The sequence below is a fragment of the Ambystoma mexicanum genome, chromosome 4p, assembly GCF_040938575.1.
Source record: "Ambystoma mexicanum isolate Mex_15411 chromosome 4p, UKY_AmexF1_1, whole genome shotgun sequence".
Lineage (NCBI taxonomy): Eukaryota > Metazoa > Chordata > Amphibia > Caudata > Ambystomatidae > Ambystoma > Ambystoma mexicanum.
Window position 1 is genome coordinate 214,892,631 of NC_090927.1, and position 72,089 is coordinate 214,964,719.

The window sequence follows — 72,089 nt, forward strand, 5'->3', positions numbered from 1 at the left end:
CTTCATCTTTTCCTTGGAGTGGGTCATTTGCGCGGCATTGTGAGATTGAGAATTGTTTAATCTTTGTTTGGTGACGTCTAGTTGGTCCTGCTTTGGCCTGGTTGTCTTGTGGTCTTGTGGTGTAGTGGCGGGTGAGGGGGTGTCCGCTATTAGTTTGGGCTCTGTCTGTAGGTGGTATTCTGGCTGGAGTTGGGGACTCGTTCAGTCGCTGTCCTAGGAGGGGAAGGGGGGTGGTAAGGGTTATTAAGTTGGGGGTTATCGGTGGCTCTCTTTACTGTCTGTCTCCCTGAGCGCGGTTTATTGTGGTGAGCAGGCTGTGTGGGTTGGGTAGGGTGTCTGCTGGTTGGAGGGTAGCTTAGACGGAACAGCTTGGACTTTCACCTTGTGATGCGAGAGGCCCTAGTCAGAGAGACCCTCCATCGTAATTCACTGGTGACTTGAGAGTTAGCTAAATTTGCTAGTAATATAGATTTGAGATACCTGTATAGTGGGAGAGAGGCCTATCAATGCAGTTTGGGACTGAGATAATGCAGTCAATGCATTTTGGAGAACAGACAATGCAATCTGGTCACAGAGGCCTTGCTAAGTTTGAGACACATGTATAGTGGGAGAGAGGGCTATCAAAGCAGTTTGGAGATCAAACAATGCAATTTGGGCACAGAGACTCAGCTAAGTTTGAGACACCTGTATAGTGGGAGAGAGGCCTATCAATGCAGTTTGGGAATCACACAATGCAATCAATGCAGTTTGGAGAACAGACAATGCAGTTTGGGCACCAAGTCCTTGCTATCATGCAGTTTGGGTACAGAGGCCTTGCTATCAATGCAGTTTGGAGAACAGACCATGCAGTTTGGGCACAGAGGCCTTGCTATCAATGCAGTTTGGAGAACAGACAATGCAAATTGGGCACAGAGGCCTTGCTAAGTTTGAGACACCTGTATAGTGGGAAAGATGCCTATCAATGCAGGTTGGAGATCAGACAATGTTATTTGGGCACAGAGGCCTTGCTATCACTGCAGTTTGGGAATCACACAATGCTATCTATGCAGTTTGGAGATCACACAATGCAATTTAGGCACAGAGGCCCTGCTACCAATGCAGTTTGGGGCAACGGGGGGTGATCACATTGGCAAATATTGGTTTAGCCTAGTGGTCAGGTATCTAGGGTAGAGCTGTACCTCTCCCCAACTCGAGCCACCCTACCTTACTAGTACTTGTAGTTTCTGGTTGACGGCTGGCCACTGGCTTCCCCTGCGGACCCCTGCTGACACCTCCTGCTGACACCTCCTGGAGCCGCCTCTGTTGGAGCCGCCCTTTGCCTTGGGGCCCTTAGCCGCAGGGCTGCACGGGCAGAGGGCTGCCCTGGCAGGACAAGTGATGAAGTGTGGGTGGACCAATGAGAGCGGGCCTGGGCGGGTCGGGAGGCGGGAGGGAAGGAGAAACCAGGAAGGGGAGCGCGGTGGAAGCAGGCTGCAGGGGGGCTCAGAAAGGCCTCGGGGCCTCGAACAAATACAAAAATAAGGTGCTCCTGGAGGGGCCTGCCTACTCACCAAGCTCCTCAGCAAATGGAGCCGGTGATGTAGCGCGTTGCTGGGTTTCTGTGCCTGGGTCCTAAGGACCAATGAGAGCGGGCCTGGGCGGGTTGGGAGGCAGGAGGGAAGGAGAAACCAGGAAGGGGAGCGCGGTGGAAGCAGGCTGCAGGGGGGCTCAGAAAGGCCTCTGGGCCTCAAACAAATACAAAAATAAGGTGCTCCTGGAGGGGCCTGCCTACTCACCAAGCTCCTCAGCAAATGGAGCCGGTGATGTAGCGCGTTGCTGGGTTTCTGTGCCTGGGTCCTAAGGACCAATTAAAGCGGGCCTGGGCGGGTTGGGAGGCAGGAGGGAAGGAGAAACCAGGAAGGGGAGCGTGGTGGAAGCAGGCTGCAGGGGGGCTCAGAAAGGCCTCGGGGCCTCAAACAAATACAAAAATAAGGCGCTCCTGGAGGGGCCTGCCTACTCACTCAGCCACCCCCCTGATTTCAGGGGGGTGGCCAATGTTCAAACGGATCTTCTCAGATGCCGGTTTCCCTCTTCTGCGGAACTGGTTCTATCGGGCCAGGTCTTTGCAGAGATCTGTTTCAGATTCGGAACCCCGGTTCTAGATCGGTTTGCATCTCCAGCCTCAGCAAAGGTTCCCCTCTTCTGCTCTCGGTTCCAGTCCAAGGGGCCTTGGACGGTGGACACACTTGGAAGAGTGGCCTTGGGGACTCCTTTACACTTTTCCACCTCTTCCCCCTTCTTCCCCGGGTGGTTCAGTGCATCAGAGTGTCCAGGGTGACTGTGTTGTTGGTGGCCCCATTCTGGCACCACCGGAGTTGGTTCCCCACTCTGTTGGAGCTTCGGTCCCAGGAACCTTGGCTGGTCCTGAAGTGGCCGTGTCCCCTTCAGGGGAATCTGAGGTTGGGAGTCCGACAGATTCAATGGGCAGTGTGGCTATTGCACGTGCTAGTTTGATGTCCCAGGGGTTTTCGGGTCCTGTGGTAGAGTCTATCATGAATGCTCTTAGACCATGTACTCTGAAGGCATATGACAGGCATTGAGGCCATTTCCAGGACTGGTGTGGGCGATCTGGGATCCATCCCCTGCGTTCTGGCCTCCCCGCTATCCTCCAATTCCTCCGGGAGGGGTTTGTCAAGGGCCTGGTGGTTTCCACCCTTCACTCTCAATGAGCCTCCATAAAATTCCTCTTGTGTCTCGGTTTCACACCTCTCAAGATCTGGTTCTCCCTGCTTTTTTTCAGGATTCGCATACACCAGAGAAGGTGGCCTGGCATAACAGTGAGGTGCACTGGGCAGTGTTGCAGTATTTGGCTAGGACTGCCCCTTTCGGCCAATCTGATAGTCTTCTGATTACTTTTGGCCCGACTGGTGCTGGGCGAAAGGCCTCAGTGGTTTCCATTAGACGGTGGATCCGTGTTGTGGTCTCCATGGCCTATGTGGCTTCTGGCCTGCCTGCACCTACTCACGTTCAACCTACTCACGTTCAGGAGTGGTCCACCAGGGGTTTGGTGGCTTCCTGAGCCGATGCAAGGGGCGGTTTCTCTGCAGGAGATTTATAGGGCTGCCACTTGGGCTGGTCAAAGCACTTTCATCAACAACTATAGGTTGAATGTCTCCCACTCGGTGGTTGGTTCCTTCAGGGTTGGAATTTTGTTTGTGGGGATGTGAATTTGGAGTTATTAAAAGGTGTGTGTTTTTCTGCAGTTTTTGGCTTTTTGTCTCATTGGGGCCTTTTCCCTGTTGCTGCTTTGGTATACCTCATGAGGTAAGTACTGGGACGAGGAAGAGTGGACATGAAGGCAATGCTCTGATTACTTACTGGTAATCTTCATTACTCCTAGTCCTACTCTTCCTTGTCACAGTACTGATGACCCTCCTCTCCCTCCCTGTGGGGAAGGTCCCATGCTCTGGCTTGTTTATATAAACTGGATGATGTGGTTGGAGGGGAGGAGTTATAGGGGATAATAAAAGAAGGTCCTGTGTCGGAGTCAGGGGTCTCATGAGGTAAGTTCGGTGACGAGGAAGAGTAGGACTAGGAGTAATGAAGATTACCAGTAAGTCATCAGAGCATTACCTTTTATCATTGTGCGCCACAGTATGCAGCTTTATGTACCTTGCCCTTTCTAATCACCTACCATTCGCTCCGCTTAAGAGGCATGCTAAAGATTGAAGCCACCCCTCCCACCTACCCATACACTGAACCTATAGCTCTGCCTGCTAGATCTTCATGTTAAATTGTTTAAACGAAAAAAGAAAATCTGATTGGCTGGGGAATGGGCTTTTTCCCAACAAGGCCAGTGAAAAAATAACAGTAACCCAGCAGTTTTACGATAGCTCACCATGATGTGAGGTTGGCGCTCATCCAGCAGGTCCATGGTTCAAATCCCCAGGAAGGTGAAAGCAAAATACAAATGTGCCGTGCTGTTTCAGGAACGCTTCGCAGCTCACAAAAAGTAAGCAAACGTTGCACATTTGGTAGCAAGACCGGCCTAAAGGGCACATTTTAAATTCTTCCTACACTTTTATTTTAAAACAAAACGATTCCGGAACAGTATCTTTTAAAATAAAAACATAGGAACTGTGAAACGTATTTTAAAAAAAAGTGGAGGAGAACCACTTCCACCAACTTCGACCACTCCTTCCTTTCATGTGTATGCCGGGATGCCATTTTGGGGTTGCCGGCTGCAACCCCTAGGGACTCTCTTGCTACCCCAACAATTTTTTTAAACAGAAGCTCCGGTTTAGCGGGAGCCCGCACATTGCTGCGGGCCCTGCCACACCAGGACTGGTGGGTCCCAGGCCCAGTCCTTACCCATCAGGGTAAAGCCTGGGCTGGGGAGGGATTGGAGCTGACTGTGACATGTGGCACATGTCACTGTCAGCTCCAACTCCTTCTCCCTCTTCTTGCTTACAGCTCACATACAGGAACCAGGAACCTCTCGCAGCTGCCTGGCTCCTGTTTGTGAGCAGCACGGAGGAGCCGAGGGTAGTCTGGAAGGACGGACCGAATCTGCAAGTAAAAGGAAAGACGGCTCTTTAAAAAATAAAATAATATGAAGTGTGTTTTGCAAGTGTGAAGTGCGTGTCAGATGTATGTATGTGCAGGGTCGGTGAATGAGAAGTTGTGTGATGTGTGTTTTTGAATGTTCTTGGTGGGTTTGCGCCTGTGCAGAGCATGCAATGAGTAGATGTAAGAGAAGGTGTGAGTGACTGGTGGGTGAATGAGAAGTAATGTGATGTGGGTTTCTGAATGTTTTGGGTGGGTGTGTGTGTGCGCCTGTTTAGAGAATGCAATGAGTGGCTGTAATAGAAGGTGTGAGAGACTGGTGGGTGAATGAGAAGTAATGTGATGTGTGTTTTTAATGTTTTGGGTGGGTGTTTGCATGTGTTGAGAATGCAATGAGTGGATGTAAGAGAAGGTGTGAGTGACTGGTGGGTGAATGAGAAGTGATATGATGCAATGTGTCTTTTTGAATGTTCTGTGTGAGTGGGTGTGTGCCTGTCTAGAAAATGCTATGAGTGGATGTAAGAGAAGATGGTAGTGACTGACTGGTCAGTGAATGAGTATGAAATGAATGTGGTAGTGTGTGAATGTTGTGGTTGGGGTTTGGTGTGTGACTGTGTGGTGAATCCAGCATGAGTGAATGTGAGAGGGGATGTATGGATGAGTGACTGGTGGGGGACAGGGGATGGATGCATGTATGTATGTGTAAGGCCATGGGAGACTGGGGATCACTGGAGCATTTTGGGCCAAATCCTTTATTGACTTGCATGTTTTACTGGTATTTTGGGCAGAGTCAAGTTCATGTGTGTCATTTCCTGGCTACACTGGCATTTTGGAGCAGTCAGTCTAGCCATTGTTTACTGTGGCCTGACATGTATTACTCTGCATCTTTAAAAAAAACAAGCATGAGAAGTAGTGTTACCACATTTAACTGATGTTTTGGTGTACCAGCCTGTATATTTTTTACCCTAGCATGACATTTTATTACCTGAGCATCTATGATGAATCAAGCATTATACGTTTTCTTATGGGTCTAGACTGGCTTACATTGGAACCAGACTGGACAGGTTTTCATATTGTGACTTGTCACTTTTAATGGCCAAACCAACGGGAGTATGTTCTTGCATAGGAGTACCTAGGCACTGTTTCTTACAGTAGAATGGATAAAGAGGTTACAGTGCAAGGCAGTGTCATAAATAGGTCAGCAATCATAGGAGAAGGGTAGACCAGTTAGGTAAACAGGTGAGTATTGAGTCTTTTCTGGAAGAGGAGGAACGAGGGCTCCTCCCAGAGCGGGAGTGGGAGATTGTTCCAGAGTGTGGCAGAGCGAACACAGAAGCTGGCGCTGCCGGCTCTTTTGCGTTTAAATCTTGGTGTGGTGAGGCAATGGCTGTAAGTATATTGGAGGGGCCAGTTGGGCAGGTGTCTCTTGACTTTCCTGGCTAGGCATGACAGTGTGTTGTTAGACAAGCACCGGTGGGTTATGGCAAGAATTTTGAAAGAAAGTTGTTCAAGGACAGGGAGCCAGTGGGCGGATCTTCTTGCATCCAAGATGTGGTCGTGCTTGGTGAGGTTAAGGGCAGCATGGAGGGCATTGTTTTGTATGACTTGCAGTTTGCAAAGGTTTTTCTCAGAAGTGTCGCAGAGTAGTGCATTGCAATAGTCCAGCTTGGACAGGACGAGGGTATTTGTAATAGTGAAACGATTTTCAGTAGAGAGGAAAGGTTTGTAGGCAGTGATGAGGTTGGCCGTGTAGGCTGAGGTAGAAGTAATGTGGTTGACATGGCGTGTCACGAGGAGAGATGCACCCAGCATTTTTACCGAAGTGGCGACCAGGATGGAGTGGCCATCAATGTGTGAAGTTCTGACCATGGGATGCCCAATATTGCGTGCCCTGGTTGAATAGGTTTCTTCAATGGTGTTCGAAACAGGATCCCAACAGGTTATTCATTACTTGTTTGACTTCCGGTGTGGGGGCCATGCAAAGGTAGAAGGGGAGTGTAGGACGTTGTTGGGTGAATTTGTGACGTTAAGGGCGAAGGGAAGGTCACAAGAAACGAGGGAGCTTGCAATGGTCTATTTGTTCTGCACTTTTTGTAAGGGTTTTCCGTGAGGTGTGCTGGTCTGAGTGAGTGGGGGCATTCTCGATCACTTTCTTTAAATGGCTATTGTTTGGGAGCATTAGGGTTTTTGAGGTGGTAGGGCATAATGGGATTGGGAGAATTCTATGGTGGGAAGTCAAAGTGAGTGGGAAGGAGATCAGTAGTCGAAAGGGGACAATAAATGGCAGGAGCGTGGGTTCTTCTTGGAAAATTGGGTGCCGGAAGATTGTGCCCAGTGGAGGAATAGTGATGGTAAGGGGAACTAGCCCTGGACAGTTGTTAGGTATATAGAGTGGGTGATGTGTCAGCTGGCCGCATCCTAGTAATACTGAGCAAAGGTTTAGGGCTTCTAGGGGACGTCAGCAGTGGTTTTAGCATACTCTATGCTGACTGGGGATGCGTCTGAGGGGAGAGGGTTGGTCATGCAAGAGAAGAAGGTGGGCTGGTGTAGGCCATAAATATAAACTCTACATAAGGGCTCTATTAAGGGGTTTAAGTGGGGTGGGGAAGAAAGGACAGGGGTATCTTTTCTTTAGATTATATTTCTGATGGGAGCGGCATACTGTAAGCATGGATTTGTGGCAATTTGTTGAAATAGTCAGGATAGCACGGAGGTAGGAGGGTATAAGGGACACCATTGCGTTGCAGCCATTGGGATTTGGTGGTTAGGTGGCTGGGTAGGGATGAAAGAGGCAGGATCAGATATACTCTTCCACCCCATGTTAGTAACATTGAAATGACAGCATAGGGAGTCCGCACTGATCTCGGTATATGTGTGAGAAGATGATCTGGTCAGGGGACGGAGCGCAGTATTGATTAAAATGTTTAAGAGTGGTGTGCTGATCTTTCGGGATGACTGACCAGGTACTAAATTGTAATTGACTAATCTACTGTTTCGGAGGGTACAGCGTATGAGGTGATGGTGAGTGGGGTGGCGGCGGACAAAGCGAGTCAGAAGCACATTGGGAAAATGAGGACATTCTGTAAGATTTAGAGGCGTGGGGTGGATGGTACACCCGGAAATAAAATATGAGGCCATCGCAATGTACAGACATGTAAGGGTGCAACTCTGACTGCTTGGCAATGAGTAGTACACAACCCCCCCCCCCCCAGCCCCCCCACAGATAAGAAGCACATTGGAAGATTTTGTGGAAAAACTAAAAGGGGTGGGGCAGAAAGAACACTGCTCGTAATGGTTTTTCTGTGTGTCTCGTGCACATGCATTTCGGTTAGAAGTTGTCTTCTAACACGACTGCAACCAAAAGAAAAAACCTTAACGAGCAATTTGCTCGGTTCTGTTCCGACAGGCAGGCTAGTTTGAGGGTACAGTGATTGGGGAGGGTTAAGTGATAGGAGCACAGGATTCCTGATGGAATTTGTTGGAATGGCGGGTCCATTAGGGAAGAGGGAAGGCAAATGAGTGGGGGTTTCAAGACAGAGGAAGTTGGGGTAGGAGTTACACGGACTGTTTTGTGATGGTTATGTAGGTGTGTCTAGAAGGGGAAACAGACAGGTTAGCAGTGATCATGTGACATTCCGCCAACCGTTCCCACTTAAGAGACACGAGGTGTGTTTGTATCATGGCACCCAAACAGTGTTCCAGAGGAGCAATCTGCAGTCTCCTTCGCAGAGGGATTCAGCCTGCAGGAGGCAAATGAGTTGTAGTTGGGGCTCTGGAACCCTAACTTTTGGCTCTGGAGCTTGGACCACACACCCACCCTGTAGCAAGGTGCTGGAGACGAGTCGATCAGCCGCGCAACACCATTGACCTGACCGGGCTTCAGACTCCAATGCCCCCCGAAATGTGGGATGGGGCTTCCGCACCTAGCTTTTGGTAATCAGAGAAGCCTTTCCTGAATTCTGAGGCTTTAAAGCGTTACTGGGTTCCTGAAGAAACATCCACACAAACGGAGCAAAACTTTAAAGCTGCGAGTTTCAGAAAAGGTTTCCCTCAATTAGCCTGGAAGTGTCATAATGAGGGGTGTGTGGAGACCAACCCCCTCCCCCCCCACGCCACCCTCCCCGCCTCGCCCTAACTCCGATGGCTCCTTATAACTTCAAACATGCCCCAAGAGTATATGCCTCTCACACCTCAGAAGGCGCTGAATGGACCAGAGGGGACTCCTGTGCAGTTGGCGGCATTTCCTTTGTCTGCCTGCAGTTGGCACGTATGTGTTTGGGCCGGAGTCCCGCCCTAACCATCTCTGGGTGGCCCCCGAGTCTGCCCTCCTTTTTCCTCTGCACCATTGTACGCCCTCCCCCCCTTTCCCACAGCTGGCGGGTGTTAGTGTCAAGGGAAGTGTCATATTGTGGCCACTTCCCTTGCACTCGTCACACCCTTCTTTCCTGCCTGCCCACACACAGGCTGCGCACCTGCGACTCTTTCCTCCGGGGCTGCCAGCTTTGTGGGTACCAGGGCACACTCTGCCTAACAAAAAGCCAGTATGCCCACCAGCCCTTCCCCCACGGAGGCGAGCAAACATATAGCAACCTTATATGTTCTTTCACGTACCAGGGGAAGGGCCTGATGTGTACACTTGCTTTTTGTTAGGCAGAGAGGCGAGGAAAGCCTTTTCTGAAACTTACTGTGTTAAAGTGTGTTGCGTGATAGCTCACTGTGTAGCTATGCATGTGTGCAAGGAGTGTGTATGTAATGCATGTGTGAATGAGTCCGTGTGTGTGGGAATGAGTATAATATACGGGGGGCGGCTGGATGCACATGTTAATGAGCGCGTCTGTGGGGAATGGGATATTTCAATGAGTGAATGAGTAATTGTGTGTGCGCTTGCGCCTCTGTGCAATGCTGGAGCGCTACCATTTGATACTTGGGTCCCACGCCAGACAACCCTTGGGGTAGAACAGAGGGGCGCAGCATCCACGTTTGCCCCCAACCCAGTTTCAGAAGTGGCCCCTCCCATCACCAGTTAGGCCCCGGGTTATGAATTGTAAATGGTTTTTCTGTTGCCGGTGTCAGCCTGATTTGGGTGCCCGGCAGGAGGGGGTTGGGGGTTAGTCTGGTGGAGGTTCAGGAGCATGTGAGTTGGGGGGAGGGCAGAATTGCAGCAAGTGGTAGCAAGATGCTTTTATTGTTGAGGGCTTTTAGTTGCTGTAGTGTTAAGGGGGACTTGGGTGCTTCTGCTCTGGTGGAGAGGCGAGCCTGCGGCATGAGGGGTTATTGGGCGGGTGAGTAGAATGAAGCAGGATCCTTGAACACGTTTCAGGTGCAGTAAGCAAAGTTGCACTGCCAATGTGGGAGGTTTGCAAGAGGGAGGAAGTAGGAGTGAAGTTACTGGTCTAAGCTAAATGTTGTGTAGTTTACTATGTGAGGCAAGCGAGCCAGGTTATCAATGAATTGAACATTTTGACTGCTCACATTAAATCGACCTCTACGACTTAACGGGGGCATGTCGTATTCTATACCATCTTGCCCCAAAAAAAGCTCAACCTGCAATGTTTTTGGCCTCTGTGATCTGGGTGGGTGCTCAAGCCTCATTCCCCAGGTGCATCCGCTGCCAGTGTGATTGTAATGGGTTATTTATAATGCGCCTAACACCCAGAGGTTTCTAACCGGGGACTCGGGGTTGCTCTGCGTCGTCTTGCTTCCTAGACGAGCGCGTTGCCCCTGCGCTATCCTCCCGAGACCTCCACTGTCACAGGTGAATACCATGATAGCAGGCTGCCCTTCAGCAACGACGAGGACAGATTGCACACAGACTCCCCTCTAGCCTCCAAGAGAAGAGGCGGATGAGACACACCGGCGGTGCACTGCGGGGGGCATGCACCAGTGTGTGAGGTTATTTCCACGGCTCTCCAGCTGATGCTTTCCAGGAACAGTAAATGCTCTCCCGAGGCCCCCGTGACTTCGAGCTCCCCATGACATCTGCACTGAAACCCCTGAGGCGGGTCAAAGATCCATATACAAAATGACACCCATCTCGTCCCCCCAATTCTAGGCATGCCATGGTGCAAACAGCACAATTGCATCCCATTTTCAATCTCATGTTGATAATGTCACCCTCAAGAATAAGATGTAGATATGGCCCTTGGAGAGTCCAGTCTTCTCTCCTACATGCATGTATAGTGTCTTTCCTTCTATTTTTCACTATCGGTCGCCTTTAAATCTTTATTGTCTCCCTCTCGGCTTCTCTCTTTGATTACCCCTATTTCCCTCTCCCTTCAGGTCTCTCACAACCTTACAGTCGTGCTGCACTCCTTGAAAATGCTCTCTCCACCCCCCCCCCGCCCAACTCCTTTCTCTTACCATCATCCTTTCTCCCCTCAACCACCCTCTCTTTCACGGCCCGCTATCTCTCCCTCCCTTCCTCGAACTCTTTTTTAAAATGTATTTTATTTATTTTCATTTTTAAAGCACTTACACAGATCGGGGGCATCGAGACGCTGTTACAGGAATATGTCTTAGTTGCATATTTATAACGCGCTTAGTACCCAGAAGTTTCTAAGCGCGGACCCAGGATCGAACATGTGTTGCTTCATGTCATCTTGTCTCCAAGGCGAGCACGTTGCTGTTGAGCTATCCTCCCGGGACTCGACCCAGCTATCTTTATTCCTCACTTTCTCTCGTGCCTCAGCCACTTTCTTCCTTTTATTTCTCTCCCAGCAGCCCTTTGTATAGCTCTCATGATGACTCAATTTTCTTCACCTCTGCCAAAGTTTCTCTTTTTCTAGCTTCATCTCTCGCAACTCCTCTTCCTTGACTATATTTCTCTCTCTCTCTCTCTCTCTCTCTCTCTCTCTCTCCTCCTCCTCCTCCTCCTCCTCCCCCCCCCCCCGTCCAACTTAATCTCTTCCCCAGTGCTTTTAATTTGTAATAAAAAAAGTGCCAGGGCCCAAATATTTTCTAGGACACCTGGGACACATCAAGGTGGGTAACTTCTGGCCCCCTATTGCCGCCACCGGCAGTTGCAACCCGCAGTGTCAAAAATAACATACTAGTTTAAGGCAAATGCTTGGCTGCTTCTTTCAACACATCATCATTGTTAACATTTTGCTTGGAGTGCACAGGTGGGACATGGTGGCCATCTATCCACGGCACCCACAGGAAAAAGAGCAAACACTCTTTCCTTCTATGGAAATTGACAAATGCAGGAAAAATCATTCCTGAACTGATATATTTGCCTTTCAAACACTGCAGTAAAACAGACACTCCTCTTAAGTCGTGGCCTTTTGCCTGGCATTGCCCAAGTATTGGTGCTGCTGGCTGGCGATTGTCCTCTTGTTGTCAGCCCACACCTACTGTGGTAATGTTGATGGTTATTAGAGTCGTGGAGCTGCACCAATGTTATTTCGGTGTGCCTGGAGCAGCACAAGCACCCATCAGTGTCACCTTCCAACTCTTTATTATCCATGAAAATGGATAACTAGCCTTGTCCTGCCCACGTGTCATCAGTTCTATGTGAAAATGTGGAATATTGCATGCTGCACACCAAAAAAAGACAGATTTTTTTCAGCTGTTTTGGTGCGGCCCGCAATATTCAACATATTTCACTTTTGGGAGGGGGGTTCACCCTCGTGTCTTCACGTGTCAAAATAGCAGCTCCTTGCTTTCCTTTGCTGAAATTCGTTTGCAACCTGACAATCATTCATAGAACTTTGCTAAAGTCATCCTGAACTAATACAAAGTAGCTATCACTCACCCTGAACCTCTAGAGGGAATTAAAATAATTTTTAGCATATTTTTCACTTCTTTGCATACCACCTTTAAAGTACTTTGCCTGTGTTTAAAATCATCCCTGTTGATCTAAGCTTGCTAGGGGGAAACTGCATTGGGATTGTACTGTGATTGTATTCCTGAAGACTGTGTGTGTTACTTCCACCTCCTTACATTGCATAGAGGGGGGGGGGGGGTGAATTGCCAAAAGGGGAAAAGTGATTATATTATGTTTTGCTGAAATCATATCAAGTTTATTCCTGTGTTGCTTCTTTTCCACCTTGCATTTCCTTGTACCATATAAAGCATTCTCAGCTACCTTATCCTCTATACTACTCCTAAGTAATTACCCAGTGTGCTAGTATCACATCATCCAGTGTTGATCACTCACTGTCATATGTCTAAGTGTGATATCAATTATTAATTTATTATAAAAGTGCGATATATATATTGTTTGATTCTCAAATAAACCTTTTAAATTTGCAAAACAAACTTACTTCTTGGCTCAGGGGGATTCTAAGAGAGGGGTGTTATATAAGGGTTGTCATCCAGAGTACACAAACTGGACATACAAATATATAAATAGGGGCTTCCCTTGAGCAATCCCAGACAAGGCACTGACTTAGTGGGAACGCTTGATTGGAGTAATTAACAATAGAATTGTGAATATTAGCATGTCCACACTTGGGTAGAACTGTGAATGTTAGCATGCTAAAGATCAGATAACCCACTAACCAATATAAGCTCAAACACTGCATACTTATCTCACTCAAAAAACTCACACAACCATCTCTCGCTCAACAAGCCGGACGCACTTCACAACATTGCAATAACACATAAGCCAGAGCAACAGCACACTCGGACTGACACCGATCCAATACCCGCACTAAAGCTCAGCATCTGGTGTATACCAAGCTGAAGCTGCCAACAGACCACTCCTCTCACTATCCTACTCCCTCTTCACCTTACTAACCCATCCCACCCCACCTTATCATTTACAGATCCGCCAGAGCGCCTGGGGACCAATTCCGTTGGTGACGGTGCGCGGTACAAATACCTTTAACATTTAACACTTGTACCTTTCCATTACTCTACTGTTTCTCTTATCTGCACCCGCCCCCCCTTCCCCCATATCTCCTTTACAGCCCAGATCACAGGCTGGTTCACCTTGGGCCCAATGCACCATTCTGGACATGCCCCTGCACTCGAAGACCATTATGGCGGCAATGCGTCTAGCTTAATGCACCTCTTCTGTAGGCAGCTTTTTGACGAGTGTGTTTTCTAAACGTATTTCCTTCCCTAGGCTTCGCAAAAACACGGCAGCGTCTCAAAGCGCTAGGAATTAAGTGGGATGCAGCATGTTAGCACTATATAAGAGGTAGTCTGATTCTCAACAGACTTGGCCATGGAGAATTTTACGGCAACTGATATGGGGCAGAAGGAGCATATAAAATAGGGAAGAAAGTGACTAGGGTTAATGGAAGGGGTGGTGTGGTAATACAACAAGGGAAATGGGACAGGCCCCCCTCAAGCCCCCCACATAAAAAGTCCCTAGTAAAAAGTGGTGAAAAGTCCCGAACGGCAAAATTGGGGAGAGACATATAAAATAAAAGATCAAACAATTCCATATTCTGAAAGCCAGAATTTCTTTGAAATGATTGGATGTGCCTCCGCTGCCGCCTGCTCTTGTTCTGGATTATGAATGGGCACGCATGCGCTCCACCTGCCTGCTCTTGTTCTGGATAATGACGGGCACGCATGCGCTCCACCCGCCTGTTTTTCTGGATTATGAACGGGCACGCATGCGCTCCTAACACCGCACCTCTTGATAAAAGGATGGAGCAATTTGACTCAGGGAAGAATGAAGCAAAGGGGTTAAGTCCTCTTGCCTTTCATGTCTTGGCCTGTCTCCACTACAGCCCTCCATTCTCAGTTTACCCATCAAGCCCCAGAGGAGCAGACCTCAAAGCGCATGCACACATGTTATTGCTCGGCAGAGCTAGGGATAGGAGTGAGAAGAGCTGTCATCACGGAGGGGCGGGGCGGTTGGGCTTATTAGGCCTGAGAAGAGTTGTGATGTACGAGGATGGCCACACGAGCAGGGAGAGTAAGCTGTGGGGGTGGGTGCAATGCAGCCCTTCTCCACCTTCACCCACCCTACCTCCCCCCTTCTCGCCACCCCACAGCATGGGAGAAATTAAATTAACCAAAGCCTAACGAGGAGGCAGTTGCCCTATCTGGCACCAAAACCTGCTTCCGTCACTGGTGACCAAGTGTGGTGCAGCAGGTGCAGCGTATGCGGGTATAGAAAGATGGGGGTGGAACGTGTGCGTTGAAGCGGTGTATGGGAAGGGGGGGGGGGGGGGGGGCGACGGAAAGGCTAGTGGCCCAGGTTGCAAATGCAAGCACTCGTCTCTCATTCGTAGCTTCACATTCACATTCCTCCCAACATATTCTCCCCCTGCATATGCAGTGCTTAATTTGTCGGGGTATTTGCCAGGGCCCAGCCACTTATTTTTGAGCACAGGCACTTATCGTTTAAGACTCACTTTAATTATGAAGGTGTGATAGTCAGTGCATCCATCAACCACAATGAGCAGCTGTGAGCTGTAGTGTGACCGCAAATATGTCGACACTGTGGGGAGCAGCTATGGGCGGTGGTGGTGGGGGGGGGCGGGGAACTACCCATCTGCAGTGTCACAGGAGTGCAAGAAAATATTTGGGCCCTGGCACTTGTTTTTTTACAAATTAAGCACTGTCATATGACAAGCTCCGATATCATTAGTGACTATTTCAGTGTGCTCGATCATGTGACTGACGAGGGCAAAGGTCATCGGAGCACCTCACCTTCCGAATGGGACATCCAAGCATGGAGGCAGTGCCCTACCCCAACAGGAGTGTGCTCCAACACGAACATCGGAACAATACCAGCAGAAATGTACTCACCACGTTGGTTCTTAAGAACACTTGACAAACTCCACATACTCATTTTTTCAAATGGATCATAAAATCCCATTTGGGCTTTCAGGCATAACATGTACCTATAGCATGTATAAACCTCGAGCTTACCTTGGTGTGCTTGCAGCCAGATGTTGAGCTTACAGGAAGGTACAAATCCCGGAAGATTTCACCGCACACAGTGATCACACAACAGGAGGGTATCGGCTCCCACCAATATTAATTTCAATTGGCACATCTTGCATGATACAGAGTGAAATCTCCCACACCGGGGCCCTTTGAGGGCTGTGCTCCAAGAGGTCGCCCAGGGAAGGGTTGCATGCTGAATGGCCCTCATGGACACTAGAGAAGGGAGGTCTCCGAGAGGGCAGTCAACTTGTCGGAGCAAAGACAATGCAATTTTTCTTATCCTTAAAATGTTATCGGTTTGTCAAGGCTATAAGTGCACTTGCCTTGGAGGGCTTGCTGTTGGTGGAGTTGCCCAACTTCCAATCTACAGTATCAAGCTTCCTTTTCTGGAAAAGGTTTCATCTTGAGATCAACCTAAATCCCGGCAAAAGGACATCTAGCAGGACGACATTTGTGCAGAGCCCGTTCTTCTATTAGGCAACTCCCTAGGGTGCCACCATCAGGGACAGAGAACGGTGTTGGGGGGAAGATCCATTAAAGCAACGAACCTGGGCCCACTGTGAAAGGGCATGAGGGTGCCAGGCAGTACTTGACTTAAGGCGGCATGAATCCTTGTACGGGTCCAGCATTTAGGACGTATCAAAGAAGATCGTTGCAGGTTACACCAATGACGTCAATTAGCCCAAGCCATATGCTATCTTCCCTTAAATATTTGCTTGTGTTGGAAAAGGTTTTCAAAGCCGATTGGTGGGCATTGCTTTAGAGATGAAAGGCATGTTCTTCTACAATGTGCATTAGAAGCCAAAAACAAAACCCTGAAGAGTAGCCCAGAAAAAACGACAAACTCATGTTCCGACTACTCACAACAGCAGCAAAGAGGTCAGGGATTGAGTCATGGGTGGCAGGTCTGTTGAGGCGAGTGGGTAACATTGTGCCAGGCTGAGAGTTCAAAGGACAGTCAAGAGCGAGCGAGGTGTGTCTTCCAGGATTATGGGCTTGGAAAAGCTAACAGGGGATCAACTTAATAATGTTTTTCTTTCTTCAAAGTCTGCTGGCCACTATCCATTTCTTTCCAAACACCTTAAGATATGCACGAAACGTTGGTAATGTATTTATTGAAATAAAAATGTCAGGCAGCAGTGGTCATACAAATATACCAAATAAAATACAAAAACACGTAGGCATAGGACAATAAGACAAATCGGGGAAATCAACCATTAAAATCCAGCAGCAATTTTACTCAAAAAGCTCAGTTTCCCACAAAAGCTAGTTAGCTTGGCATAGTTGAGACAGTTCCATCATAATTCTTTAAGAATGCCTTGCCAAATGTACCACCAGGGTAAAGTTTGGCTCAGAGTTTAGCTTGGTTAACCAGAATTTAAGACTGAGGCCTGGTCAAAACCTTGATACAGTAGTCCATTAAATGTTCTCATTCAACACCATAGATGAAGGAATTTACACACAGAGGGTGGGCTGTTAACTGGACAGCTCAACCTGCAGCCGGGGGGTGTGGTGTGGGGGCAAATTAAACTCTACGTCGGTTGTACAGGTTGCTCATCGGCTTTTTATTATGTCTGTAGCACACCATTTTGGCAGAAACTACCAATTTATGGTACGGATGAAAATCTACCTTCTTCTCAAATAACATTGAGAAGAATTGGGCAGTAGTCCCCACTGGAGAATGGCACAGAATGCAGCTGTGAAAATTTGCTATATGGAATTTCTGGAATGCTGGATAATAAAGGGCTAGATAATAGCACTTTTGTTATTGGGTCAGACGTCAAAGCAAAAAGGCCAGATAAAGCCCTTTACCAGCACTCTACTTTCAAAATATTAATGAAGAGTCCTGCTAACCATCTAATGCAGTGCTTTCTTCACCGGAAAAGTGTGATTAACAGCACACTGTTAATCAAAGGGCACACAAAAGCTTGCAATGTAGTATTTTCTGAAGGTTTAAAAGAGGGCTGTATTGTAGCCCTTTTCATTTTTAGCACACGTATTTATGTTTGGACTCAAACAGCAGGCAAAGCAGACACAATTCCTTCCCAATGTTACGGTACACACCATCCCAGGTAATCTTGGCAGACAATGTTGCATTGTACTTTTGGCCCTGGCAACTTAAGATCTTCAGAAACCCTGCTGCATGGTTCATAATTACTCGCCAGTCACTTAACCTAAACTCAATGTCAAAAAAAGGCTGTGGTACTGGGGAAGGGATGCTTGGCACCAAAGAGGGGGAGAGTGAGTTGGGTAGATGAGGTCAGCAACATAGGACACTGCAACTCTACACTTTCTCGTCTTTCAACAAGTTTCCACATATGTGCGGCCAGAGGGTTGAGGAACATTGAGAACAAATACAAAAAGTAAACTTTTATGAACAGTTTCTCACATAGTAGTTATATTAAAAGAAGGGAAAAAAAAATATTGCATACCACCGCTGACAATGAAGAAGCTGAAAGCTTTGCAATGGTCAACAAATCTTAAAGCCACCGAAGGAATCATATGTTTCAAGTATATCATTCAAGTTATAATTTCACCCACAAAGCGAATCCTTTGGCTGAATTTCTTTAAAAACAGATCAATAAATAATTTTCAGCTACTTATGTATGAAGTTGTTGACCCAGAGGCAGACACTCTGATTCGAGAGATAAAACATACATACATACATATATATATATATATATATACACACACACACACACACACAGACTACAACCTCTTGGCCACCAACAGGCCTGCTCTGGACCTCTTGACATTTAATTGTCCTTCCGCTAATCTCGTGTCACAGGTAGAGACGGGATCGTATTGGCCGGCTATCCCACTTTGGAGCTGTGAAATTCCCGCCAATTTCATGACTTTGTGTAAACTAAATTTGCGCCACTTTTTTTTTTTTTGCTTCCAACCTATTCGGAGGTCCCAATGTTACATGCCACCAAACTCCAATGTGTCAAAATGATCAGTGCACCCAGAGCACCAGAAAAAGGAAAAAAGGCCAACATGATCCATCTCCCCTTCTCATTTAAAAACGGCGGAGTGGTTGGATTTTGCCCAAAGCCACCATTACTTCCGCTATTTCACCCATCCCTAGACACAGGCAGAGCTGAAATTCTTTAAATTCTGGATGGGTCCTCTCCTTGGGACGCTTTCGTAACCCAATGGAGCCGTCTCTGAGGTCAGCGTAACTATAATCCGTGCATCCTTCCCCTCCCCCTCTCTTTCACCCTTCCCCTCCGTTTCATGATTTCTACAGTTAATGCAGGTTGAAGCTTTCAAGCATCCCTCGCTGCCCAGGATATGCAAGAGTACCCGCAATCATGCAGAGTAGGTTTTCTAACATACAGCGGGCTCAATAAATAGCAGCACCAGAGCACAATTTAACAGAGCCGAAAAAGATGTGCACAACTGCATTATTATCAGTAGATCAACACATTATTCAAGTATATAAATAACTATTCATGTTTTATACATTTTAATTGTTTCAGAATTGTGCTTCTAACTCTAAAATTAATCAATGGATTGAAAATTAAAAGGAATCCCTATTGTTTTGTAACAGAACACACGATTGCTTTCCTCTCTTCCACTGCACAGCTCTGGGAGCCAGATCACATGATGCTGGGTGAAGCAAAAGACACGCACAGCGTCAGCGATTCCATCCCCGGGCCAGACAAGCATGCATTCCAGTCTCTAAGGACACATTGTGTTTAATGTGAGGCCGGTTTACTGCACAGACAGTGTTGAGGTCACATGAGCTTTGTGCTGGGCCTCAACAAGGCTTGGTCACTCCATGCACCCAAGGAGGCCATCTCAGGTCTCCATCGTCATTTCCAACTAGTATGAGGCAGAAACAAAATCACTATGGGGCGATGACATCGGGCAGGCAATGTTATCACGTATTTACACCACCACATTTGGGACCGGGCGTGGAAGACTTATTATGGACTCATGACGCCATCAAAAAAAAAATAGTCCACAAGAGTGTACGGATTAAAAACGTGCATGGATGCCATCTTCCTGAAGATGAGTCACTCCAGGAAACCGACTCCATTCTCTGCATGGCAGCCAGTAGGTAGGCAGTGGGTGAAACCCCCATCCCCAGCCTCTCACATTAAACCACCTGCAGGTTTTCACTGTGAAGCACTTTTTTTTTACAGTGTCCTACCGACACCACCAAATGAAGCACAGCACTTAGCAAACTTTCGGAGTACATATATATATACACATACATATTTACAAATTAGCGAATTCATAACTTTTTGGGGGCAAGTACATTGAATTCCGTCTCCTCCTGGCGCTCTTCCCTCTGAGCTGGCTTCTGGGGGTCTGCTTCAGTTGACTTGGGCTATCCTGGAGTCGGCGCTGAACTGGTTAAGGATGGTCGTGACAAGTTCCGGGAGGTCGTACTCATGTTTCCAGCCCCAGTCTTTGTGGGCATTGCTGTCATCGAACTTCATGGGCCAGCTGTCGGCTAGGAGAAGCACAGGAAAGTGTCAGCAAGGGGTGCAGGCGAGGATTGCAATGGCAGAAACAGCTTTTCTATTATTCTCTTCTCACAGCGCTTTTGCCAAGCATTTAATTGCACAGTTTAAAGAGCAAATGCAATGACAAGTATTAAGGTGGCCCACAGGTGGAACCTCTAAACCTTTCTAAGAGCAAGTGGAGCTGATCGTAGAGCCAGTGAAAGAGCCTTTCATAAGCCAAGAAAGACTAAGACTGGTCCTAAAGTGCCAGGCATGTTAGAAATATGAAACATTACTAATAAAAGCCCCGTTTATCCATAGATTCATTGGCAACAAAAAAAAAGGATATTATGTATATGAAATTGCTCAGTGTACAATTCTATTTCCCACATTGCCCCCCTGTAAGCCTCTTCCCCACCAGTTAGAAGGTTTCCTGGACATTTGGGTCTTGGATTGAGGGTCTATTAGGACCTCTGGGTGCGTCTACTGGTCAGAGTTTACTGATAGCCCTTAACATGATTATGGCTTGTAAGCATCTCTATTATCAAGCATGCACCGCCTGCTCTGAAGTCCATTACGCTGCTCAAGTACTTTACTGTCACTACTGAAGAAATACGTTATGATGGATGTCATGCGTGTGCTGCCCGTGTGCAAGCCTCTTGACATTTATATTCAGCTCCACTAAATGTATGCGCTCATGCGGTCCTTCCGGATGACCCTGTGCGAATGCAGCGTTGCTCCATGCTTAGAAGATAGTTTCAGTAGGATTCCTTGCCCAGTCTGGACCTCCCCTGCCATTGAAATGCATGTGTCTTGGGGTAGACGACAACGTTGCATGATGGAATCTCACTTGCGCCATAAGACAACATTGCATGGTGGAATCAGTCTTGTACTGTTGTTGGTTGGCATTTGCACTGCCTTTTCCCTCCAGGGCCCTGCATCCACCCAGTCCCTGCTGATAAACCCCCACACCCCCTGCCCATCTTCACTACTCAGCCATAGGACCGGGACTCAGATAACGTGACCGGAATCACCACTTCAGACCTCCCCAGGGAAGCCTTGCCTGGGCTACAGGAACATGACAGCCCACATTTGCCCCGGTACGCCCATGAATGCCTGACCGAACACCCTACAAATGAGATAAGGGCAGGGCATACAGCCATTTCTGTGCTCCATTCAAATCCTGCCACTTTGATTGTCCATTACTCTGTGGGCACTTTAGAAAGCCACTGTGTTAAACCCTGTCGTGCTCCTTAGGTAGCCATTGTTACTCTCAGAGGATTCCTGAGGCAGGCAGGGAATTGCACCTCTGGGCAGTGTGTTGTATTTAGATAAATTCTTGGGGTGGGAGATTTATTGCACCTGGGACAATTAGCCATGTGTCAGTCATCTCCCTGCACTCAGTAGTGCACTTTGTGCCTGCTGCACACAGAGGTGCTTGTGGGAATAGCTAATGTATCGCACTTGGAGGAATTTGTAGGAGTGGCTACTGTGTTGAGGTTGTGAGGGTGGCTTGCACTTGGAAGAACTGGAGGGTACCATTTTGTTGCAGCTGAATGTTGAGAGTTGCCAATGCACTGACGCTCCTGCCGCTTCCCAGCATACCCCCCAAATACTATACACACACCCTATGGGCTAGCTAGACTACACACAAACATACAACCAACATAAAACTGTTGCATACAACAAGCAATCCCAGACACGGAACCTTACCCATAGGATACAACAACTAGTGCGCACAATCACTACTACCAGCCAAACTACAGACGAAACACACCCTACATAACAAACACGTGCATACACAACAAAACACAGACCGTGGACCTTTCCCTATGGATCCAAAAAGCTAGTGCAGACAAATCAACTCACCAGCAAACCAATGCAGATGCCAGTTTCTCCTGGTTCTGGCCCGATCACTCTTTCCTCACTAACCCACCTTTCTTTCTTTCTTTCTTTCTTTCTTTCTTTCTTTCTTTCTTTCTTTCTTTCTTTCTTTCTTTCTTTCTTTCTTTCTTTCTTTCTTTCTTTCTTTCTTTCTTTCTTTCTTTCTTTCTTTCTTTCTTTCTTTCTTTCTTTCTTTCTTTCTTTCTTTCTTTCTTTCTTTCTTTCTTTCTTTCTTTCTTTCTTTCTTTCTTTCTTTCTTTCTTTCTTTCTTTCTTTCTTTCTTTCTTTCTTTCTTTCTTTCTTTCTTTCTTTCTTTCTTTCTTTCTTTCTTTCTTTCTTTCTTTCTTTCTTTCTTTCTTTCTTTCTTTCTTTCTTTCTTTCTCACCTGCGCTTCAGGAGACCATACCAATGGTAACACAGCATGATATGAGATATCATACGATTCCTTGCCCTGTTTGGCCCTCAACCTTACATGGAAATGCATGTGTACCAACTGTGCAGGTATTGATGGGGCCTAAACCTCAAATCTACCCACCCCCCCCCGCTTGAAATGACGAAGACATTGGTAAGGCTCAAAGCACAGGGAGAGGCCTCAGACACTTATTTCCCTGAGAAACACAGAGCTGGCAGTGCAGTCGCTGTTCAGAACATTGCCATGGGCGCTGGGAGAAGTGTTTCTGAGTCAACAGAAACTATAGAACACCTGCAAGGGCTGGGAGCTGAAAACTCTACATGCAAGCAGAGAAACCCAATTATACGGTCCCCACACACATGATCTGAACCTGGTGAACAAGGCCCATTCATCCAAGGCAGGAACTGTTGTTCCCATTAAACTGAAGATGTAGGAATGTTCTTGCTCAGGACCAGAGATGTGGTAACTTTAGTGGGAAACAGACAGCACATTGAAGCCACTCTCTCTACCCATCATAGTGCTCACGTGCTGGTAATTTTCCCAATTTGAGATGGTCCACACTGGGTGGCGCCAGGCAGAGCTACCCAATATGGCCAGGCCAATTAGATCATCTGTCCCCCATAGGATGTAAATGTGTCCATGCTGTTCACCCAATCACATTCCATCTAAGGTCCAGGAATGTAACTTTTGGTTGCAATGCCATCATGGAATAAAATCCTGTGAAGAGTGCATTGGCATATGTAGAAATCCGTGTTCCTATCCCTGAAAAGCAGTTATTCCTGGAGTCCTCCAATTCTTGGGGATATGGCGCAGGGATGGGGTGGGGGGGGAATTTCCCTCAAGCCAACCTCTGGTTTTTAATTCCACTTCACATGGAGTGGTTGTTCTCACTTGCATCAGATTCTTGTACTGCATTTGGCTTGTGTTTGTCTTGTTGCTCGCTTTCTACCAATAAATAGTTCACCAATCCACCGGGATAGCCAGTGGTCATTTTCCCACGGCACACGCAAATGGACATTACTCCTTTAAGAGGTTCAAATGAGAGCACTTTGTTGCAGTGCACAGAGGAAATGTAAAGACAAATTTTCAACGCATAATCGAGTGACCCAGGAGGCACCCATCCTCTTCAGTGTCTGTTCCATGCCCTATATTCGCCTAATATCCTCCTGCACCCCTAGGGTGCTCTTGGAGATTGGGACAACAGCTGAGACTGCAACTAAAACTCACCAATGCCTTGCCTCATGGAATCCACACTGTACGATATCTGGAATTCAGGCAGGTGTTTCTGGATCTCTTTGGCCAGCTCTTCAGGGGTAAAGCTCATTGCATTGATGTTATAAGTCCTCATGCTCAGAGCTTCTGCTGGCGCCTCCAGGATCTCCAGAGTGGCCCTCAAGCAGTCGTCAATGTACATCATGGGGAGACGAGTGTCCGGCTGCAGGTTACACTCAAACTTCCCCGTTTTTATTGCGTCATGGAAAATCTGCACTACATAGTCTGGATTGTGGAGAGAAAAAACATTGTTAGTTCATTTCCAGTAAATAAATCACAGGTAGCAACACTAAAACATACACTAGAGACACAAACACACATTAAAATACTAAACCCCATTAGCTGTCAGATATTATCACCCGTCATCTATATAGGTGTGCTCCTAAACACAGATCTAATGGTCCAGCATCATGCCTTCCAATGCCTCTCCTAACACAAGGGAGACACCACCCTCTACCCTCAAACCGGGATTGCAGCCTACTTTTTTACGCCACCAAAGTGCAGATGTTGCCCTGTTTAAACATTCAAATGTACCCCTTCACAAACAAAAGCATTTTAAATTCACATCGCTTGGCCGCCCAGTTTTCAAATCCACCCTCAGAGGTACCAAGAGAAAACAGCATTTCCCAAAATGCAAGTAAAGAGGGAGCGATGGGGGGGGGGGGGGGGGTTAAACAAACGTCTATCACACACATTTCTCAGATACAAATAAAAAGAAATGTGAATGTTGCATGGCACTGACCACATTTACCTACTCGACTCCTCCTGCATTGCTGTACCCACAAATAAAGCAGTGCACAGAGGAAATGGCCATCCGTGTGCCCGGCTGCAGCAATATCACAGGATTATCCTCCTCAAACTCAGCACTACAACTCCCACAGCACCCTCTGTCCCCGGTGTCTGCAAACGTTGGCTCACGTGATGTATGGGCTAATGGGGGGGGGGGGGGGGGGGGTTCACTCCAATCAGCCCTTACCAGGATACTTAACGACAAGGGATTCATGGAATCATAGTCCCAAACATCTGGAATGCTGAATACCATGCCTTTGTGAGATCATTTACTTTTGTGCCACCCCACACTTCCCCTCCCCCTCCAATCTCGACGGAATCCATGATTGAGGGTTTGCAGCGCTGGTCAGCCAGCCAAAGGTAGATGTAGTGGATGACTGCTGATCTTGCGGCGCAGGGTTCACGGTTGATAAACTGGGTATATAACTGGTTAACAGTTGCAATTACTACATCACTTACAAGCAGGTTGGATCTGTTGCAAAAGTAACTGTCCCTCTTCAGTAAATTCACAGACACGTTGTGTCCCCTATGGGCTAGTGAAGTAGAGAAATGCCTTGAACTAACAATCGAGGGCCTCGCCACACAACACGTCCTCACCTGTGGTTCCCCCGCCAGCCTGCGAGTCCGCAGAGATGATTCCAGGGTATCGCAGACACCGAAAGTCCAAGCCATACCTGTAGTGGTAGTACTAGAGAGAGAGAGAAGACGCAATGGTAAAGTCAAGGTAAGGTAATGTCAAGCCAACCAATAAGCCGCTGTAGCCAGACAGCCTGATGTGTGTACAGGCTGTGAAAACCAACCTATGAATCCCGGCCAAGTAACATGCACAGGATCAGGGGCCAGTTTAAAGGCAACAGAAGGGAAATGAAACACGTAATCGCACAATTCCAAACTGTCAATTTTCTTCCTTGTTGAGCAGAAATGGTTGCGTTCCAGTAAGACATCATTGCCCCTACTCCACCACTCTATAATCGTTCAGCAACACAACTAGGATGGGAGAATGAAATGCTAAACAGAAGGTACAGCTGCAAGGTGGAGTACCACCGCCAAAAAAAAAGTTCCCAATTCAAGGGAAACAAGAAGTAAAGACGTTTCCCGATTAAAAACTACCAAGCAAGACATGTGTGGTGCCATAGTTAAGTAAAACAACAATTCAAACTTACAATAGTGCTGCTGTAGATTGGCCAGCCGCAAGTGAATGTTACCTCTGGGTAACCAGATAGAGTTAGGGATGTAGCTTAATCTTAAACCTTTCAGTGGACACATCAGATGTGCTGCTGAAGTATAATGCAATCCTGGCTGATGTATAATGCAATCAAGTGTGGTTTCAGACTTGGGGTGGGGGGAAAGGGGAGAAGAGTGTTAACTGCTTTTAACATTGTAGTTTACCACAAATTCTGGTAAAAGTACTGTACAATGTTAAAAAGCAGTTACCCAGGCTCACTCAGGCTCACCCTGCACCCAGGTGATGTTTGGGACTGAGGGAAGCACTTGCGTCTAAATGTTGTAGCCATCGTTGTCTCCACGTTTTAAAAACTCCCACTTTCCGGGTTTTCAAAATTAATTTGAAACACCCCTTATTCAAAAAATGAAGGAGTCAGTAAAAAAGGCAGTGCTGAAAAGCCTATTTCGCACAAGTAGTAAGACCCAAAGGGTAAGAGTGACTGTATAGCAGACCATGTCAATGTGGGATACTCCAGGATTACCTTCAGTCAAAATTCACCCACTGCAATGTTCCTAAATTCAGATTGCAGAGTAGTGGCTGACGGAACCTCAATCAGCTCTTCCTGGGCATCAAATGGATGATGCACCATCTCCTCTGCCAGAAAAGTCTGCATCACCCAGTCATTAATGCCAGCATTTACTTCAGGGAAGTATTCATCAAAGCTGGACCTTAATGTTGCTAGGTGGCTTGCCCAGCTCCAACTGTTCTTTTGCAAAGGTCTAGCTTCCTCTTGAAGGCAAATACTTTTTTTATTCATTCTTTCCTCTGTGTTCCCATGTCCACAGGAATGCCCCCAAAGGTGGGATTGGGAGTTTCTGGGGTGGTGAGTTCTAGTGGTCTTAGTTTCTTTTATAAAATACACAAATCACATACTGTCAACCAGACAATGTATCATTGTGTACAGCTTAAAGGGGGCCACCTGACCCAAAGCAGCACACTAAGCGATGTATTTTGTAACAATCAACATTGTAAACACACCTCTAGTTTAGATTGTAAAGAGCGCTTGTGCTGCAATTACAAGCACCCAGTTAATAAAGTCCAGATTTAAAACACTTGATCAGCATTCAGTGAGTAAAATAACCTTATAAAAATAAAATGCAGCTTTGCATAAAATGACAGAGAATTTTGGGATTATGGGGGTAATACCGCTGAAATCCACCATGGAGTCCTATGGACTCCTATTAATGGGGACTAACACTGCCTACCACCACTTGTAATCCGGCAGTAATACCGCCAGACCAAGTGGCAGTAATGGTAGTACAGTGGTATCTCGGCAGATTTACAGGCCACACAGAGACATAACCTCTCTCCATGTTGTCTTTTATTGTAAAGTGGATTACCAGTTTCAGACCTGTAAAATACCCATCTCCTCAGGTGACTCAGACCCCCACCATTCCATCCTACATAAACTTGATGCCCCAGGCTGTTCTTCTAGTCTACTTTTAGTCTACCCATGTAGATCCAGGAACGTCATACTCCTTTTACTTTCATGGATTATTTTACTTCCTGTTCCTTAAAGCCAGGGGTCTAAAACATGTGGCTCTCCAGATGTTTTGGACTACGACCCCTATGATCCATCACCATTGACTATGCTGGCTGGGGCTGATGAGCATTGTAGTCCAACACATTTGCAGAGCTAAAGGTTGCAGAACCTGGCGTCCAAGCAGAGGCCTGGAACTCCATACTGCCACAAGCACCTTATCACTTGACTCTGGCTCTGAAATAGAGACTTTATGCCAGCCCTTTACCCACAAACACTGGTTGTTATTATATCTTGGAGCTGCACGCGTTAATAGCACTAGTGCAAGAAACGTTCTGGACGGGCGGTAAAAAGACTTCTGTGGGTCTTATGCGGCCTAGGAGTTCACAAGGTTTAGTTGACCAGGGAATAGCACACGAGGCATGGAGTTGGGACAGGATGGCAGGGTACCTGCTGGCAACCTTTCATGTGGCAACCGTAAACCCATGAAGAGGGAGCGGAGATGTGCAGTGCTTCTTTGCCCCCCCTGATTCTCTGATTTGTCAGAGCTACATTTTCAAAGCCTCTCTCTGAATGGAGCATGAGTGCATTCATCTCTCAGTTGACTCACACAGTTATTGTTCTGTCTGCGCCTTTCATTTGTTATAAAACAGCACCCAAGGTTGCAGGGTCTCAGGGGGTAGGGAGCCTGGGACGCTCCAAGGACAATGAACTGGCAGCCAGGGGGGTTTTAGCAATGCACTACTTTTGTAAACAAAATGAACCCCCAAAGAATCTTTATGACTGCACCAGTAAATCATCAAGAATCGATGACTGGGAGAGAGGCTGCAGGAGAGCGATTTCCCCTAATTTGTATGGTACAGTAGCACAGAGGAGAAAGGTTGGTTGGCTCTCGACTTACATCTACCTGTTCAGTAGCACATCTGGGAGTGGGTAGTTGAACTGGCTTTGGGGTCCCCGTTTCTCTGTGATACCATCCTCTTGAGGGCATACTTTTTTAATGAACATTTAATTGCAACTGCATGTGTATACCAAGCGCTTAATTTGTAAAACAGTAGGTGCCTGTGCCCAAATATGTTCTAGCACTTCTGTGACACTTGGGCAGTTCCACACCACTGCTGCCACCCAGGGTCGGACTGGGACAAGAAATAGGCCCGGTCACCCAAAAAAAAGTGGCCCACCCCTCGCCTCACGACACTTGACCTCTGATGATATCACCGCAAGTGATGTCATTTGACTCCACACCAAAGTGACATCCCAGGAAGCGATTAAACACAACCTTTCACCCCTTGACAAAATAGGAAGTGGCATCAAATAGCATTGTTCCCAAGTAAACTACACTACGCAAAATATGGTTATGATTTCACTAAGGTGATATACATTTCATACAAGAATGGATCACCATACGTATCATTAATATCTGTGTGTATAGATCCATATTGTCAAAATACTGTGACTCCAAGCAGACGTCCAAGGCCACATGATAATATGGTATTATATAGCACTTACCCATAAGCTCTTTTTTATAGAAAAAATATGCATACAATATCACCCAACCTGTGTTGGTACTTCTATCGATCCAAGAAGGATGAAAGGTTTTTGAAGAATAAAAAATGAAAAAATAAATTTGAAAAAAAATGAATGTTTCCGAATTTTTTTTTCCAAACAGTCCCAAGCATGGCCTCAAACCGGCCCTTACTCCCTAGGGACGATTTCGGCCCGGGGCCAATCCGACCCTGCTGCCACCACCCATCGTGCGACAGAGGCAGGGCCTTTGTGGGGCCTCAGGCTCCATTAGGAGCCTATTCATGAAGGCAAAAAAAAGCACACACATTATTTTGCCGTGATGATCATCATCAAGGCAAAAGAAGGTGTGCGCTTTTTCTTTTGTCTTCACCTCTCAAAGGCCCGGCCCCTGTCTCACTAAGCATGTCGGGCTGCTGCTTGCTGCTTGTTAATGAAGCAACAGCCCGACTCTTTGGTCATTTATCCTCTTTTTTATTTTTATTTTTTCAAACTGTGGGTGCGCCCCCCCCCCCGGGCATTAGGCTGCGGCCCACCAGAGGGGCGCGCCCCACAGTTTGAATACCGCTGCGCCTAAGCCCGCCCCTCCAGGACCATACATCAATATGAGTCCTAGAGGGGAGGGCTTAATCGCACATTTTCGCGATTATACCCGGCCGGAGAGAAGTGATGCAGTATCGATGGAAAGGGCCATCGATGCTGCATCACTTCTCTCCGGCCCGGGGGGCTCAGCCCCGACTTGATTTTGCCGGGGGGGGTCGGGACCCGGAGCCCCCCTGTACTCGGCGCCCCTGCCCACAAGGGACTCCGTCAGCGTGCAAGAGGCCTGGATCCAGGCGAATGACGTGCCTGCTAGTCTTATGCGAGCGGACTACTCGCGAATAATATCCAAATCAAGCGGCCCACACAAGACCAGAAACCAATGCCTTCTTTCCTGTGCGGGAAAGGGGCCACCAGTTACAACGGAGACCCCCGCCACGCCCTCCCACGCGTGCAAAAAAAAGCTCTAAATGAAAAGAGGGCATTCATGGCTTGGATCATTATATATATATATGGGATACATTACTCACCGTAATCGTATTTCTGATGTTTGTATCTGCTTAGATTCACATGCTGTGCATAGGCTGACATCTAGTGGAGGCTACGGAGTATTACAGTTTGTTTTTCGAAACTCGAAAATGGGCGTCGACACAGGGCGTGCCAGTAATACTATCCCTAGTGCGACGTCCACTGTACCCAAGATCCCTCACGCGTCTAGGATCCTCAGATTGTATTTTTTCTGACATGAGGTAGCATGAGGTGTAGCGCGAGTACAGATAATCCAAGCAGATAGACAGAAAGGTAAGACTACAAGCAATCATGCGCCTTCTCTCAGAGGGGAGGAAGGGTGGGTCGCATGTGAATCTAAGCAGATACAAGCATCAGAAATACGATTATGGTGAGTAATGTATCCCTTCTGAGGCTTGTGGGATCTGCTTAGATCACATGCTGTGCATAGATTAGCGAGCAGTACCTGAAGAAGGATGCGAGAAGGCTCATGAGCTAATAAGTGTCTTAGAACCGCTTGTCCCACTTGTGTATCTGCCTTGGAATGGGTGTCAATGCAGGAATGCTGAGTAAAAGTGTGAATAGAGCTCCAAGTAGCTGCTTTGTAAATGGTGTCAAGGGGTACATTTGCAATGAAAGCCAGAGTGGCCCCAATGCCTCTAGTAGAGTGGGCTCTTGGCGTGAAAGGCAGAGTTCTTTCAGAGAGTGAGTAACACAGCTGGATACAGTTAATAATCCACTTCGAGATGGCACCTTTAGAGACTCGATCCCCCTCTCTGCCTGTAGCTACGGAGACAAACAGTTGATCTGTTTTTCTTAGCTGTCTGGTCTTATTTACATAGTAGAGGACCGCCCTACGCACATCTAGGGTGTGTAGTTTCACCTCAGCCGAGCTTTGCGAGTCCTGGAAGAAAGCCGGAAGCTCGATGGACTGGTTTACATGGAATTTAGATATAAATTTAGGTGAGAACCTAGGGTGTGTGCGTGAAACCAGTTTTGTCTTTATGGACAGTAAAGAAGGGATCCTGCACTGACAGAGCCTGAATTTCACTGACCCTTCTTATAGAAGTAATAGCTACTAAGAAGGCCGTTTTATAAGTCAGGTGTTTGAGACTGCTTTTTATGCATGGGTTCAAAAGGGGGGCCCATGAGCTTGGCTAGCACCACATTAAGGTCTCACCCTGGTGGTGGGTTTGAAATAGGAGGGTGAAGTCTCTTTACTCCTTCCATGAAGGCTTTAACTACTGGTACTTTCCACCACGAAACCTTGCTATGGGAAGTGGTGTAAGCCGACAGGGCTGCCAGGTGTAGTTTCAGTGAGTTAAAAACCAATCCTGCATCCAGCAGGTGGAGCATGTATGTAACAATAGTGGAAGGAGTGCAATCAACCGGGTTGATTGATCTACTCTGGCACCAGATAACGAACCTCTTCCACTTGTCAAAGTAACAGTGCCTTGTGTTTGGTTTCCTAGATTCCTTTAGGATGTCCATACACCTCTGTGGCAAATTGAGATGTCCTAACTCTATGACCTCAGGAGCCATGCTGCCAGGTTAATTGAGTTGGGTTGTTGGTGCACTGTTTGACCTTGGTGCTGGGACAGTAGGTTGTACCAGGCTGGAAGTTTGATGGGCTCGCACACCGCCATCCTGCGTAGGTGTGGGAACCACGGTTGTCTTGCCCACATGGGAGCAACTAGGACGAGCATCATCGACTCTCTGTTCATCTTGTTCACCACTTTCCTGATGAGGAGTTGGTGGAAAAGCGTACGCAAACATCCCTGACCAGTTCATCAACAGGGCGTTCCCCTGGGAGTCTGGTTGGGGGAACCTGGATGCAAATCCTGGGCATTGTCTGTTTTCGCTTGTGGCGAATAAGTCTATAGTGGGGAAACCCCACTGAGAGAAGATATCTTCTACGACCTCTGTGTAGAACCCATTCGTGTTCCTCTGGGAGGGAGTCTCTGCTCAGAGCATCTGCTAGGGAATTGAGCTCCCCTGGAACATGTTGTGATGACAGGAAGATGTTCCGTCTGAGTGCCCATATCCAGATTTTCTGGAGAGATTTGGCGAGCGAGTCCCTCCTTGCTTGTTCAGGTAGAACATGGCTGTTGTGCTGTCCATCCAGATTTGCACTGACAGGTTTAGTAGGTGGGGCTCGAACGCCTGAAGCGCTCTGAATACTGCCAGAAGCTCTAGCTGGTTGATGTGGTTCTTGGCCACCGAGTGAGACCAGAGACCCTGAGCTGTGTGGTGGAGATGGTGAGCTCCCCACCCCGTCAGGCATGCATCTGTAGTGACTATTGCCTGTACCTCGGGATCGTAAAAGGGTTTCCCCTGTGCGAGATTCTCTCTTGTCCACCAGTGAAGGCTTTGTACCAGTGTTGGTGAAACGACCACTAGATCGTCCCACTGACCACTTGCCTGAGACCACTTTTTCGCCAACCTTTCCTGCATGGGACGCATGCGCAGGCGCGCGTGGGGGACCAGGTAAATACATGACGCCATCATGCCCAGTAGACGCATTGCTTTGCGTACCGTTATTTGTTGACCAGACTGATAATGCAGAATTTGCAGTAGTATATTTCGAATTCTTTCTTCTGAAGGAAAGGTCAACCCCTCTTGGGTATCTAGGATTGCTCCTAGGAATTGTTTTGAGGTGCTTGGCACCAGGCTTGACTTTTTCTCGTTGATTGAGAAGCCTAACTCGTGAAGGAGGTCGATAGTCCTTTGAATGTTTGTCCTGCAAATTCCTGGGGTTTCCCCCGTCATGAGCCAGTCGTCCAGATAAGGGTACACTGGGATTGCCTCCCTGCGTAGGTGTGCAGCCACCACCGCCAGTACCTTGGTGAATACCCTTGGTCCTGAAGCTATCCCGAAGGGCAGTACCTTGAATTGGTAGTGTCGACTGTCCACCTTGAAGCGCAAATACTTTCTGTGCGCTGGGAACATGGAAATATGAAAATAAGCATCTTTCATATCCAAGGTTGCCATGTAATCCCCTTTTTTAGGAGGGGGATTACCTCTTGTAGCGTGGTCATACGAAATTTTTGGGGTTTGACATACTTGTTGGCAGGCCGTAAGTCCAATACTGGGCGCATTGTCAAATCTTTCTTTGGCACAAGGAAGTAAGTTGAATAAATACCCTGGTTTACCTGGTGTTCCGGGACGAGTTATATCGCGTCCTTTTCTAGCAGAATGGCGATCTCCTCGAGGAGAAGCTTCTGATGTTCTAAAGAATGTACTCTGTCGCGGAGGATGGTTCCGGGGACGCTGCAGTAGTTCTATACAATATCCTGTGGATACTGTTGACAGCACCCATCTGTCTGATGTGATCCCTTCCCAAGCCTGGGTGAAGTTGGAAATGCGTCCCCCTACTGGGGTTGCATGATTAGGGACCCTGAACTGAGCGTCACTGCTTTGGTGGAGGCGTGTCGCCTCCCTTGTTGGGGCTGCCTCTACCACAACCTCTCCTATTACCCCTGCCGTAACCCTGGGTAGACTGTTGGTTGTTGTTCCACTGTGTACCCTGCCCCTGGGAATAGGTAGATCCTCTCTGGGAATTTTGGCCGCGTGGGCGACGAAAATTACTATTCCCTCTCTGGTTAGGGGGTTTATTGGTTAACTGGCCAAGGGACTTGAGTGTTTCGTATTCGTCCTTGGCATTCCTCAATGCGTCTTCAACCGCCTTACCAAACAGATCGGTTTCCACCGGTTTGTCCAATAATGATGCCTGGGTGTCTGCCTTAAAACCAGACTGCCGTAACCACGCATGTCTTTTGATAACAGTGCCTCCCGCTATCAATCTGCCTGCGTTGTCCGCGGCGTCGAAGGTTGCTTTCAAAATGCAACCAGACACGGCTCTACCCTCTGCGGAAATCCGAGCTAACTGGCCCTTTAAAGGTTCAGGAGCAGAGGCTATGAGTGCCGCGACTTCTTCCCACTGATGGCAGTTGCAGCTGGCCAACAGGGTGGTGGAGTTTGCAATCCTTGCTTGATAGGCGGCCGTTAAGGCTACTTTTCTGCTGAAACCGTATAGTTTTTTTGCTCTCCTTGTCGGGAGGAGCTTCGGACGATGACAAGGGTGTTCCAGCCCTCTTACGAGTGTTGGTGACAACTAGGGAATCTGGCTTCAGATGTCCTCTTATATAGAGAGGGACAGACTGGGCCGCCCTGAAAAGTTTTTCAACCCTGGGATTGACTGCTCTGGTGAGGTTCGGGTTCACCAGGGACAGATCTATTCTCCGCTGAATGGACTTAAGGATAGGGATGGTCTGGGCAACATGCCTCCTTTCTCCCACTAACTCTTCTGCGAAGTCCCTTTCTTCCTGGACAACGTGGGTGTCAATGTGGAAATGTTCTCCTGCGCGTGCGAGAACCTCATTTAGGAGGGGTTGGTTATCGACCGGGGAGTCGGTAACCGGGGCTTCGTTCTCTACCGGGGAATCTACTCTGTATGTTTCCGGGTCCTCCTCTTCTTCTTCCTGGTCCTCATCATCCCCATAGTAGCCCGTCCCGGTTTGCTCTTCTACCATACCAAATTCTTGGTCCTCACCAAAGGAAGCCTCTCCTTGATAAAGTGAGTATGGTCTTGCGTATGGTTGTACCTCGAAGGGTTCTGACCTCATCGGAGTTTCAAACCGGGGCTTTTTACTCGGGGGGATAGGATCAGTAGAGCCTGAGGGTGTCACCCCTTGTGGATCATACGAGAGAAAATGTTCTGGATTTTTATCATAAAAATCAGCCAAAGAAGACATTCTTGACATGACCCTATGTCTTCACTGGACCATTTTTTGGAACTGGGAATGACTCTCTCAGCAAGTCTATGGGATTTATCTTGAGTAGCTTTGCTGGTTTTAGACATATCAGCAGACCTGGTTTTGTCTGTCTGTTTAGGGTCAGTGGTGTGTTTCACAGGTGTGGAAGAGTGCAAAGGTTGTTTCTTCTGCTGTTTTCCCCCCTCCCCGTGCGTGGAAAAATGTTTTCCCGGGCTCCGACTCCTGGAGCGCGGCCTGGTGGTGGAAGTCGTCTTCGTCTTCCGACGATCGAACTTCTGTTAGCCTAGGGAGCGAGGCACTCTTGGCAAGAGTGGATGATTGCCTGGAGTCATGCGGCGATCTTGATCGAGAGCGCCCAGAGGACACCGAATCGGACCGTTCTGTTTGTGCCTCTTTCCGAGAACTCGACGTCGTCGAGTCTCGGTTGGACTTAGTGTGTGTAGTATGTGAAGCGCTTGTGTCGCCGGGGGTCTTCCCCATAGCCGCCCTGCCGGACGACCTTCCGAGGTCAGGGACCTGCGCTCGGCTGTCTTTCGACGCCGTAATGCCCTCGCCGTCCGACAGTACGGCGTCGCTGCCGTCCCTGAAGGCACCCTCCGCTGCCATGGCCGCCTGCCTGGCGTGGTGGGCCCAACGCGTCGAACGGTCCTTAAGTGTCTTAGGTTTAAACCTACTACACGCTCTGCAGTTGGCTTCGGGGTGGTCCCTCGGCAAGCAGAGATGACACGTGGCGTGCCTGTCGACCCAAGGATATTTGCGATTGCACTTGGGGCAGAATTGAAAAGGGGTACCCTCCATACGCACCTTGAGGCAGCGGGCTGTTAAGTGTAGGAAATGTATAAGGTGTACCTATATACCAAGAGTGTAGAGTATGTACCACCCCCCACTCTCCCTACTTGCAGGGCCGAGGCCAGCAGCCTTCCAAGGCCCAGGCCGAGGCCAGCAGCCTTCCGAGGCCCAAATCCGTCGTGCAGCAGCCGACGGTCGATTTCTTCTCCAGCCGGCATCGAGTGTCGAAGTTCGACGTTTGGGTGGGGAAGGATGTCAATAGATTATTATTTTAAATTTTTAGCAAAAGTATGGCTAAGGCCAGGGGACTCTGCAAAATGCTTCCGACCAGTATGGCGGAAAAAAAACAATCTGAGGATCCTAGACGCGTGAGGGATCTTGGGTACAGTGGACGTCACACTAGGGATAGTATTACTGGCACGCCCTGTGTCAACGCCCATTTTCGAGTTTCGAAAAACAAACTGTAATACTCCGCAGCTTCCACTAGATGTCGGCCTATGCACAGCATGTGATCTAAGCAGATCTCACAAGCCCCAGATATATATATATATATATATATATATATATATATATATATATATATTAGTACTCCGATTGATCAAAACAAAACCCTTTCATGCAGTGGGAAGTGTTGTCCCTACCATTGATGCTCCCTGTGACGTCATTGTGTATCCATGTGCTCATGGTCTTTGCAGTGGGGCCCACTGGCAATGGTGACCCAAATATGAAAAAAAGAGGGTCTGCGCCCTCAGGGCCCACAACAGTCTACATTGTGCATGTTGCAAGAATGGGCCCAGACCTCCCTGCCTATCAGGTCCCACCTCTGTGCAGGTTAAAAAAAAAAAGAGAGACTATGGCCCAGCTTCGGAGGCCGATAAACTGTTAGCTACCCCAACCCGGCATCCCGCCCTACGCCCCCCAGATAACTTATTTCAGCTTCCCCCCCAACCCCCGAATAACCTATTGCGCTAACAGTGCATGGCACAGTCAATGCTAGCGATAACGCAGAGTATGCAGAATTGCCATAGTAACGCAGCGACTGTAGATTGCTTCAGTAGCGGGGAAACTCGTGTAAAACATCTTCCCTGTCTCCACTGGCACCCATCCTGTGTATCCACCCTCTACCCTTTTGTTGCCCTCCCCCTTCCCCCCCCTTCCATTGCGCATTTCTCTCAGGCCCTCTCCCACCTTCTGGTTTGTAGGACTCATTTTGTTTGCCAAGCTCAACGTTTGACATTAATCCGACAAGATTCTTGCAGGATACTCCCTCCTACAACCGCCTCGTCCTCGGATCAGAGATAAAGCATCTGCCCCAAACAGGCTCCCAAGCCCTCTCCCAGTGAACCCCTGCCCCCTCCCCCCATCTATGCCCTGACAGGATTCTGCCCCTTTCCCCTCCAAATATCATTTTGAGCACTTTTTCAGCTATCGTTTGCATCGAGAAAAAAAGTGGCATTTTTAATTTCTGGAAACTCTCAGGCACAATGCACCGTACGAGATGTTTCTTGGGAGCAGGGTGCCAGGCCTTTCTCTGTTGAATATTTTAAAAACTACTGAGAGAATTTAGACCAACAAAAGGCACAGCATGCAACACCTTGTGCCCAACCTTCATCTCATTTGTTGAAAATCCATCTAGTGGATTTTGTGCTAACAGAAGTTTGACCCATTTAAAGTATTTTCACCAAAATGTCCAGCTGGGTGACAATAGAGCAGCAGTTCTTTGGAAAATTGACCATAGAGTCAGTATCATTTTCAGAAAAGACTATTTAAAAAGGTTTCACCATAATTATAGGGTGGCCACCTTATAATTTTGCACAATCAACTTCTTGAACAAACAAGTAAACATCTTGCATGACTCCAAAGGCATTTAAACTCCTAGTGCCCCTACAAAATGGATTGGAGACCACTCACAACCTCTTAGAATGGTACCAAAAACAATGCAGGGATACACTTTTAGACAATTCCATTATGGCAGTGCACTGTAAGTTAAATATACAAAATAATTTAAAATAAATCTAAATTAAATACAAGCTAAAGAGTAACAAGTCCAGGCTGGGGTGGGGAGGGGGATTACGGGATGGACACTTGGAGAAGACGTGATGCACCTAGAACACAAGTACTGAAGGTCAGCAAAAGGAACATGGGGGGGGGGGAGAGAATTCGGCAAATAAGGTTCTGGAGCAGACCGGGATGCCACAGCAACCCTGGCAGAGTTCTTGGGCAGCCCTCCAGTTCAAAATCCTCAGCAATGTAGTGCTGCTGCCTGAAGTGGGGAGGGGCAGCTTTGGGGGCTTTGCAATGGGCAGTCTGCTCCAGGGTGGATCACATTTGCAGAATTTCTTGGAGGTTATCAAACATGTGTTAAAATGACAGCTGAAGTTGAATAGATAAGAATTTTAGCTAAACATTTGTGAAACCTTACCTCTCCCATGAGCTCTGCATGGACCTTAGACACACCATAGATAGTCCTTGGCCTCTGGATGCAAAGATCGGGGGTAGGGTTACGGGGCGAGGTAGGTCCAAATGCTCCTATCGTACTGGGCACGAAGAGCCGCAGACTGTGCTCGGCGGCAATATCTAGAATATTGTGCAAACCTGGGGGGGGGGAGAAGATACATCATAAGTACTCAAAGCAAGTGGACTGATCAATCACATCCCACGTGACCGAAGGTGAAAACAAAAAAATGCTTACCGGTTATGTTGACTGCTCTAGCCAAAGGAACGTTTGCTTCTCCCACAGCACTGAGCAAGGCGCTGTAATGGATGAGCCACGTGATCCGATTGTTGACCACAATTTCACGGAGGTTCTTGTAGTCCAGAATGTCTGAATAGATGAAGGGCCCTGATGGGAAAGAATCGAAGGAATCATTAATACAATGAGAGATTAGGGTGGGGAGAGCTGGTTTGCAAGCAGAATTTCCATTGGACCACAGAGCTAGCCCATGATCAGTCTTAAGTTGCCCTTTCTTCTGGATCAAGAAATAGGGGGTCAACACACTTCCCATGCTACTCATCGTCAGTGGCGTTGCTAGGGGAGGATTTGGGGGCCCAAGCCCCTCCTCTGAAATCCTGCCCCCCCCCCCACCTCAGCCTGGCTACTTTCTCTACAGTGCTCTGTCCGCCAGCACACACAATCAATGCTGCCGCACAACAATAAAGAGCTGTTAAGTCACCCTGCAGCCAAGAGCAGCCCCTACAATCAGAATGTAGTGCACAAAACCGCTGACGATGGGGTCATCAGCGACTTCATGGTTTAGTGCCTACATTCTGATGGGAGGGCAGGTGCACAAACGTTGGTGTGCACAGAAGGTCCTCTGCAGGAGTGCTTCTGGCATCACACATTGCCCTTTTATAGGCAGCCCTCCTACTATGTCTGTACCCCGACACACCCCACCCCTAAATGTGACTCCTGACAACGTAATTACGCCTGCCTAAGCTGGAAAGTGCAAATATGCCCTGCTCAATAAGGTGGCAATGCTACTCTATGGGGCTAAACATTCTGTGTTGCCATCTTTGATGTACATTTACATTAGGCCTAGTTAGCACACCATTGCCAGGATAGCCACCTATAGCGGTTTCACGTCCAGTTATTAACTTACATTGTGCAAAGTCATGGCAAGTTTACCTTCTACCTCACCTCTTGCACCATTGCTAATCTGCACTCCGTCCAGTTTGCCTATTATTCTGCAGCCTGCATGCCCTTGCCGCACAGAGCGTCAGCATGTGTGTCAAAAAAGGGGGCCAACAAGTTCACAGCATGACGACAATGCCAAATAAACTGCACATGGGGGCACACTGTATACTGCAGGATCTTTCTTGCAGGCTAGTGAGGTGGCACGTCGGGCCCCAAGCCAATTGCTGCCAGGCCCGACTTGGGGCGCTGACCAACAAACCTGCTTGGCACAGGCACATTGCCTGGCTCAGCAGCAGGATAATGGCCAAATTAGTGTGGGAGCAGCAGCCAGAGTTGAAGCACCAGTGAAGAGTCCACATCTCAATGGTTTCTCTAATACAGGAGTGTGCAAGCTTTGGCTTTCCAGATCTTTTGGACTACTATTCCCATGATCCCTTGGACAATGAAGGCTAGGGACGAGGAGAGTCGTAGTCCAAAACATCGGGAATACGAAAGGTTGCAGACGCCCCTTCTCTTGCACAAGATCAGTATTTTCATATGTTTAAGAATCATCAGTTCAATGACAAAAAAAACCGAGTTATTTGTAAAATACTATTGCCTAACAGCACAAGTGTGGCCAATGTGTTGGCCCAAACACCCACACAATCTCGGTCTGCATGCCGGCGCAAAGACAGTGCAAATTAGGTCTTGCACCTTAATAGCTAGAGCAAATGGCCGAACATTTTTGGCCTTAACCCCGCTTCCATGACAAAACGTGCCTCTTTTCGAAGTAACACCAGCACACGTTGGGAGTGCTCCAATCACCATGTCATCACGCCATCCATAAAGGTTGCCCCGGGTGTAAACTTGGGTGAACCTCAGTACATGTGCAGTTTGCACAGTAAGGATATCGCAAATCCATGCATGCGCGTGATGTGAGACACACATTTGACAATCACAGCACACCATTCTAAGCAATAACCCATTAATCAGCGGGTCAACAGCCTATAACACAGCCCCAGAACATTACCACTGCAATGCCAGTATGCGCCCATTTCCACCATGTTGGTGCATTTGTAATTTTACAACCATGATACTACCCAGTATGACTGCCATATGGTACCCCCCACATCTCCTGATCATACGGCCGCGTTTTGACATTCCCATTATATCTAATATGGCCAACTGCAAGCATCCCCTCCCCCATCCTCTGCCCCCAATATACTTGCAGGTTGCATTAGGCCAAATGCAACCCAGAGAGAACTTGTTTTACAGCTACTAGTAGCTACCAGTTCAACAATCCCAGCACTTCAGATTGACCAGCAGACACCAGTACATTCTCAATTTTATGGTTGCGGAATCGTTATAACCCAAATCTGATATTACACAACTACCACTTTCCATAAAGTGTGTCTGTGGTGCTTTATTCTTCCCACTTGATATACATTCAATATGCTCCCTGTAGCTTACTCTAACCCTACGCCCAGGGGCGTTGCTAGGGGGGGGGGGCTAATGGGGCTATAGCCCCTGATCTTTTGGTTCTAGCCCCGGATAGAATCTCAGGAGCTACAGCCAAAAGACTAGCTAGCCCCCAGTCCCAACATCAGCGTAGCCCCGGGTCTTTTCTAGACCTAGCAATTTACACGGCCCTTGTTGGAAATCCCAGTACACAGCCAATTTGCAGAATATCAGTGGACCGAGGCTGTGAACGCCAAATGAAACACGGTTTATTGCTACACAATTCCAATCTACTCCAATACATTTCCGCTGCACAATACCTATATGGTTCCGAAGTTACGCAGGTTTCACACTACACAATCCCTGGATAGGCCCAAGTTGAATTCCCAAAATTCAGGATGGCCAATCACAAGCTGTTCCCAGTTTGTACAATGCCAAGTGTGGGGGTATCAGGAAAGATCCCATTGAGATAGAGGGGCTCACGTTGCACGCACCATATTTGTGACTGAGGGTGCTGCGAAGTTGTTGCAATTTTATATGCGCAAAATGTGTTTAAGTTGATACATTTTAGTTGCACAGGCGCAGCAAGATGTAACAAATCAATCGCATATTAATACAATCTAGATATGGTGTGCTACAAAGTGCCTAGAAGATGGGCAATGGGGAGTTTCTATATACCAACATAATTGTAACCGACTGCAATATAAAAATCACATAGATTCAAACTATCACATAACTGATGAAGTGGACCAATACCAATTTGACCCATATAATCTTATACCATTCACTCGAATTGCCTATTCCCGACATAGGACACCAGCTCACAATCTATTAACTACATTTCTCATAATACCTGGAGCGTAATGGATATGACCGCATCACGTCCTTTAGAACTTGCAACATTGCTTAGCAACGATTGATTACCATCACCGAGCAACAAACAACGCTCACACAGACATTTGGCAGCGTTCCACTGTACACTGCCGCACGCCCTCATCACACAATGTAAGCTTCTACAGGTGATTAAAACTTGACACAACTGGTTAAAAAGGTACTAGCGTTATTCCCAGATTTTGACGACGTACCAGATACGACGTGCCAACAACAGTGTGCCAACAACAGTAAGTGTAAACAGAAGCTACAGCAATGTGTAAGTAGTATTTCACTTAACGTTTTCTTTATGCCCATAAGTCCACTAAAAGATACGAATACTCCCCACAGGCGAAACGATATAGATTGAATCCCGCTTAATCATGACGCAATGAGATTACACACCTTGGAAACAACAATTACGAAATTTGCACTACACGCTCGACCTAAGAGGCGTAATAAGGTAAATTATTTTAATTTTACCTGACTTGAAATTAGACAACGCAAGCATAATTAAGATTCAGAATTATCTGACATGTCATTCACAGGTGACTTACATATTAGTGCCTTCCCACTGCACTAGGCATTCCGACGACTTCCGTTCCACATCACGTGAAACGATGAGGTGAAGTATTGCTAAAAATCATGAAGTATAATAAGGAACCTGACATTTTCCTTTCATATTTGTTTATAGAGTGAAATTGAAGAAGAGTTGATTTCCATCTCCTGAAGAAGAGAATATTGCGAAACACGTAGACCTCAAATTACATTATTTGTATTTTTTATTATGTTATTCTCATGATGTTTCATGATGTGTTGTACTTAAGGAAAATATTTATATGAGTTTTAAATAAAATACTGACAGGATTCAGTATCTTTATAAAAAGTTGCCCATGAACTATGCATCCTAAACGTTCAGACTGAACTTCCTTCAGCAGAATAGGTGTGCATGGGACGGGAGTGTCCACAAGTTTTGAAAACCTAAATATGTATGTTACTTTTGAGTGTCACTGGTTATGCCAGAGTCACTTATTTCTCCTGTGCAGCCTAAATCGATTTAAATTCTTCCCTCCTGGAAAGCACTACAGTTAATCGCTCTAATTAGTAATATTACCTAGAATTAGGCGTGCTGGCCATATCCCCAATAAGGGTTTCATACTGCGCATGAAGAGGACTCATCACAGAAAACCAACTGTGAAGAAGACACGGTAGTAAGTAAACATGCACACACCAATATATAGGGAATTTACAAATAAAAATATAGTGGCCTCTATAAAGTGGTTAAACATCTGTTTGGAAGGTGAATTTTAGTGTCTAGGAAAAACTTGTTTTTACAGGGTTGGTGGCCGAAGGAGAGGTAATGATTAGCTACGACATTGAGCAGATGACCAGCAACCAGCCAGGGTTTTAGTGCATGGGAGCTCATCATTAGTGTTCAGGGGGATACATCCATTTGCTTTTGACCAATCAACTTGGGGTGAAGTGACGCTCGAGGCCAGCATGAAACATACTTCCTGGGTTTCGATTTATTTCTCATGGTGTGACCAGAGGCCATGCCTGTTGATTTGGTAGTCGTATTAGTGTTTTCCGGAGACACCAGCAAGACAGAGTGTGTGAGATGGTTATTGCCAGTTTAAAGGGAACCGGTTTATTCTGCCTCTTGTGTTGTTTGAAGTTCTTGTGCAAACCACATACTATTGGGTTAGGAGGTCTCAGGCCAGTTGGGACTTCTGTATGTGAATGTGTAACTCTGATGATGTCACAACCTACCAACAACAAGAGGGTGCGTTGTACACATTAACTGAAAATGCCAGTTAAGATCATCATGACCAATGAGAATAGGGAATTGGAGAAAGATTGGATTTCTTTCATAGAGGTCTTAACCAGTCACATGTGGGGGGGGGGTTGTAATAAAATATATGGGAGTGTTTTAACTGTTGCAAAAATGTACATAATGTGTCACTTGTGTGGTTCAGAGAGACCAACTGTACAGCATCATCTAGCCCCTTCCCAGAGGATTGTACAATAAACGTGCTTTACGTATAAACATGCACTCACTATATAAGTGGTGGTCCTGCTTTGGGTTAAGGTGATTAAATGGCCCATTACTCACCAGTATTATCCAGGTTAGACCCAACAGCATATTTCAGGGTCACTAGCAGATAGACCAGCTTCAATATCCCAGTATACATCCAATTTTCAAAGTATTTTATGAATGTGGGTTTTATATAGCGCACGTGAGGAAGTAAACTGCTGTTCAACATATGGGGGGGATGGGAGGGGTTTACAATGTGTGGTATGCAATGTGCAAATTGAAGGGGAGGGTTGGTATGTGATGCAGGGAATCTAGGTATTAACAGAACAAAATAATTATTTCTGAAATGCAAAAGCACATTTGGTCCAGATTGCCACCAGCGTGGTGTTCTAGTAAGCAGAGGTGCAACAGGAGAAAGGCCGGTTTCTGCTTTTTTCCTTGCATGACAGTTACGTCTTAAGCCTAGTGATGGATCCTGCCTGTGTGTGATCTGTACTCTGACTGGGAGGGGAAACCACTGTTGCTCAACAAGGGTGAAATGTGGTCTAAATGACTACTACAATACAATTTAAGATGGAGCAGAAATGGGAAATTTCAGACCGTTGTGGAGGACAGAGGGTGCAACCATCTAAAACGTTAATCCTGTAGGAGACGTGAGCCAGGCATAATTTCAATCATAATCTGACATGCTCTGGAGCTGTAATCCTGTATATTGTGTAGCAACCCATCTCCATCTGCCATATACCCCTGGCATTGAAATGTATGTACAGCTGCAGACAAGATGAGTCATACATTATCTTCCCCTTACCACTGTAGAATACACTGTCAGGCGGCTTTCTGATGTCAGACAGAATCACATTGCTGTCCCCAAATTGTTTCCTGAAATACAAGCCACAAAGGACAGTTAGAGGAACATGAACTGGTCACATGGTAGTACACTCAGCCCAGCTAGTTACACTTTCAGGACATCCACACCAAAAGTAGCAAAATCTTAACCAATAAGCAGAGACCAATGCAAAATAATATTTACTATATTGAACCAGGTTAGCCTGAGGCAAATTAAAATATACAATGAAAACCACGAGGAAAAAGAAAAATGCAAATACCAACCCTCCAAAAACAATATCAGCAAGACATAAAATAAGCAGTGTCGCACAGCAATTTGCGATGCAATTCTACTCGTGAGACAAATCTAGCTATTTAAATCACCCTGCCCTGTTATAAAGTGCAGCTCGCCTCAGCTATCCACCCTCATTTCTCCATTGAGGGAGAACAGCAATACTCTTCTCCAGCTCTCTAATAAGTGCCAAAAACCTGTGTGGGAATGCTAGCCAAGAAAGGTTATTCCTTTTTCAAATAATTGTAAATCTGAAATAAGTGGTTGGGGGGGGGGGGGGTTAATCTTTGATTAAGCAAACTATATCCAGTTTGGCAAAGACCAGTAGGCATTAAGCAGTCCTGCAGCTCCATTCATTATATATAAAATAAAAAAATAAAAAAATGTATAATTACACTATCGCTGCTGTAAAACACTGCATTGTCTCCATGTTGTTCAGTAATATTTAGGTTAGTGGATCTAAATCTCAGTGTCAGCTATATTGGATTACGGAAGATGCACCATATTTATGAGAGATTACTTTTGAAAATGTACATGCTCACATGGGCAAATGCTTTTGATGGTAACCCTAGTATGGTGACCTGCTGATATCTGCACTAGTCTCACAATGCCTAACCCTAGTATGGTGACCTGCTGATATCTGTGCACTAGTCTCACAATGCCTATCCCTAATCCTACACACAAATAAAAGGACAAAGTATGCACCTCAACCTATAGTAACAAAAGACGACCTCAACAGTAATGGACCTCTACCCAAAATGCACTGTTTTATTGTACATATCCCACACATATATACTACTGTATTAAAACACTAAAATGAATACATCCGCAGTAATACAAACATGCAAACACAAGTCAATGGCGGAGAAGATCACTGTATCTCAATCAGAAATGAATTAGTCACTTCAATGTGTAAATAGTGATCAGACCATCAGTAAAGATGAAGACAATTGAAAATCATTTTAGTAGTTAATACAGTATGTGTGATATGTACAATAAAACAGTGCATTTTGGTTAGAGGTCCATTACTATTGAGGTCTATTGTCACTATAGGTTGAGGCACCTCCTTAATATCTGTGCAACATTGCTCAACCTGTGAGCTGATCCCAAACTCCTGGTCATCCTGTCTTTTCTACCCTGTTGCTTTATATTTAACAGCTACCCTAAAAGTGAGATGGCCACAAACAATATTTTAATTGGTTGGGCCAGTTATCTGCCTACTATGGCAACCGCTCTGCTTAGTCTCTTGCTTTCCATTCTGTAACATAATGAATTTACAAGGCTAACTAAACTAGTGATCAATAGTATGTATTCATATTGTCTGCGACGCCATAGACAGTAGTTAGCCTCCAGAGGTAGCTCTGCTCTATGATTAGGATTGCATTAAGACCTGCAGAACAGACTTGACCAATCCGGAGGCCAGGAATGCAAGCAGAATCTGCAAGTAGCTGCCAACATTTAATAAAGGCCAGCTGTGCCGCTGCCCAGTCTTTGCCATCCAATTATTGTGGGTGGTGCACCGAAAAATGAAATTCAATAAGCAGAGGTAGTACTAACATGGAGAGAGTAGGGACAATGCTTGCTAAAAGACTGAAGGCAGTCCAGCATGAAGGCGGGGACAAACTAATTTGAGATGCTACGGGTAACTCGTACGTAATACTGAGGGGATTCTCCACAAGCACATGGAATTTTATAGGGAACTTTACCAGGGACGGGGGAAGGGAGGGTGACACTTCAGACCCCCCCCCCCCACACAGAATATGCAAATGCAATGGTACTCCCAAAACTGTCAGCTGCGATGGATCCCCCTAGATGCTGAGTTTAGGGTCAAAAGAGGTTAAAATGGCTAGCCATCTTACACTTTAAGACACCAGGGGAAGATGGGTTCACATCAGCTTTCTCCAAGTTTTCCACCTGGCGACCCCATCCAACTAAGGTATTCAATGCCATCAAGACCAATGGCAAAAGTCCCAACTTTCTTGAATTCTACAGCTATACCCAAAGAAAGGAAAAGACCCAACTCTCTACTGCCTGGAGGTCCATATCAGTACCTTTACGAGGGCCCTTAAGTCGTATCCAGAGGTCACTCTCCCAAAGCTGGTCCACCCGGACCAGGCAGGCTTTGTGCGAGATCAATTAGAAGACACTGGACCTCTTGGCATCCCAGGGGACCAACGCAGAGGGGGCATATGTACTTTCCCTTGAATCAGAGAAAGCCTTCAACCACATCAACTGAACATTCATGAAGGCAGTGCTCCAGAATGGAGGAACTGTACTCCTTGCCCAGGTGTTGGTTAATGGGTTAGCATCTGAGGCATTCCAGTTCTCGCAGGGTACCTGGGAGGGATGGCCTCTGTCACCCACTCTTACAGGCTCTGGTGATAGAGTTATGGGCCCACAGTTTTAGGATGGATGAGAGTATCATGGTCCAGGGAAAGCTGTTTGTGCTTTTTGGGGATTTACACCTAGCTCCATGTAACTGATCCAAGGAAGACTGTATGGCACATCCTGTTGTAACGCCAAACCTACGGCGTATTATCAGGGTTTAAAATAAAATCAATGAGCAAATCTCTACTCTTCATGACGGGTTCTACTCTTCATGACTAGTGCAGTGGATCAGGAGAATCACCACAGTCCCATTTGTGTTGTTGGACAAGGGGTCTAAGTGAGGAATCTGAAGCGGCTTTTTGAGGCAAATTACCTGCCATTATCGTATAGGATTTGTCACGATCGACAGAGGTGGGATAAATCCCATTATGGCTGGCTCAGCTAAATTTACGAAAATGGCCCTACTTCCAAGGTTCCTTTCCCTATTCCAGATGACCCTGCGTAGGCCCAGAGGACTTCCCTAGGTAGGTAAGGAGGACCCAGTTGAGATTCTTATGGAAAAGGGGGCACCCCGGAAATGTATACAACACCCTCACACTACCTACGGATAAGAGTGGGGTAGGCTACCCTGATTCACCGACTCATTCAGCCCAGTTGAGGGTACTGGTAGACCATCTCGACCCACATACCTTATAACAGTGGGTAGCATTGGAGAATGCAGCTCTCTGCGGTCTCACTGGTAGTATGACTGTGGGTCCCAAAAGTGAGAAATACCCTATAGGAATCACAAACATACAGTTTTGGCAGTGCTGTGGAGTATGTGGCCGAGTCTGGCGAGATGTATTTGGGCATCACCATTACGTGATTAATATAAAAATGATCAGTGTTTCAGAAATTGTACAAGATGGGGGTACAAAAAAAAAGCAGGACAATATTTGACATGTGAGCAGTTGGAGCAATACCTCTAAATAGGGACATGGCCAATCTTCAGATACATCCTGAAAAGGGCACTCACTGACTGGGGTTCCAAGCGAATGCACAGGTATTCCCACCAGACTACACACTAATCACTCCACAACAACCCCTCCACCCCCAGGCTTCACAAGACACTTTGCCAACAGCCTATGAAACTCACTAGCAGCCATTCTAGTTAACCACCCGGCACTCACCCTACTAGGAGACCAACATCTGGTTCGACCTCCCCAACTCCATGACTCTACCCCCTGGTCGACAGCCTAGAGGCACTCAACCTCACCCAGCATATCAGAGGACACCCACGCATAACGCAGTCACACCCTAGATGCCATTTTCAGCTCTTCTGACCACCCCCTCCAATCGCTCATCTGGACAGACCACTCTGCAATACCTTTCTTTCTCCCCCTTACCCTGCCACCATTCCCCCCCCCAGCCATCCTCTACATCTCAGTTCAAATATTAGAGCAAGGTGCTACAAAGCACCCTCCCCTCACTCCCAACCACAGCTAAGCCCTTACCCATAGAGCTCTTCTACTCCTGGCTAAATGGCTCCTAACACCCCACAAGTCCACTACCTTATGCGAAGGACCTACCCTCATATGGTTCATCCCACACCTGAAGACTTAAAGACCCATTACCGCTGCCTTGAACGCAAATGGCAAACTTCAATACCCCCACAAAGCAAATCAAAATAAAAGAATCCTGAACTGCCATAGTGGCAGCAGAGAGCTCCACAGGACATCGCAGAATTCCTGAACCCGCCCTGCACCACAGCCAGCCCAGACTGCATTCTCACAAACGCTCTGGAACACCCCGTCCAAACACTTCCACCAAACAGCCCTAGACCGGACTGCCAGCCTCAACACAAAACTCTCCATACTGTCCACCTTCTCTATACCTGCTCTGCCAGATCAAATCAACTCCTCTTCCCCCCCCCCTCAACTCCCCTGCAGAGGAGCAGCTGCATGCCTCTGCCGGAAATACCACCCCCCTGCCTCCTATATGTTGAAAGTCAGAGACTGCACCCTGTTTGACACCAGCCATCAGCTGAGAAAACCCTATCAAATGTATCCCCGAAGAGACAATCTGAGGAAGGAACTCCATGAAGGAATATGCAAAAGAATTAAAGAAGCCAGTGACGTCACAAGAGATGAGCGTGACTGAACTATCTGAAGAGAATGTATGGATCTGGCAGAAACTCATGACGAAGTTAAGAATAGAGTAAACTTTAATATGCATAAAGGAAGGAAGTGCTATAGAAATGCGACCATTGTACAGACAGAGGTGATCATAGAAGCTGGCTATACGTAGTTACTAGACAGTAGGCGAAGCCGCCATTGTATAGAAGCTGGCCATCTGAGTCATAGGTTTTAGTAAACTGAAACCCATGAAGAATAAATAAGGCAGAGAATTCTGTCGCAGCATGAATAAGCTGAAATCCTGGAAGAGCCTATCTGGCTTGTAGCCAAGGTCGGTTATCTATTCTCAAAAGCAATAAACGTTAGGATGATTCATCCTTATCGATGTGCAAAGAAAGAACGGCAGGTTGTATTCATTTAAATACTGCAGAATAGACCAGAATCATGGTCACGTGAGCGGTGGATGGAAATATAGTGGAGTGCAAGAACAATTATAGTGAAAGTCTGTACTCTCATATATTCCCAGACACAAGGGTACTGCAACTAAAGTTCAAAGACAATTGGCAGGACAGAAGACACAAGATATGTTGGGCTAATTGGGTGGGGAGATCAAGTCCACCTCCTGGCACCAGGGGTATGAGCGTACGTGCTGCTAGTAAACCGAATGTTCCAGACATGGCATGAGCATGCCAACCAATTGTAGAGGGCCATATAATGAAGGGCCTTCTAGTTTGAGAACCAATTAGGTACTGTGTTTCTAATAACTTTTGAAAATGACTTGCACTGGGGGGGGGGCGAGGCACGAGTTGTCCACCTGACTGTAGAGACCCAGCATCCACCCGATCCCTACATTTTCCCCTTGAGCCAACCACAATCCTCGTAGGTTTTTCCTTATTTGCCACGTACTATGACATCACATATGAGTTATTACTATAAAAGTATTGATTAAATGCTCTGTGCGACATCCGTAGCTGTCTGTGGTTAACTCCCTGTTTTAGACAATTGATAAACAGCAAAAAGGACTTTGCCTTCTTCCTGGGTTGGACAGATTATTGGTGTACAGAGTTATTCCGTTTCCCAACCACCTGCATGACACGCTACCTAATAAGGACCCCAAGCTCACTGACCTGGACTGTGGTCCACCAAGGGCACTCAACCCACAGCACCTTGGAATCATACCATTGGTAAAAAAGCGCTATACAAATGCTCAATGACATCTCCAAGGATGGTAGCAAGGAGTTGATCTATGCTGCTGGCAGAGCCGCTGGTGAGTGGCGGGTAGGGATCTCTTTATTGATGACAGATTCACTGTGGTCTTGCATGTGACAGAAGGTATCACTTCATTGCAATGTAGGTGGCAGGCATACCTTACAGATGGCATCAACCACCAGACAAGCTAGCCAGGATGCATCAGGGGGTGAGCTCAAACTGGTGGAAGTGTGGACAAAGGAAAGCTGATTTTTGGTATATGTGGCGGAAATGGGAGGTGATGAAGCATCCGGGAAAAAGGTCATAAACTGGATAGGAGTTGGATGGGATACACAGAGTTCTCACCACTGTAATCTGGTTTTGGGGCAGAGGAAGGGTAACAGGGTTGTTGTTCCAATCATCTGTCCCATACACTGCTGATAGCAGCAAGAGGTTGTGTGGAACAATGTTGGCCAAGTCCACGGCCCATCTAATAGAGAATGGATTAAAAAAATAGAATAGAGTATCTTACTAACCGAGTGAGAGATGTCTAGTGACTTCCCTTCCTGCACTTTCTGCTGGACTCTTGGATTTGTATCGATTCTCCAGAGTGGGAACCTTTCTCCACACATTCATTTACTGTGATTTTGGGAACCTGTTTTAATATATTGCTTCGAGTAATGCTTTACTCCATCTTTTCTGTGATCTACATTTCACTGAAGTAGCACACAGCAAAGTGTCTTATTTTCCCTTTGTTAACACGGTTACCAAGGTAGGGGGATACTTTATCATAACTATACTTTCTTTATGGGAAATGCTGAGAGGAACAAAGTTAGCCAGTCCAGAAATAAGGGTGTCAGTAGCAACATACCCTCACCCTTTCCGGAGTGGCAAACTACAACTCTGCTTTCCTGGGCCTGTGCGCCCCGCAGGACAGACCTGCCCAGCACAACAGCCCAGGAAAGCCAGAAGCAACAGTGCCAGTGCTCCAGAGTCCACATTCCCGTGTAGCCCTATGGGACTCCTAGGGAACTAGCAATTTCCACCACCTGATATCCTGGGTGGCTGGGACTTTTATTGACCTGGTGTGCATCAGTCCATCAACAACCCAACAGTAGCACCGGCAGGTTACCACCAGACTTATGTGGCCCACGGTCGCCCTTTTCTCACTTCTCCATTAACTTATGGTTACCGTGACAAGTCCCTCTTTTTAGGCTGGCGGCAGTGTGCCTTTTACATGACTCATCACAGGCTGTTTTCGCAGTAGGGGACACAAGGGTCACCATTGACTCAAAATGGTGGCTATACTTTTTTAAAGCCGGTCCATTGTTCTACAGAGGGCCTGAGAGAAACAAGTTCTGACAGGGCGGCTGGCTGCCCCCCAAAAGGTGCATGGGATAGAACGGTAGGCTCAGCCAGTGTTCCTGCATACATTTCGAGGTCCTGGAGCAGAAACCAAACAGTATGTAGAGGGTTATATGCACACCTTAGCCTGTTTTTTTTGTGGTGAAGTGCTATTTGAGTTGAAAAAAGTTTGTGATATTCAAGGATGCAAGGGAGAAAACTCGTTTTGATAATTGCTAAAAAAAAAAAAGGTGCAAAGTGTCTTCAATTGATGGACACTCCCATCCCCTGCACTCAAATCGGTCAATAGTTGTAATGTTTTATTAATCTGTGCAATCTATTACTCTTTAAAAATTATGACAGTAATGCAAATATTAATTTGATCTATATTTACAAATTCACATGTAGAAAAGTGTTTTAATAATACAAACATACTAGTGTATTCATAGTACAGTAAGCTCAGCGTGTTTCGGGAATAAACTATCCCTTCTTCAGGACCAAATTAGATTTCAATAAATCGAATTGATACGTTCAAACTTCAGCGTAATCTACAAGGTAAATGAAAACTTCAACATTCGGTATCTGGCTTCTTGTGATCATGTTGCGCCAATTGCATTAAATCCTGTATCTTGAGCTGTTCAAACAATCTCAGTGACACCTTCTCATATGCCTCCTCTTTCTGATCTTTAAGGATTCTGAATGTAAAAAATAAATCAGTGTTCGGGAATCTTCTGCTGGTATGGGAGGATAATATTGGTCCATAAAAAGTGGCTACAAATCACACTTCAAGAATAGAGTGAGTGAGTAAGTGTGCAGAAGCAAGGATTTGAATAATTAATTCAATAGGAGGTTTTTAAGTATGATCTTTTGTGAAAGTCTAGGGGGGGCAGATAGAATCCTATGCTTCATCTTTTTTGCTGCCCTTTTTCTTTATATGTATGCAATTGAATATGTACGTTGGGCGTTAATGGTTTGTACCGAATAACATTGACAAGAGTTCTGTGTACCTGCCTACAGCCAATCCCCTCCCCGCCTCCCAACGCCCAGACCAAGCCTGGCCGCTCAGCCATTCCACCAAACCACAGACAGCAACTTGTGTTAAACTCCTAACACGCAATATACGGTACAGTGCCCTGTGCAACACCGACAGCACCCAACTGCACAAAGCCACACACTGTTAGCGTTTTTTGTCCATCCATTCATGTAGCTAACTTTCAGACACACACCTCACTAATGCTTTACTTCAGATGTAAATAAAATGCTGATGTGCAGCTCATTTTATGTCTTGGGTAGAAATAACTTATGCTGAGCTAAATTATCATTAAAACCTTGCTATTTAATTAACAAACTCTGCTAATCAATTTTTGCAAACTAATGTATGCCTTGCACCAGCATTCGCAAGCCAACATAAAGTTGGCCAGCCTAGTGCAGCTTTTAGGGCGAGATAACTTAATACCTAGCCACCTCGCTTCATGCCGGCCTCTGGAGGGGATCATCAAACTCCTCCAGAGTCATCGGGGGCCCAGGGTCGCTACAGAGAAAGAAAAACAGCCCAATGTATGGATGATGTTACCTTAGAAGCTTGGCAAGTCCGACTCCAAGCTGGCCAAGACCACCTGAAAGAAAAGATGCAAATCAAGGCATTAGATACATGTTAAGACATTGATGCCAGCTTGGAAAAATAAAGCCAACGAGGAAAGCCACACAATGTTCATGAAATATACAAGTAAGTGGCCCTGAAGAAATCCCCTGTCCCCCACTTACCCAAGACCAAAACCTCCAAAGCTGCAACGTTAACTGCCCAATGAGTGCAGGGACTAAAATGTGTCGACGGGTCAGATTTCTGGAGATACGGGAATTGGATATTCCGCACGCAAGCCCAAGGAAATTTATTTTCGACCAGTTGACAGTGGTTAAGGGTGCTTCTTTGGTAGATCTGCAACATTTGTTGTGTACACAACAGCTACTAAACTACACTTTCATTGTTGAGGTCTTGCTCAAGGAGGTCTCTCACAGTGGTAAAAGGTCATGTTGTACGCTACCAGCGTGCATAAAAAGTCTCGCCTACACAGTGTACCTACTCTTACTAGACAGAGGCTAGTGCATATTTTGATGGGAGTTGGAATGATAGATGGGTGATTGGAACAGTGGGTGGGGATTTGCACTTCCCACCAACTAAAAGGTAACGGCAATTAAAACCTCAGTTCCACAGCATTCTAGCAGCTTTTCTATATTTTAAAGCATTGAGGGATGACAAAATTGGGTATTTTTTCCTCAAGCATAAGCTGCTTATACTAGAAGTCAAGCGTGGGGCTGGAACTAAAGGGGAGTGGTAGGAGAATGCCAACCAGGGCCTCTGCGACATCGACGCCACAGGGACGTAGCGCAGGAAAGCCTGCATCAACGTGCTGGGTTTAGCACGTAACTTGGATGGGCCTTCTAGCAGGGACTAAGAAACCAGAGGCAGAGCACCCCCGCCTCCACGACCAAGTGTCACCTTAGCAGGCACCTTCAAAGGACATAGGAGGAGAAAACTTAGCATCATACAGATTTATAGAGATGCCTTGGAGCACTCTACACATAAATAAAGTACAAAATACTGCTGCTAGCCAGCAGATCTAGTGGTTTAAAGAAAATTGATGGGTGAACTACGGGGTCAACAGGAAAGTGGGCAATGAACATCCCACCTGTACATATTGGGCACTGCTGGACAGGATTGAGTGACTCACACCCCAAGAAGAGTTGTGAAGGGCCTTAGCGACCATTGGTTCACTGCATCATGAAATGCTTTTTTGAAGCGAACAGCACAAGTGGACAGAAGCCCCCTCACACGCCACCATCACTTGCTAGGAAACCGCCACATGCAACAGAGCGGCCACCTATTGTGGCTCGAAAATGCAGAGGTTCCCACTAACCTGTAATCAGCACCCGGGGGTGATCGGTCTCCGAGAAGGACACAGAATGGAAGCTGGCATCAGATGTAACCTGGCGCGGTGAAACTCCAATGAACCGGACTGGAACCACAGAGGTTTGGCACCCACAGCCCGATTTCTGCAGCACATGCTTGATGGCTTTAGTTAATGTCCGGACAACTGCCATGTTCGGTGCCCAAGGATCTGCAAACCCAAGCAAAGAGCAGTCAATCAACAGGTTGTGCAATGTTGGGGAGTGCAGAAGAGACTATATTGGAGACATTTGGATAGTGGGTGTCAACCATTACTTGAACAGACATGGTCTCGAATAAAATAGGCCTCCGTTGCTACTCCAATTACCCTCACACAGGGACAAGAAAGCAGAAGGAGACTATCCTTCAAAGTCTGAATGCAACCCATGCCACCCCCGCCCCCCCCCCCCCCTCTGAGATGGCACAGCGAAAAGGATTGCAGGCCTGGCCCAATAAATTGCTGTTAGAATCAATTGGTTTTTCCATCGATAACTTAGCACTGCAAAGGTCAGCCTAAATTTCACAGGTACACCCAGGTCAGGGTTATGATTTATAACGCGCTTAATAAGCGCAGACCCAGGGATCGACCTGTGTTGCTCTGCGTCGTCTTGCTTCCAAAGCGAGCACACTGCCTCAAGTCACGCTCTACAATTTGCAGATGTAGAAGCAGTGGGATCAGGGGCGCTCCTCCACAATGGTCGAAACAGCACCAACCTGCCCATTATGGAGGAGCCACAGCCAGTCCAGGGAAAGTGTGCCCAAGCACTCCTGGGCTGGGTGCAAGTTTCCCAGCTCTGGGCTATGCAAGGCTGGGGGCACGTTTGCCTGTACAGCCTTGGTATTGGCGCATTGGAGATTCAGCTATGGGAATTGCAGGTACAATCGTGCCTGTGGATGGGGGGGGGGGGGGGGTACTCCTTCACATTTAGGTCTCCCCGGGCCTTCTTTGGGAGACTCCCCCGCACATGGCAACAGGAACCTGGAAAATCTCTCCGCTTCCCGTTACTGCTGCACAGGAGCGAGAGTGTCTCTGTGGAAGGCCGGAGTAAGGAGAAAGTATTTTTTGTAATTAATTTGAGCACGTGAGTGAATGTGGAAGTGAAATGAGAGAATGTTAGTGGGGGGGGGGGGAAGTGTCCTGCGCCCCTCACAGTGAGGATGGAGAAATGCCAGGAAATGACAATGTTGCGTATTATTGCCATCAAGAGTAACGCTTGATCCCCATTTTGTTTTTGCGTGGAAACACTGGCCTATGTAGAAGAGCCCGTCTGGATATATTGGCAGAGAAAAATATATATCTATCCAGGCTGGCCTATGTTTGGAGCAGGGCGGGAAAAAAAATAAAAAATTTAAAAAAAAGTGTGGGGTGTGTGAAGGTTTATATCTGCAAGTGGGTGTATGGATGAAAGTGCATCTGGTGTGGGCGATTCATTGGAGAGCTTGTAAATACTCTGTGGGTGAATGTGGAATGCTGATGCGCGTTTATGAATGAAGGAGCGTTGATGAACGTGTGGATGGATGTGTGCGCGCCAGCTGGGCTGCAGGTTTTTTTCTTGGAAGGTTGGGAGGGCGAGAATTTGTGATGAAGCAATGAGTACTTGGTTATTGGCGACATGAATAGTTGTCATAAATGGACACACAAAGTTGACATGGCATTCGTTTTATTGGGCAACAAGGGGGAAAGGGGCATTGCAAATGCCCCAACTTGAGCAGACCCACCAATCTGGGCCAGTAGGTTTCTCACTGTGGCAGGGCATTTTAAGGGGAATCAAGGGCGAATGCAGCAGTTCCTAAGTACCACCGAGGGGGTCTCACTATTCTGCCTTCGCCATTGGTGGTCCCAGTCTGGAGGCATTTCTTTACTGGCATAGGGCATTTTGTACTAGTTACCCATGATGACCGTTCCCACATTGGTGGGAATCTTCAGTGGCATGGCAATCTTTACTGGGCACCAACGGTGAAGACACCACGAGTTATGGTACTGGCCCACATTGGTGGGTCCAGTCTGGACACATTTTCTTACTGCTTCATTGAATTTTTGGTACTTTTAAGGCCAACAGGAGCGTGCTCTTACATGGCAATACTGGTGCAGCCTCTATGGACGTGTATAGGCACAGGCATGAAAATTGTATGCAAAGGCATCATGAAAATGGCTTGGAAAATGCTCCTGTGCAATGTGGACGACTTTCATCTATTGGATGAGTAACCATACAAAACCATTGCAAATGGGCTTGGCTACCAATTTTTCACAGAAAGTGTGCTGAAAAATGCATGATTTTAACCCAACATTTTTTTAAAGTTCTCTCAGGTTTGGGTGAGCCCAGAACACCGAACACCTTTGCTTGGTTCTGGATCCCCTCGGTCGCTCCCACCCATTTAAGGGCAACATTTACACCCCTAAAATTAAGGGAACGGGCTAAACCGAGGCTGAAGGTGGACCAATACAATTGCCAGGGGCTATGGTTTTTCCAAATCTCCAGCCACACTATTCACCCTCTGCGTTGGGAGACACAAAGAAGTTGGTGTATACACACACTTGTTTGGGCCATTAGGTGGCGCTTGCACCACCCATAAGCCAAAACTATTGCATATACAGAACGACAAAAATGGCATTAGAAGGGACAGCTTGCAGGTGTTCTGGTCACCCATTGACTGACCATGGCCATGCTAATCTATATGGTCGTTATCACAGTTGCTGCTCCCTCAACACCCCGTCATGGGCACTCTAATCAAACCTTACCATCAAACTGTACGCCAAGTGCCTGCCAGTGTTTTTTTCTAAGCATTAATTCTGAGATTTGTTTGTAGCTGTGAACCTACCACTGTTGTAATAAAAACATTATAATAAAGTGGTCTTAACTAGGTCTGCCTTAAGCCTCTTCATGTACAACCACTAGGCGCGTCCTTAACTGAAGGTCTGCTAGAAGCAAGCATTGGCAAAGCTAACGTTTTTGGCTCTTCTGTGAGTATTAAGCATTGGCAAGACTCTGCTCTTGCATGCCCAGATACTGCCACCATGTGCCCAGATGCTGCCACCATGTGCTCAGATGCCCTCATTGGCCAGCCAATTCCATGTCTATGCAAGCTCGTATGGTTGTCATTGCCAATGCTTTCAACATATATCGCCCTTCTCTGGAGAGGTTGCGAGGGCCTCAAGAGGAATACTAGGGCCCCACAAGTGTTCGGATAGGACGAGCTTGAAGCAACACTAAGATTGCCACGTCGCCCGCCCCATGCACAACTACAAAGGGCAAAACAAAAACCCACAGAACCAGGACAAGACATGAAGAGCGCCCCCAGGACAGGCAAAGTGCGGCGAAAAGCAGGTACCATGGCGCCCAAGGGGACTAGTTTTACATGTTCAATGCAAACCGTGGCCTCCCTCCGGGAGAGAACTGGAACGAGCAGGCCCGCTCCCAGCAATGCACTGCAAGGTGTGTGCACGTGCTGCAGAGCAGACGGGCCGGGTCCGGCCTCAGCTGCTGCCGGGAGAGATCCTACGTCACCCCACCCGTGCTGGTAACGCAACGTCACTGTGCGCGCGCGCGCGCATGCTCGCCGGGGAAAGCAGCTTCATCTGCTCGGAGGCGCGCACGAGCAGAAACCTAGACCGCAGCTCGGAAAATTATAGTACGTCGCTCACCCTATGTCGCGTAGCTCCACGCATCTTTCAGACTGGTCAAAGATTGCTCTTCCAGTAGTGTCGGGTTTTTTATGTGCGCTTTTATCCTCGTCTTTCACTCGATTTTGGAGTGTTTTTCTGTATGGTTTTAATGTTGCCTACAATACCACTATGATCACAGGTGTGCTGTATACATCCCAGTAATTTACAATTGCTGCTCTTAGACGGACTCTAGCATACATACATACACGCAGAGGAAACGGCGGGTGGCGCCAACGCTTCAAAATAGTGAGGGGCTGGAACTCTGGCAAGAACTACCGCCCACGCCCCCAGCATGCTATGCTCTTGCCATTAGAGGGTGATCTCCAAGGAGAATGCGCGAACATTGTGAGGGCGAGACGGGGTTGCTGGCAGGGTCATCTCTATTGGAGATATGGAGCTTGTTTGGAGGGTGACGAGTCCAAAGCGTGTGGCAAATCTCCAAGGTATGCCCCCCCCTTCAACCACACCCAGTGTCCTGCTCCATCTAGCCCTCTGTGCCCACCCAACAACGATCTAGCTCTGCCCTTCACGAGGAGAACACTACTCCTTGCTAAAGTCTACAGCCCCTCCCTCCTCCTCCCCCCGCACACAGCTATTCTAGGGCACTTCCACCAAATCGGCAATCCGCTACAAAGCTTCCTGCACACATTGAGTTCCCCTCCTCGTTGAGGGGGAACAAAAGCTGCCAGGTGGCCAGGCTATCTGGGAAAGCTGTCACTACGAACAGTTTTTCAATACCACCCCCGTTAGTAATATAGGCTCACAAATCAGTTGTGTTAGCAAGACTGAACAAAACAGTGTAAGGAAAGTCAATTATGTTCACCTGCTTGTAGTCATTGCTCCGCATAGCATGACGCTTTACACACCCGCCCCCCTAATCACCAACCATTTCCACCTCTTAAGAGACATGCAAAAAGACAGTGGCCACACCCCATTGCTCTGCCACAGTTGTACCTGCAGCAATTCCAGCCACGCACGCTAAACCGGAGCAGAGCTCGTAAGTCCTCTCTGCAATGGGACTGGGCATCACTGCGGTGCAGTGTTGTGTGGCTGCTTGTGAGGGGGAGAGGGGGTGGTTTTAGGCCCCAAGCAGGTCATTTCTAAAAAGGTACATTAGCAAGATCCCTGCTATGCATAGGTGCATTACCTGCGCACAGTACTCCAGAGGAAGAGAAAGTGACTGATTACTTAATTTTGGAATTAACAACATCATACCCTTTAGATCCGACCCACTTCGATCACTGTATGCGCAGCAACCTCTGCTGCTTTGTAAGAGTCCTGGATTGCGCTTCGGTGAAGTTGCACACGGACTGGGTCTTGGTGGCGCACCTGCAAGCAGTGATGTGGCTTGGCCATATGATACTGATGACTGAGGGCTGGGATGTGCGAGGAGGCAGGCCCGTCTGAAGCTTTGTGGGGCACATTTCAACATGGCAGCTCCTGCGTGCAAACGCCCGTCTCTGGAAATCGGACCTGGCTATCAGGTTACATGGCACACGCTCGGCCGCACTCAAACACCAAGCGCTACACAGAAGACAAGGCTAAGCGCTACATATAAAGGTGACCGAGAAAGCCCAACCGATGTCAATGGCTACGCAACAGCTTGTGAGGCGGATAATTAATTACACAGCAGGCGTTTTTTCCACTCCACTTAAGTTCCGACACCTCCACCCCCTAGGGCGGACCCCCAGTGGGAGTGACGGTACTGAATACGCGCAGCCACCCTCACATCAATTCGCGGGACTTGAAAGCCACCTCGCCATGGTGCCTGGGCTTAGGACATGGGCAATTGTTACGGGACTGGCGTCCTTCGCTCAATACATCAAAAGAGCACTTGCTTCGCCACCTCTTTGCCCCCCCCCCCCGGCCACGCTGCAGCAAAGCCAGTTGTAATGGACTCTGCAACGGAGAGGAGAGCAGGACACAGCAAAGCCAGGAGCTTCGCAAAATGCAGACCCGGTTGATGCGTAAAAACCGCATTTTGGCTGAGCGCTCAATGGCTCGGGGAGCTCTCATTCCAGGGGCGTCTCTACAGCCTGCCGGTCGAAGGTTCGAGGCGCCCCTTATTCCTCACCACGACAAGCCAAAAAAGCTGGAGGAAATCGACTCAAGCGTCACCGGGCTACCCTTATCAGCGATGTATTCGTGCGTAACGCCAGACCCTTCTAAGGTCTGGACCAGAAACGCAGCCAATGTTACACGGCAACGTTTAATTGCCAGGGCGAGCCTGTTGCCCCCCGGCACCTGTCCCAGGCGAAACCATTCCAGCTTCAGACAACCCTCTCCACGTGCACTGAACTCGCGGGGACTCTCGCCATCATGTACCACGCATCACATGACTTCTTCACAGTATCCCCCGCCCCCTCCCTCTCCCCTCGTGTGCCTTCGTCCCTTGTCAAAAAAGCCATCAAACCACATGTGCCTACAATAATCAAACTAACGGTGGCTCAATTTAGAAAGCCATGGCGCAAGCAAAAGAGGCAGCCTCTTACCTCGTCTTTGGCGGCGCAGGGGCTCTTTCTAGGATTCAATCTGGCCGAGAAGGCGTGCCCAGCCTTTTATAGGGCACAGCCTCCCGGCCCAGCCAATCAGCAGCCAGGGCGTAGGGGGCGTCGGCCCCCTCCGTCAGCACAGGGGCATTGGCCATGACGCCGCTGCCAACACGTGCTGATTTAATCCGGTGCCTGAGTGCGCGAGTCGAGGACCGAGGTTTACTTCAGTGGAATGTTGCCCAGTCACTAGATCGTCAGTAGCCCTCACGATGGCCCCATCGGAGGGTGATGTCAGCTGCTCAGACGATGAGGGCGAGAGCGTGTGGTGCATGTTTTGGATAGAGGGTGACCTCTTCCAGTTAAGGCAATGGGACTCAAAGTGGACTTGTTTGTAGGCTGGAATATGATCTGATCATTTTTTTTATATAGCGCCTATACACAATGTGTTTCGAAGCGCTTCAAGACAAGGGGATGAGGTTGGGACCCAGTAATGCTTATCAACGTCTCAAGCTAACATGTCAGCTGCTGGCGGCTTGTTTTGATTTTTCCGTACTGCCACGAATAATACCCTATTATTTATTTACCGCTTTTAGCCAAGGAGCTTTACAGAGAACATATGTACATTATTATTACCCAATCGAAATTAGTACTCACTTTATGGACCTCCCAAGAATGAAAGGGGGAGTCGACTTTAGCGGTATTTGAAACTGTGACCTACAGATAAAAGACAAATCACAGCAACGAGTGATGAACCCGCTGAGCTACATGTGCATCACCCATCTGTTCCGTGCCTGCCGTAGCAGCGGTCGCGCCCCGGGCAGTGAATGAAAAATGTGGCCCCTCCCGTCACCCTGCGCACCGCTGCACAATGCAGGGGTGGGGTGGGTTGCTCCAATTGGTTTTTAAACATCCCCCCGCCCGCGCTGCCTCAGGGAATAAATCCCCGTAATAGGTTGGAGATGCTATAGCATCAGCTCCCTATTATAATGAAAACCCCCCGCTCCCTTGCCGCAGCAGAGAGGTAATCACCTCAATAGGCTGCTGGTGCTTAGCATGGACGCCCTCTTGTTATTAAATGCGCCCGCTCCCGCGCTGCAAAGCTCGGCAGTACAAGCACAAGAGCGGGCGCATTGAATTTCAATGGAGCGCCTGGCTGCCTTCTGCCACCACGCCAGCTCAGGGCAGACATTGAAAGGCTCCCTGTGCTGGCGTGGCGGGGTGCTAATGGTGCCCCCGGTGGTAGCCCAGACAGCCCTGCCATAAGGCCATCCCTTACTGCGTTTATACTTGGAAATAAAAAAAAAATAACAAGTGTATACTATAAACGGAATCACTCCAGACTATCAATTTTGAAAGATTAGGTACAATAAGAGAAACATACGTGTCGAGGATCACACACTTTAGTTAAGCAGAGAAATATATATATATATATATATATATATATATATATATATATATATATATATCCTTGTAGGAATACATCAAGCACAAGGAGTATGATTGCAGCTATATACCGACTTCAAAATGAAGTAACAGGAAGATAAGTAAGCTAAGACTAAGCATTCCCCCCCCACACCCCCTCTTTCTGCAACTTAATATGAAGCCTTACAGAAACACAACCCGCAGCTTGTAATTATGCACAATGAAAACATGTGAAATTCTCCAAAAACTAAAAGAAAACCTTTTTTTTTGTCCATTACATCATGTAAATAAACAAGCCAGTTTAAAAATGGGGCAAAGGGTCATTTTGTGATGTGTCTTCAGAGAAGATGCGGATTTCAGCAGTCCAGCGGTGGAGATGTGTGGGGCCTTTCAGATGCAAAAGTCCTCATGGGACGTGCAAAAGGCAAAGGCCAATTATTTTGGTGAATACTGTTGTGGCCACAAAGGACGACAGGACGCCCAAGGTAGTTGCAACTGCTTTTATTCAATAACAGAACGCGGGTAGCAACGGTCCAGGAGATGGGACAAGGCGAGTACTCACAGTCTTGGCTGGGCATCCCAGTTAACCTCACTGGAAGCGGGTGTGCAGTAGACTGCACACAGTGTACTTCCAGAGCCCCCAGGAGGCCTCCTATGGCATTGGACTTACGCCCTGGAAGTGAGCTGGTGTTGACTTGGGCCTTCAGTCACATTGGCCCCTCGTAAGGAGCAGCGCTGTGCAGACCGACCTGTCTGGCGCTCCACCAGCCTCCTACTGGCGCCAAGAGTTCCCTCTCGCGGAGCGCGGGTCCGCGAGATCGCGCTCCCGCGATCACGTGATGTCCCCACAAATACTCAGCCGCATTTATGTTAAGGGATATATATACCGCGCAAAGTCACCATCATAGTGGTCCCCTGGCGCTCTAGCGGATCTGAAAAAGCAAGAGGGTAGGTAGGTTAGTAGAACTGTGTGGGAAAAAGCACAAGGGAGCTGTGATGTGCTCTGTGCAGCGTCAGTTCGTTTTTTCGGTCAGTAGTTTTCATGTGCTGTTGTGCGGGGCTGTGTATGGTTTGTTTCGTTATTGCGGTGTAGTGATGTGCATGCGTTTTGTTGTGCAATATCGGTTTGATTGTGTTTAGTTTAGAGTTTGAGAGGTGTGAGACGAGGGATATGTTGTTTAGTGGCTAACATCACAATTCTAAGTGTGATGCATGGTTAATCATTTCACTCAAGTGTGATGCATGGCTGAACATCACAATTCTAAGTCGTACGCATGGCTAAGCTTCACATTTCATTCTGAGTGTGATTCATGGCTAAACATCACATTTCACCCCGTGAAACATGGTTAATCTTCACAATTCTATCTAAGTCTTATGCATGGTTAATCTTCGCAATTCTATCTAAGTCTTATGCATGGTTAATCTTCACATTTCATTCTGAGTCTGATGCATGGCTAAACTTCACAATTCCCTCTAAGTGTGACTTATGGCTAAACTTCACAAATATATCTAACTGTGGTGTATGGCTAATCTTTGCATTTCACTCAAGTGTGACGCATGGCTAAACTTCACATTTCACTCTGTGACACATGGTTAATCTTCACAATTCTAAGTCTTATGCATGGTTAATCTCCACATTTAATTCTGAGTCTGATGCATGGCTAAACTTCACAATTCTATCTAAGTGTGACGCATGGCTAAACTTCACAATTCTATCTAAGTGTGAAACATGGTTAAACTTCACAATTCTGTCTAAATCTTATGCATGGTTAATCTTCACATTTCACTCTGAGTGTGATGCATGGCTAAACTTCACAATTCTATCGAAGTGTGCCTCGTGGTTAATCTTCACGTTTCACGCAAGTGTGACGCATGGCTAAACTTCACAATTCTAAGTGTGATGCATGGCTAAACTTCACAATTCACTCTAAATGTGACACATGGTTAAACAAGGATGAACTCTTAAATTGGAGGCACAACAGTAGATGCAAAACCGCTAGATTTGTGATATCTGGATATTGGGAGAACACCTAAGTATAGGAGACAACAAGCCATTTAAAAAAAAAACTTTTTTAAAGAAATAGGCAGACATGTTACAGTGCACCACAGACGTGCACTATCACACACACAAGTAAACACAATAGTTGGTGTTAATTGTACATCAGCAGCACATTGAGTCCATTTACCTTGGGCACAAACATAAATACGTTTAACTGCTCAAGTCCCGCAATATCGCATCCCCTCAGCCTGCCGTTGTTCGTGAGAGGTATTCCCGGAAGGGCATCCAAATGTCATTTGGCCTGCCCATAGGCACAACCATTGCAATGTATCCCTCCTCTCTTTCAGTGGCATACGCTAACTCCTTAAGCCATTCTGCACATGTGGGAGCTACTCTGGATTTCCAATATTTCAATATGCATTTCTTGACAATGATACATCCCATGTTAAAATATCTACGCATTAGCACAGAAATCTTTACAGTATCTCCCAGGAGGTACTTAGGAGGGGTAAGCACACAGGTAATCTGCACCATATCGTACAGGACATCCATCACCTCCCGCCAAAAACATGCTATCCGTGGTAAGTCCCAGAACATATGGAAAAGTGTCACCCCAGCTCTCCCACACTTTAGACATGCATCGCTGACATTCGTCGTGAATCTAGAAATGCGCGCCGGTATGTAATGTAGTTGGTTCAACACCTTAAATTGTATCAATCTAAATCTAACATTAAGTGAGACATCCCTCGTCGGTAGGCTCCATCTGCACTATTAATCATGACGTATCTCAGTAGCCAGATTCTGCTCCTGTGACAGATTTTATGACACGGCACACTCCCGCAAGGTACGTCTTCCACTGACAATGAATGTGGCGCACAATGAAAACGTTTTTATTTATTTTTATTTGAGCCCAGGGTTCTTGGTTTGAGCAGGCACCCAACCCGTCTCACACCCACTTAAAAAAATACCCTGTGTCGCAATGGACTATTAACCAGGTTGGTGTGTAACAATAAAATATTTATTGATTTTTAGAATTTAAAAAAAATTAAGCAAATCAAAGTTAGGGCAGCAAACACCACTGTGTGGCCATATACATGCATAAATCCCCCAATATAGTTACTTCAAAATCCTAACATAAGATACATAACCTTTAATAGAAACAGAAACAAGATAACGTTTCTTCAAATTAACAGATAGCACACAGGTTAAGCACTCCCCCTGCACACTTCCCCCAAACACCTGCTGACTAAATTCTTTGTGGATGGAAAGCGTGGCTAGGAGTCAGAAAGAAGAGGGAAACATCACATTTAAACCTTAGCCTACCACCCAAGATGGAAGGCCAGAAAAGAAAATGAAAACCTTCAAAAAGAGCAAAATGGCATATTTGGATTTTACTTGTTACTTGTATCTCAGTTTACAATTACGGTAGGATAGCTATGACAGAAATGTGTGTGGCTACACTTAAATGATAAGGAAGCTTACAGACTACCGAACAGGGCACCAAAACAACATGACACAGGTAAGAAAATCGATTCTGGGAGGACAACAATGCAGAAGAAAACACATGCGGCAGAATTGCAACTCTTATTTTACACAGGCTTCAAAATGACAAGCAGCTAAGAAAAGAGGCTTAGCTGTCAAAATAGGAAATCGGTTTTTGGATGAGAAACAAAGGGACATATCAGACAAGATTCTGAGGGAAAGGGAATATTCTTAATGGGATTATGTTTGGGGTTTTTATGGGAACAAGGCAAATCAGAATTTAGAGAAAAGTACAATACATGAGCAAATTTGGTTTTGCTTGCACAATGACAGGTTCTACTGAGGCTATATTTTAATTACTATATTATTAAGGAAAGGCACTGTGCACAAGGGGGTTATTTTCGATTTTGGGATATGCAGTTTTTGGGTACTGGGTGATGTGATACTTATGAGGCAAGCTTGAGTTTGGTAATTTGGATAGCCAGCGAGGACTATGGACAGCGGGGGCCAAGGAATCCGGTCACTGGGACAGCGGGCCAAGGGATCAGCTGGGCAATGTCTGGTGACTGGGCTCTCCTAGATGGGATCAGATGCCTTTCCTCCTTTCTCTCTGGATTGTGAGGTATGCCTGGATCTGGATGGGTGGTTCTGCCTGGATGGAATCAGCTGCCTCTGGATCTGGTTTTTGAGTTTTTGAATTCTTAAATATCCTTGTGTCTTTCTGTCTCCAGCTTAGATAGCCAGAGTGACATCATAGAATTTTACAATCTGGGGTGAGACACTCTGGACTTATCCCTCTACTTTGATAGGCCAGGCTACTGGTGTTCCCTCCTCCCTCCGGGCTAATTGGTCCAGGGGAAATTACATCATTTTATGTGTGTGCCTTTATAACTTCCTTTGTCTCACCAAGCCTATTTCTTGACAAAAATGAGTTATGGAGCAAAACTTCAATTCTATACTAGTCACCATCATATGAAACAGATATGCAGATACCATATTTCACAGGGAATCGGACAGTGCGATTGCCAACTCTGCGCGGTGTAGCATCGCTTTTGGGCACAATTTCACCATTTTTGGGAGAAACATAATATTTAAAATTCTGCAAATGGCCACACATATGCACACTAATATTTCACATATTTTCACTAAGGTTTATGTCTGTATCATTTATACATAAATCAATGACTAAACCACCGGGCCGGCCAATCGTCTCAGGGGTCAATTCTGTATTAGAACCCCTATCTAAATTCGCAGATGCTTTTCTTCAACCAATGGTTTGCAAAATGGCATCGTTCGTTCAGGACATCACACAGATCATCAAAGAAATGGAAGGACTACCATTTGATCCCACCATCAAAATTCTACTAGGACTGGATGTAGTAGCGCTATATAGTAATATTCCGCAGAGAGCGTCCATTGATATGTTGGAAGAAAAACTGCTTTCCGAACACCAAGGGGGCTCTACACCGACTTCTTTCATTTTATGGTGTGCTGAAATGAGCTTAGTTGAGAATTATTTTCACTTCAATGGAGAATTTTTTCAACAAATACATGGTACGGCCATGGGAGCTACTCTAGCTCCTAGTGTAGCAAACCTGTGCATGAAAACTTTTGAAACCCACAAAATCATGCACATATCTAATCAATTTTTTAAATACGTGCGCACGTGGCGAAGATACATTGATGATACCCTCGTAATTTGGTGTGGTCCCGTAGCAACACTTGAAGAGTTTCTTACCTGGATCAATACCCAAGACAAATACCTACAGTTCACATTTAACTTCAGCACCACGAAACTGGAATTTATGGATATTACGATCATGGTGGACCCCATTAAAAAATGTATCTCTTTGAAACCATACAACAAACCGACAGACAGGAACTCTCTGCTACATTATAGCAGTTCACATCCAAAACATGTAAGGGACAACCTCCCCCTGGGCCAATTTCTGAGGCTCAAAAGAAATAGCTCCAAGAAAGAGGATTTTACGGAAGAAGCAGGAAATATGGAAGCTAAGTTAATCCAAAGAGGATATCCGAAAAAAGTAGTTAGGAAGGCCCTCAAACGCCGCAACAACAATAATCGTGACTCTCCACTGGAATACAAAGAACACTCGGAAACCAAAAAAGATCCTAAATTAATTTTCGTAAATACCTTCAGCAATATGTCTAATGACATTAAAAAAATATTCTCAAGAATTGGCCAGTATTGGAGAAAGGAGATGTATCAGTCCCAAGACCTGTTGTCGCATTTAAATGTAGTAAAAACCTAAAAGAGCAAGTTACAAGGAATGACGTGACATTAAAACGTCAATCGACAATGAGCCTAACTGAACAATGGGGTCTTCCAAAAATTGTGGGACATCATCCATGCGGACAGTGCATGTATTGTAAATACACTACTAAAAGCACTGAAGTAGACATAGGCTTACAATCCAAATGGAAACAAAAAGTACATACCAATTGTAATTCTACTCTGGTAATTTATGCAGTATGGTGCCCCTGCAATAAAGTGTACATTGGTAAAACAGACCGTAAAGTGAAAATCCGCATTGGTGAACACAGAAGTTGCCTCAAAAACCGGACTAAAAATGCACCAATGGTTGACCATTGGGTGGAACATCAACATTCAATAGAAGACCTAAAATGAACTGTAATCTATAAATTAACACAGAGTATGGATATTAACAAAGACAGAACAATTCTATTGCGGAAAGAACAACAACTCATTTTTCTAACCAAAAGCTCCTTGACTGGCCTTAATGAAAAAATGGATTGGAACCTGTAAATCTATAAAATTCCCCCATGTTAAACAACATGAAAATAATCGACTAATACAAAGAAAGTAACCCACACAGCATTGCGCGTCGCTTGTAGTTTACCTTAGTACCATCTCAGGTAGCTTCTATTTAAACTGCTCATGTAATAACACAAGCAACAACGACGTGAAACACTAGTGATTGGTAACGTAGTATCACAAATCGCCAACTGAATGACAATGTGCTCAAAACTTTCGCGCTCCATTCGCATGGCACGCATGACGTCAAGATACGCATGAAATAGCGTGAAACGTGAAACACTAGTGACTGCTAACGTATTATCGCAAATCACCAGCTGAATGACAATGCGTTCACAACACTCGCACTCCACGCACAACGTCAGGATACGCATGAAACAGCATATAAGAATCAGGTGATTCCACGAACAACACAGCAACAGAAATAGAAGCACGGACGGGTAACTTTGGAGGATAATGCGACCACGGTAAGACTGAGAAATAGGCAAGATGATACGTAGCTTTTTAGTAATCGCTATTGCTTTTGTTACTTCGATACGGGCACAGTAAACTATAAGTTCTCATCACTTTATAGAGATAAGGAAGCCCTTAGTCTGGCGTGAAACGAAACAAAGCGTATTATTTCACTTCCCGTGCAGGACCAACCCGGCTACACCTTTGTCGACCCAAACCAACCTTGGCTCATTAAGGAACTCTCCTGCACAGACTAGTGACATGAAAGTAAGCTGCATTCCCTTACTTAAATCACAGGACTCTAAGCATGCACTAATGAAAAATAGAAATAGGGATTTATTTACACTAAGGGTTTCTCCCTCTAACCTTGTCCTGATCAACCTGTATCTCTTCAACACACAAGCAACAAACTATTACCATTAGTTCACCGACGGCCAACACTAACCCAAGCACCTCCATGGGACAAATAACTTGGGGCTGTCCAGTATTCAATAGAATACGAACTGAATACGTCCATGCTGAACCAGACAACATCACTTTGATCGCTTGATCTTGCGTAGTAAAACGCATTAGGAATGGTAAGCAGTGCAGGTGATTAAGAAGCATATATGCTGAACTTATATATGAACGGACTATCTAAGAAGTAAAATGATCTTTTACCCTTATGTCCCCCACAGTATAAAACAGCTAGTTCCCTTTTTCTTTTTCTTTCTTTCAACAGAAACAAAGTCTTTTTGGGAATAAATATCATACACAGTTTATAGCAGGAGCCCCATCCCTGCATATTTAATCCCATTTCTGTGTGAGCACAGGCTGTAATTGTATTTCGCATTTAAACGGTATTCTCCTGATTTATAAAAGCACCATTTTACACGTGGGTTCATTTTTCTTTTATGTCAAGTTTACAAATGCGGTTTCTGCCGCACACAGTTTCTTGTTAATTAACCTTCTGGAGGGCTTTTACAGATACAGTCAGTTTCTGGACACAGAGCGATATACTGCCAAGCATTTCTTTGTAATTGACATGTGATAAGAGAGAGAGCCGTACTATTGATTGCCTTTCCAGTAATTTGAGTGCACTGGTCTATTTCAAAAGGAAATCATAGCCGTGTTGACTGAAACACAATTCTTGCTCTGCATGTACGTTCTCAGTGAAAATAATGCTGTTCTGGAAGATATTGCCTTACTTCATGGCAATCAGATGAAATACACAGCAGGTCTGTGTTTAATGGAACACACCTTTGATGTGTTTAAAAATGAAAGGAGGACAAATTGCAATCCCATCTTGAATGCAGGTCAGTTTTCTTGTGCAGGGTGACAGTGTTCAAAGCTCGTCACACATGTGCCAAGGAGAACACAACACAGTCGCTTTTGTGTGAAATGTTGAAATGTGGTGTATGAAGGGAATTTCTGTTAGGGCTGGTAAATGTACCCCACACTCCCATTTCTTCCATGCCTTATTTACCAAAGGCTGACTGACAGTCTTTACAGCCTAGAGACCATCCTCTTGGCATCACCACTTGACACCACTGCCTCAATACACTTGTGAGTGTCCGGTTCCTGCGGGTCGCAGCCCACATCTTGAAATATTGTCGTATCTTAATAGGGCTGTTACCCAGCTTCGCTACAAACCACTCAAGGGTCACAAACTTCCCACTCCGAAATAAACCCCACAAAACCATCTGCCGCACAGCATCCCAGAACCTCTAAATGTCATAGTCATATACAGGGGGGAGCCCCGGGCAATTCCACAGGGGCACCGCTCTGGTATACGGCGCCACTATTCCCAATCTCTTAAAAAAGTCGAGACCAAGCATTTACAGTCGTGCAGACCGGGTCGAATGTGCAAGAGTACGCATGCCGGTTGTGCCACACTGTAGCACTCCAACGTCTGGTGTATCGGCCCTGGAGTCAGTAAATACCAGTAACCTGCATATTGGGCTTGCACAACAATATAATACAATTCAAAGTCTAGTGCTGCGAGACCCCCCTGCATATAGGGCTCTGCCAGACCCTCCCAACTCAATCGGGCAACCCCAGTTACGCAGACAAATTCGATGGCCAAGGACTGGAGCATATTAAAAAAATACTCACCACAGCCATATCGGGACATTACTGAAATAATTCAGTTGTTTAGGGACCATCACTATCTTCAGTAAAGACAATCTCCCATAAAGAGATATAGGCAGCCTGACCAACAACCTCAACTTGAGGGCCAGGGAATTTAGATACACCTCATGATTGTTGACGTAAAGCGAGCGATGAGACTGAGATACCAATGCACCCAAGTATCTAAACCCAGTTGGGACCCACCCCAGCAAGTCTCCCAGCTGTGGTGTCTTAGCCATGAGCGGGATTAACTCTGATTTTGACTCATTAATTTTATAACTGGTGTAATGCATAAATGTATGAACCTCTTCCATTATCGGACCCAGATTCTGCTCGAGTTCTTGAATATATAATAGTGTGTCATCAGCGTATAGTGAAATGACATGGGGTGGACCCACTATCCATATTCCTCTATGTCTGTGCCTGTCCCTCAGCACCTTTGTAAGAGGCCCTATCATTAGGGTAAACAGCAGGGGGGACAAGGGGCACCCCTGCCTCATCTTGTGCCCCAGACCAAACTCTCGTGATAACATACCATTAGTGCGAATCCTGGGGACTGTATTGGCGTATAACAGCTGCACAAGCTTATAATGTAACCCCTGAATCACAAATACCACAGCACTCTGAACAAGAATTTCCAGGACACTGAATTGAGGGACTTCTCGGCATCCAAGGACTCTGCAACTGCCCTGGCCCTCAGATTTACCTGCGAAATGACACAGAAAAGTAATCATAAATTAAGTGCAGCGGATCAGTTCCAGAGGGAGGCCCCAGCAGAAGAAAGAGATCTCCCACCAACTTGTTGCCTGGAGAAGCGACTGACCTTGAGGGAGTTGGAGGTGGAGGAGCAAAGAGCTTGGGTAGGAAGGCATTTACGAAGAGAGAGTTGGAAGTATTGAGGACCCAGGCCCCAGAACGCCTTGTGGACAATACAGAGGGTCTTGAACCTAATCCTTGCAGCCACGGCGAGCCAATGCAGAGATTTCAGTGCTTGAGAGATACGATCCCAGGGATTGAGGCCAAGGACAAGTCTTGCAGTCCTGTTGTGGATGAGTTGCAGAGGGCAGAGAGTAGAAGCAGGCAGATTTAGAAAGAGGCTGTTGTAGTAGTCCAGCATAGAGAGAACCAGAGCTCTAAAGACAGTGAGCTTCTGGGGGAAGGAGACGAAAGGAAGAATAACTCTGAGGAGGTGAAGTTAGTAGTCTGACTTCTTAGAGACATCAAATATGTGAGGAGAACAGGAGAGTGTAGAGTCGAAGATGACCCCAAAGTTCTTAGCCTCACAGGTAGGAGCAGGAAGGGGGCCAATGGAGGCCGGCCAGAGAGTGACAAGAAAGGAGGGTGCAGGTGTGCAGATGAGTAGAATCTCTAACTGGCATCAAGGCAGAAATCATTGGTGGCACACCACTCCTGGATAGCAGACAGACAGAGATGAGAGGAGAAGAGGTGCCTGAAAACAAGTTCAGTGTCATCCGCAAAGCACTGAAAGTTGGAGCAGAGAGCTGCAACATGGTGGTCAAGAGGTGCCAGGCATTGGTTGAACAGCCATGGAGAGAGGTTAGTACCCTGGGGGAAAACCACAGGTAGAGAGTGCGATAGAGGAAAGG

At 46.7% G+C, this 72,089-nt stretch overlaps 1 protein-coding gene across 1 annotated transcript; it reads right to left on the reverse strand.

Annotated features, from left to right (window-relative positions):
- Nucleotides 1-16,494: 16,494 nt before the first annotated feature.
- LOC138453150 (L-threonine 3-dehydrogenase, mitochondrial-like) lies at nucleotides 16,495-60,297 on the reverse strand. Its single transcript, XM_069605729.1, has 9 exons — nucleotides 60,221-60,297; nucleotides 54,036-54,236; nucleotides 52,694-52,736; nucleotides 43,838-43,908; nucleotides 37,746-37,895; nucleotides 37,476-37,648; nucleotides 24,811-24,901; nucleotides 23,380-23,649; nucleotides 16,495-19,864 (listed from the first exon to the last, which is right to left on the reverse strand). The coding sequence occupies exons 2-9, from the start codon at nucleotides 54,217-54,219 to the stop codon at nucleotides 19,725-19,727; spliced, it is 1,122 nt and encodes a 373-aa protein (XP_069461830.1). The 5' UTR covers nucleotides 54,220-54,236; nucleotides 60,221-60,297; the 3' UTR covers nucleotides 16,495-19,724.
- Between the last annotated feature and the right edge of the window lie 11,792 nt (nucleotides 60,298-72,089).

Coding starts and splice junctions, on each gene's coding strand:
- LOC138453150 (XM_069605729.1), bottom strand. CDS start 54,219: ATGGCAGTTGTCCGGACATTAACTAAAGCCATCAAGCATGTGCTGCAG. Junction 43,909..52,693: donor GGACTTGCCAAGCTTCTAAG/GTAACATCATCC, acceptor CTTGTATTTCAG/GAAACAATTTGGGGACAGCA. Junction 37,896..43,837: donor TGACAGTGTATTCTACAGTG/GTAAGGGGAAGA, acceptor CTTTCCCATCAG/GGCCCTTCATCTATTCAGAC.